This window comes from Acipenser ruthenus, chromosome 8 (assembly GCF_902713425.1).
Source record: "Acipenser ruthenus chromosome 8, fAciRut3.2 maternal haplotype, whole genome shotgun sequence".
Lineage (NCBI taxonomy): Eukaryota > Metazoa > Chordata > Actinopteri > Acipenseriformes > Acipenseridae > Acipenser > Acipenser ruthenus.
The window spans coordinates 2,033,023-2,105,111 of record NC_081196.1 but is presented as its reverse complement, the minus strand read 5'-3'; the positions used below and the strand labels follow the sequence as shown (position 1 = coordinate 2,105,111).

The 72,089-nt window shown below is 42.4% G+C and overlaps 3 protein-coding genes across 6 annotated transcripts in view; 1 reads left to right on the top strand and 2 right to left on the bottom strand.

Annotated features, from left to right (window-relative positions):
- Window positions 1–23,191: 23,191 nt before the first annotated feature.
- LOC117972619 (G-protein coupled receptor 12) lies at window positions 23,192–32,524 on the top strand. Of its 2 annotated transcripts, none has more exons than XM_059027997.1 (2): window positions 23,192–23,531; window positions 24,339–32,524. In XM_059027997.1, the coding sequence occupies exon 2, from the start codon at window positions 24,351–24,353 to the stop codon at window positions 25,338–25,340; it is 990 nt and encodes a 329-aa protein (XP_058883980.1). In that variant the 5' UTR covers window positions 23,192–23,531; window positions 24,339–24,350; the 3' UTR covers window positions 25,341–32,524. The 2 variants fall into 2 exon arrangements, with proteins under 2 accessions (XP_058883980.1, XP_034778219.2); XM_034922328.2 differs by lacking the exon at window positions 23,192–23,531 and adding an exon at window positions 23,551–23,665.
- A 1,901-nt stretch (window positions 32,525–34,425) lies between these two features.
- Window positions 34,426–61,958, bottom strand: LOC117406101 (actin-binding protein WASF3-like). 3 transcript variants are annotated; one of them, XM_034922977.2, is made up of 9 exons: window positions 61,813–61,958; window positions 52,586–52,744; window positions 47,109–47,243; window positions 44,794–44,947; window positions 44,499–44,616; window positions 43,249–43,442; window positions 39,436–39,738; window positions 37,512–37,834; window positions 34,426–36,592 (listed from the first exon to the last, which is right to left on the bottom strand). In XM_034922977.2, exons 2-9 carry the CDS (start codon window positions 52,716–52,718, stop codon window positions 36,435–36,437), a joined length of 1,518 nt encoding a protein of 505 aa, XP_034778868.2. In that variant the 5' UTR covers window positions 52,719–52,744; window positions 61,813–61,958; the 3' UTR covers window positions 34,426–36,434. The 3 variants fall into 3 exon arrangements, with proteins under 3 accessions (XP_034778868.2, XP_034778869.2, XP_034778870.2); XM_034922978.2 differs by having other exon boundaries at window positions 43,249–43,436; XM_034922979.2 differs by lacking the exon at window positions 43,249–43,442 and adding an exon at window positions 40,836–40,987.
- A 4,784-nt stretch (window positions 61,959–66,742) lies between these two features.
- The window catches only part of LOC117406431 (cyclin-dependent kinase 8), a 53,460-nt gene continuing 48,113 nt past the window's right edge, over window positions 66,743–72,089 (bottom strand). Inside the window, exons 11-13 of the mRNA XM_059027996.1 lie at window positions 69,284–69,362; window positions 68,651–68,809; window positions 66,743–68,006 (exon numbers count right to left, since the gene is read on the bottom strand). Of these exons, the coding sequence (XP_058883979.1) occupies window positions 67,881–68,006; window positions 68,651–68,809; window positions 69,284–69,362 (364 nt within the window). The 3' untranslated portion in view covers window positions 66,743–67,880. The remainder of the gene's footprint in view (window positions 68,007–68,650; window positions 68,810–69,283; window positions 69,363–72,089) is intronic.

Here is a 72,089-nt window from a genome sequence, read left to right as displayed (position 1 = left end):
CTGTTAAAAGCCCCTGGCTCGGGTGTGTTTTGTGCTGAGCTGCTGTTAAAAGCCCCTGGCTCCGGTGTGTTTTGTGCAGTGCTGTTAAAAGCCCCTGGCTCCGGTGTGTTTTGTGCAGTGCTGTTAAAAGCCCCTGGCTCAGGTGTGTTTTGTGCAGTGCTGTTAAAAGCCCCTGGCTCCGGTGTGTTTTGTGCAGTGCTGTTAAAAGCCCCTGGCTCCGGTGTGTTTTGTGCAGTGCTGTTAAAAGCCCCTGGCTCGGGTGTGTTTTGTGCAGTGCTGTTAAAAGCCCCTGGCTCGAGTGTGTTCTGAGCCCTTCTCTTCCCATCAATACCATCTTAATTCGAAGGAGTTGATTTTATTAGTTTTCTTTCTGTAATTGTTCTCTCTTTTGTGTTCTATAAGAGCACGTAGAGCTTTAGAAATATTGTATTCATTTGTCATTTCTTCACTCAATTTGGGGCTCTTTCTATCCACCCCAAACCAGGGCTGTTCCTTTATTACTTTATTGCACATCGAGATTCGATTAACCCTTTCATGCATGGCTACCTCCTATGGGGACGGATAACAAAAAACTCTCTTCTAGTCTTTATATCGGCACATAAGGAAGAGGCAAATGCAGGATGACCTGCTTACTGACATCACTGAAGACAATAAAGAGATCCGAGAGGGAGACGCATGAAGAGTCGAGATCGTTAAAACAGTCATCTTCCGAAGTGCTTTGTTGACTCAGGAAAGGCAGAAACAGTACAACACAGATTGTGTTTTACTGCCATCTAGTGGAAGGATTCAATACAAAAATTCAGCGCCTTCGCCATTACCCCGTTTGATCCCTTGTAAAAGTATCCCACAGTAAAAAGCACAGGAACGTGTAATTAAGCACAGTGACATCATGATAAAGCATAGGAATGCACCTTAAAGAATACCAAGGTATGGTAAAGCATATTAATAAACTTGGCAAACCAGGGTAAACTATGGGAAAAACATGAGGGGACGAGTGCAAAAATAACTTTTATAAGAGACACACTCTCTAAAGCTGGGGTGCCTTGCTTCCAGTGTCCATAAATCTGATTAACATTTTCTTCTGTGGACTTTAGTTTTATAAACTGAAAGTCTTTGAATGCACAATTAGCTAACAGATAGCTATAGTACTCCACTTTTTATGTAAGTAAAAATAAAAGTGTGCTAATGTTTCATAACTAGACATCATCGGCAGCAGTGTGGAGCAGTGGTTAGGGCTCTGGACTCTTGACCGGAGGGTCGTGGGTTCAATCCCAGGTGGGGGGACACTGCTGCTGTACCCTTGAGCAAGGTACTCTACCTAGATTGTTCCAGTAAAAACCCAACTGTATAAATGGGTAATTGTATGTAAAAATAATGTGATATCTTGTAACAATTGTAAGTCGACTTGGATAAGGGCGTCAGCTAAGAAATAAATAGTAATAATCGACAGGGCTTCTACACACAACCCTGTTGTTGTTCTCAAGTTCTTAAACGTTTTGGGGAACAAACTTTGCACTTGACTAAAACGCTCGGTTAACCCGGTCCACAGCATTGCAGGCAGACCTGAAGACAAGTCTTCTTGTCATTCTCAAGGTAATGCTGCCACCTAGTGCATCAGAATTGTAATTACATGTACATTCTTCTGCAAATGAACCTGCAAGTGAAATGCTACACTACTGTAAGTACAGTTCATAAATAGCAGTAGTGCTGTGCCCTTTTTCCACATTTGAAAGGTGTTGCTGTTTTTTCCCCCCCTACTGGATACCCAGAAAGTACATAAAAAGTTGCTCGTGTTTATAACAAGAGTGTAGACAAGAATCATTTTACTTCAGACATGCATATTAAAAGCAGCTTGCTACCTGTTTAATGCCCTATTATCATATGTGTAATTTTACTCAATTTCTGTTTCTGTTTATGTGACAGGGTGAAGGCTGGGGGCAGACCGGAGACCCCGCACACCGCAAGGGAGCGCCTTCACCACAATGCAAAAGGCATTGTCTGCATTCGTGGGTATAGAGCTTTTAACCGAGGGCTGCTTCTCAAAACTCTGCTCACACTTGCACACTGCAGTGGCACATTGCAATGACAAGCTCACAGTTTATAAGCAGTCCCACTTGAGATTGTAGGCAGATATATAGAATATCGTACATGTGTACAACACAGGCTGCTCTGCACCCCATATCTAACGTGGAGGCTGCATTGAGCGGACTTGCTGGACAATCCGAGCTGGACTTGATGAACATCAACCAGTATCTTACACAGCACCCTATACTCACTTCTTATACCATATAGATTGATAAATAAATGAGCAGTATCTCTAATCCTAATGTGACTTCATTTACACGTGACACAGTCAATCTGATACAAAGTCATTCCAGATCAATATCAGGATCCACTATTACAAGCGTTTGGCACGGATATGATCTCAAAACCTTAAACTTCACTTTCCCAAAGCAAACCTGCAGTTTGTCTTTTTTTCTTCTCTCAAGGCTGTGCTCGTGACTTCCGCATCTCCTTTATGTGCCATTGGCAAACACTGACATTTCAAACAAAGAGCAGCAAGTGACCGAGCCATTGCCTGCTACAGTGTGTGCGCATGTCACTGACACTGAGGTCAGTTTGTAATGTTTGCACTGCAAACCCAGCGCTACTTCAGGAACCGTGGAGTTCTTAATATAACCTAGGACAAAAGAATGGTCAAGCTCTATTGTATCTAAATCAGATTGAAATCCATGTCTACAGATAGCTTGCTCATACAGGAGATGACAAATGACACTCTTTAAGTCAGAGGGGTGTTGTGACACCTTGGGCATCCCTTCTGATGATATATTGAATATTGATACAGAAGAAACACTGTGGACTCATTGCAGTGAATGTGTCAGTCACACTGAGGACACCAAATCAGAACCGAGTCAGGGATGCAGGAACTACATTAACAGAGTACAGTAAGGTGTAAGACTTTAACCACCACAGAGCTGCAACAGATCCTGGAAAAGGGGCACATTTTCAAAGCGTTTTCTTTTATTAACTCCTATTTTTTGAAAGAAGAAAAATTAATCTTAATGTTACAAAATTATAGACAGACACCTGATCGCTAAAGAGAACGTGGGTTACGCAGCAGTGTGAAAATGTATTAGAACACCCATTGCTTCTGAATTAGAACACCCATTGCTTCTGAATTAGAACACCCATTGCTTCTGAATTAGAACACCCATTGGTTCTGTATTAGAACACCCCATTGGTTCTGTATTAGAACTCCCCATTGGTTCTGAATTAGAACACCCATCGCTTCTGTATTAGAAAAACACCCATTGCTTCTGTATTAGAACACCCATTTTTTCTGTAGTTTTGATTTGTTGTGTATATAAAATCAAGCCACTGGAACTGAAAATCTGGGAAAGGTGTCAAAATAGGCAAATTAGTGATGGTCTAATTTAATTGATGACTTTAATAGACCACACATGCAATTTCAAATAGCAAGAGAAAATGAACACACAGCCACACATGGTAAAATGCATGAGACTTTTTAGAAGTTGTTTAAGATGCCTAATTAAAGCACAAAGTGGTCTAACATTTTCACACATGAGTGCCTATTGTTTCTATATCACTGATTACTGACAGGAGATTGAAATTCTCACACCCAGAGGTTTTCATGCAGGTGGGTATATAAAGGATATCAATGACACATCTTGAGGTGCTGTAATAAATGTGCACACTACTGTATTACTTTGTTTTTTTAATTCTAGTTTTGTAAAAGTAACAGGCGTTTTACCTCGTTAATTATAAAGTGATTGCTTTGAAAATATGTCCCGAAGTGTCCTATAGGTTTTAGCCAGAGGATAGAAATCGTTGATCTGACAGTGGACCCAGAGAATGACCTTACACTGTCTTTAAAGGGGAGTGGGGGTTGAGATCTGCAAACTGTCATTAGCCGCATGTCATTAGTCATTTCAGAGACACTTTCTAAGTGAAGACACTCATTTGATTGGAACCTTGTTATGTTAAAGTAGTTTACAGCATCATGATTTTATTGCAAACACATCATGGTGTTACTCAAGCAATTTTCTGTTGACAAGGGAGACATGGATTCTCTTATAAAATCTACACTGAACAGTACACGTGACCCGGCACAGCCTGTGTCAACAGAAAACTGCGAGTGGAACACCACGCTCATATATGCTAGTGCTGCTGTGAAGTGCTTTGAAATAATTGTGTACAGTAAGTGTGTTTTAGCAAGCATGCACAAATCATTACAGGAGTACACAGCCTCTGCATAACTATACACACAACAAGCCTGGTACACATGAGAATAGATTCTGAGAAACTCTTGCTTGTGAATGCTGGCCCTTAGTTGGTAGCAGACCTTGGCTTCAGTGGGATTCTAACATGGGTAAATCGATATACAAAAATAAATAATGTCAACAAAAAGAGAAACTGAATCCGTTTTCAATCAATTAAGCAAAAGCTTGCACTTCTTAAACAGCCAAGCCATACACAAGCATACACAAATCCAGCTGCACGAGTATACTTGCTGGACTGATACTGGTCTTATAAAAAAGCTCTTGAAGATGTTGATACATACCAGGCATCAGCCCTGTCCTTATGAAGGTTTACCAGGGTATTTCTGCACAGTATTATTAGTGTTTACCCATGCTTGTCCCATGCTTACACTATGCATTTATAATAGTTTCCCCTGGTTTTGCCATGTGTATTAACATGCTTCACCATACCTTACTATTCTTTACAATGCTTGCCTATGGTTTTCCATGCCTTCACTGTGCTTTATTACACTTTGCAATGCTTTTACTATGGGACACTTTTATAAGGGTGTTTTCGTGACAGGACTCCATTACTTGTCAGGGTGCCCCCCTCCTTCTAAAGTTGTGCCCCGCTCACCTGAGACAACTTGTCAAAAAATACTCCTTATCACACTGCAGAAGAGGAAAACTCTGGCGCTTTCATCAGGAGCACATTAACCATTAACCAGGCCTGCCATATAGCGAGATATGGAAGGCGCTTGGCTGCCCTCCCAGGGTTTTATTGCGGGGGCGAAGCGGAGCTCAGCCTTGGGCTCTGTTTGGTTTGCACGGGGTTAAGGAACTGATTAACCGTTGTTCAGGGCGCTGCTGCGCGGAGGTGGCGACAGAGAACTTGTTTGTCGATCGCGTGACCTGCTGGGAAACTGACCGAAGAATGCGATGACGTTGACAGCAGGGGGTGGCGAACATGGTTATATGTGGCTGTGTGTGAACCAACAGGAAATTCAGTTGGGCGAGTTCATGAAGGTCAGCATACGCGTTTTATCACGTTTCACACAGGTGAGAGATGGGGGGTCTGTGTGACGGGTTTGCATTCCAGTGTGAGCTTGGTGCACACTCAGCACAGTAGCAGAGGCAGCGAGGTGCTCCCTATCACAAAGCTTAGGAGTTTTTTAAGGAATGCTTTTCTGAATAAAACACAGTTTGGAGGCTGTATTGCAACAGATGTACTAAACATCACTGTGTCTTTTTAAACTTTTTAGTAGTCTACCGATGCTCATGCTTTATTTTAAAGCACATCTTTTTTGTAATGGCCTGTTTTGTAAGACGCTGTTCATTTTGTGTTATTGCTTTAGTTAGTTTATTTATAAACTTATACAAAAAGTATAATAAAAAAAACATTCTCATTTGAAACATGGGAATAAACCCATAAACCCTCTCTAATGCAGTTGAGAAAGGTTTTGTGAATTGCACACTTGATTTAATTCAACAAAATGGGCCTTAAAAAACAGTCCTTATGAAAAGTTTCCTTAAAACAGTCCTTAATGTTTCGTGAACAGGGCCCATAGCTCTGGAAGACACACCACTAGCTCACTCGTCTTTTACCAGACTCTCACTTGTTCTGCTATGATTGTAGAAAGCCAGACACAACACATTCTGCGATGTGCAGGTGCAGTGCAGTGAAGGAGGGGCTAAACTGCAGTGATAATGTCTAGTTAAGATGCACTCTCAGCTGGCTTTTCTCAATAGTTGGTGTTTGCACTACTGGACACTTACCATACTTGTGCCGTGTATTTTCCATGATATACCACAATGCTTTTTTTGATGACCATGCCTTCACTATGATTTCACTATGCTTTTATCATGGCACACTGCAGTAAGCATGTGTAAGGATTAATGCATGTCTGAATTGGAGATGACACACACATTGTAGTTACTGCAGTCTGCTGTATGATATCCAGCAGCCCTGGCTGTGTGTAAATGTACGGCAGGATGGTATTTATCAGCGTCAGTGTGTGTCCTCTCAGCCTCGCAATGATCCTCATTAAAACAAGTGTGCAGGGAGCTTACCTCTTCATTATCTGCTATTGAATTTGCACAGCCATCCCTCGGCTTGCAGTGCCTACACAGATAATGTAGATGGTTAGATGGTTTCCCCCACACGCAATCAGTGGCCTCACATTGTACCTCACAGGAATCGCTTTCAACAGAACTTAAAGACTATTTTAATAAGGAATGTTTTTAAGGCTTGTGTTTCGAAACATTCTCATAGGTTAAACAGTGCTTGGAAAAAATGAAAATTAACTTCTAACCCTCTCCAAAGCAGATGGACATTTGTTTTATGAACTGCAAGCTTGATTTCGTTATTCAAAATTAGCTTTAACAAAAGAAAAAACAGCCCTTAGAACATTCTTTGAGCCTGGCTCCATGCTTTAGATGCTCTATTCTGATGCGAGTACAATTTAGTTTGATTTAGGTGAATAAAATAATGTAAATGGTATAAAACTAGAGAGCATTATTTCAAGACAGGTGAGATTTAGGGGAATTATTTCATTGAAAGGATAGTGGCAGTATACCCTGTTGACCCAATTGAAGAACACTATTAAATCTATCTTGAGTGTGTTTCAATAGAAGCAACAGTAAGACTCTCTACTTCAGTAAGATTCTCTACTTCAATAGCAGGTGAAGTGCTGCATCTCGGACCAGCTTACGACAGCTGTCAATCCTGTCATATCAGTGCCACTTTCACAACCATCTCATGAAACAGGTATTATCTTCATTGCTCAGACATGAAAGAGAAACTTTCATCTGCCTTCAAAACCATTTACAGGCTGTTGTGTAATGCTGATAAAAAGACGACTTGTCATCTCCCCCAACAGCACGCGATCACCCCTCCAGGATGTATTGGACTGGAAGCCTACAGCAAGCACTGGAAGAGCGTTCTTTAAACACTCTGTATACAATGTCTACATTCAATTATATTCATTGGGTAACATCAATCAATCATGAAGCATTTTAAAATCCCAGCAATCTCATTCATTTTGAATGAATCCTAAAATCGATGCTGACTTTAAATGAATTCAGTAGGAAATCTGTTGTATTACTGCCACTTACTTTTCATTGGTTTGGATTTTTTTCAGGGACTCTTGGGCAAGTGGTTTATTTTTAGTCGTGTAATTTTAAAGGGAGTGTTTTTCTCCTTTTTAGTAAAACAACATAGTGGAAAAAGTGAGAACGTCTTATGCATGTAATATATAAAATGTGATGGAGTGGAATTCAAATGAAATCACACTGTCAAGAAAATAAGAAAGGTTATTGCTAAACCAAGCACAAACAGAAAAAACAAATGAAATTCCAGGTACTGCGTGACAGGTGTGGCAGGATCAAATTCAGGGAATGTATTTGTTATTTAAATAAGGAAACCTTGGAGACAGAGAGTGCTTCTGATCTTGGGAGCTGCTGACTCCAGCGATCTCCAGGGTTTATTCTTATCAGTAATGATGGTTAAAGCAGCAATAAAGGTTTATGATGTAATGGTTAGGGCAGAGGGTTCTGGGACGGGGGTTGGGCAGGTCTCCAAACAGCTTGCCATGTTGACAAAGGATCAAAGGACAGATTTCTTCCCCAGATAAGATTCTGATGATAAGGAAGCTCGTGACTATACCGTAGCGTTGTTATGTATTTAATATGTGCATTACATTGCATACTGTATACAAAGATTTACTCCCGTCTTTGTTAAATGGAGTAATACTTCAAACACACAATTGTATCTTTTAGTAGTAAAATTCTGTGTTATTGTAGCTTCATGCACATAAGCTTCCTGTTAACACACACTAGCTTTTCCAATCACTGTGAGCTAAACATCCGTCCAAAATGCATTTCGATAAATATGCTGCATGGGAGAGCTGCAGTGACTGGTGATAGCTGAGCCATACAAAATGTATGGGTGTCATATCTCTTTACTCCAAAGAGACAGCTGTCCACTGTTTCCACAATATTTTAGGAAGTGGATCTCATGTGGTGTACATGCAAGATGAATGTGAACAAAACAAATCTTATGTGGCTCCCAAATAAGTTTTCTTAAATGTATTTGACATTATTGGTAATGTAGAAACAATGGCTAGCTTCTTATTGTATTTCTACATGTCTTGTGTATGTGTGTTTTATAGTTATGGATATCTTGGCCCTCTGAGTCTGTGATAATATGGAATTATAATGGGACACAGTAGAAAGTTTGGAATGATTAAGAAATAATTTATTTCAGGATGTTTCGGTCAAAAGCCCTACTTCAGCTGTGTGGAAAGAAAGGTACACACAGTGCAGTGTATATATCATATCGTATATATATATAATCCTGCTGCTATTAAAGAAATCCATCAAGCTGGAATTGCAGCTCAGCGCATCTCAATCAATACACAATGCATTGAACTGAAGCGCTGCCCAAACACTATCACTCAAAGAGCTGTCCGCATGGATTCTCCTTTTTAATTTGGGAGTAATTGACTTTTACAGTGCTGTAAAGAATGGGCTGGGGACCTGCAATTGTGTGGCTTATCACTTAACCCCCACACGTGTATCATCATTCTTTGCCACAGTTTCCCTGTCTGCTCTAATAGAAGACAGGGAGCTGGATGAAGCCATGCAGATGAGTGTTATAGCCCACAATACCTCCAGTACGATGGGGATTACACTGACTGATTTGGCTGTAAAGTTTTCTCTTTATCATGCACTCCACGTCTGAATTTACAGCATCATTAGCGTTTACTGTATTATTAATCTACTCTTTTGTACCATGTGTTGCAGTAAAACAAATGAATTGATACTCCCCCAATTAGCCAGGCACACGGCCTCTGCTATAAAAGGGATTCCTCTTACAGCAGGATTCACAGCCTTTTATTAAGTAAATAGGTAAGCAGAAAGATAAAGAGCCTTACGAAACTAGATAATACAACAATAATCCACTGCACCACACAACACTCGAAACAGCGTTTCATTGGCCTAGCTGCTTTCTCTATAAGAAGTAGATACTGTAAAACAGGATTTTTTTTGTGGCAACTTAATTTCTCCAATGGCCTTCAAGGTTCATTTTTGCTGCAGTAAATGTTTGTGCTTCTTTTATTTTTAATGTACGGCACATGTATGAATAATATATTTCACGGCGGATTTTTAATAAACGCAAAATTAAGTATCTTGTTTTATAGTATTCATTTGAAATTGAGTGATTAATTATTTTTTGTATTTCCCTTGAACTGGTTATCTCTGAACAAGCCCATGATAACCCTGACATCGTTTTACGTGAATGGTTCTTTTCAAGAGATGGGATCCTTTAAAAGTTTAGTAACTCTTTGGTCTTGGTGAGGGGAATGAACTTGGCTCCTTTTGTTCTCAATCAATGCTGATCAATGAGCTTATAGCGCCCTCTTGTGGTAAAACAATATTGTTGCAAAAACCGCCCTAGGTCACGGTGAAAAATCAAGCGCTACTTATTTTCTTCATGAATGTACAGCTACGGCCAAAAGGTTTGCATCGCCTAGAATAGGATTGAGACATAGTTTAACAAAAAACTATATGAGCATAATTTAAGAAAGTAAGAAAATACAAATGTATATCCCAAAAAAAGTTGTATAAGTACAAAATGATATCGGAAAAAACTTGTACAGTAGTATTTCATGGAACATCTTTGTAAAGTATATGGAAAACTACAAAGCGGTGTGTAATTCAATATGTTAATGTAGCATTACTCAGCAGGTTTCATTCCAATTACTGAATTATATAGGGTGACGCAAAACTGTGTCCATAGCGGCAGTGTTTAAGAGCAAGTGGCCGCTGAGTTCAGGAAGCTGTAAAGAAGCGTAAAGGGGCTGCAAATAATACCACAGAACACGCCAGGACACAAAAACATGAACCAGACGGAAACAACATTTCAAAACAACACCGAGATACAGTCATTTAGTCGTCACATCGCTTGTATCTGTGTGTTTTACACACACTTTGTAGCGTTGTGAAAATGCCTAATAACTTTATTCGGTTCTATAATTCATTACTGCTATTTAACAATATACGATTTCCCCTTTTCGTGTTATTGACCAATGGCAGCCTAATTGTAGGCCAATAAAATAAACTCGTGGGTGGTTTGGGTCTAACTCTGCTGAGTAAAGAAACCGAGTAAGTGCTGATTACCTCACTGACTTCCGAGCCGAACCTTCCTTGCTGTTCAGTGATCCGCGCACGCGTAACTTCAGCGATAAGCGCAGGAGTTGATTTCAGGACCTTGGACAGGGTTGTCACGGCTGTGAAACATTCGGATGCGCCGCACTGTATTCAGTCTCTGCGCTGACTGCATTAACAGCTGTTAGAGGTGATGGAAACAGCCCCTGCGCCACCCTCACTGCTTCCCGGCTCTCGGGGTAGGACTGCGACTGACTGGATGAAAACATCGCCAGTGTTTATGGAGACTGTTTAAAATGCGTGCAAATGTAATTTGAACGGTGCTATATATCTATCTATCCACCTGTCTATCTATCTATCTATCTATCTATCTATCTATCTATCTATCTATCTATCTATCTATCTATCTATCTATCTATATATCTGTCTGTCTATCTATTGACATTAGTACTATTGGGGTGTGAGCTGCCTTTACTAGTGGTCACTGTGGCTAACGCTGCTGGAATGTCCCTAGTTTAAAGATTACCTGCTGGTAGTTATTACTTCATATTCCACCTGCATCTTGCTTTTTACAAATAAGCCACTATTCCGTCATCATGAATTAGCATTGCTTTATTAAATGTTACAACTGATTTGATGCTTTTAGAAGGTGAATGTCTTTTCAGAAGTATCTCTTAGTCTAAGATCCCTGTCTCTTCTCTCCTGAGCAGCAATATTCTATAAAGAGCAGAAGCGTGGTGGTACAAACCCCCCATGGACTGCTGACACGTTGCAGACACCCTGGCTTATTTATAACACCACAGTGTGACTGCATTCAGCAGGTGTGAACGTGATACTGATTCCCAGCTCACAGTCTCAAGCATAACCTGCCAACATGATGTCCCAGCTCACAGTCTCAAGCATAACCTGCCAACGTGATGTCCCAGCTCACAGTCTCAAGCATAACCTGCCAACGTGATGTCCCAGCTCACAGTCACAAGCATAACCTGACAATGTGATGTCCCAGCTCACAGTCTCAAGCATAACCTGCCAACGTGATGTCCCAGCTCACAGTCTCAAGCATAACCTGACAATGTGATGTCCCAGCTCACAGTCTCAAGCATAACCTGCCAATGTGATCTTTTGCAAAGAGACAATAATACCATGCATTTGGTGTTCCATTGAGATTGGGCTTCCCAGATACTGCTGAGATAACACCAATAAGACAGGAGTTACATAACTGCTGCTTTAAATACCCAATACTGTTTTTTATAAGGGTACTGGTCTGAGCCCAGTCCAAGCCCGGGTACTATTTGATAGCTACTGATGAGGTGTGATGCACTACCTATAAGGCTGACCCCTGCTGGTAAGATGATGTAATTTGATATAGGAGTGCTATTACCCCTTATAAACGTTTCCTTCAGTAAAAGCATAGCACAGTGTCATAAAGCACAGTGAAAGCATAGCAGAGTGAATTAAAGCACAGTGAAAGCATTGCAAAGCATAGGTAAGCACTGTAAAGCCCAAAGTGGTTTGGTAAAGCATATTTTTAAAAATGCCCTCTGCTGGTGAAATGAAGTAATCCGATATCAGGCCACTAACTAAACTAGGCCTCTTAAGAATATGCCTAGTTTTGGTGCACAGTAAGTATTTGTGTGTATGTGTCTGACTGTACAGTATTTGTGTATGTGTGTCTGTATTTTTGATTGTGTGCAGCGCTCTAGATGAGGTTTTGGGTCTGGGAGTAACTTACCCTCTAATTTTAACACTGAGAGAGTAAAATCGTGCATCATGATGAAGGCTAGCTGTGACACACACCTTCTGTCAACGTGTTCTCACTGTCAGGACCTTCCTTCTGGAATGACCTGGACTCACTGAGCAGAGCTGCCCTCGGACTGACGTATCCACGTGTGCTCAAATAGGTTCCCTGTACAAACATTGGATCTGCAATTAAATAAAGAGAGAGAGAGAGCAGCTGCACGGCGTGTTGTGTGTTTAACTCATCATCCCCACATCCTTCATCAAAGCCCTGCCCCATGCAGCAGCACTTCCCTGGAGGTCCCCTCCTGTCAGAGCACAGCCCCAGCTTGGCTTATCAGAGCTGACAGGATTACAATGCAAGCTGGGGTTCCTGCAATGGTGGGTTTCGTTTAGAACACTAGGCTCTATTCATTTTAGATGGGACTTTACAAAGGTAATCAGCCAGTGCACAATACATTGTAACACTGATGTTGTTGTTGTCGTTGCTCTTTGAATTTTTCCAAATTGATGTTGCAACAGCCTAGCACTTGGCATAAATTATTCATAATCCATATGGTGCCTCGATTTATTTCAAATATTTACACAAGAGGGACATCCAACACAGAGAGACATCTCACATCTGGATTGACTTGAACTAAAACATGTAAAAACACTGTACAGTAAGTGTCTATAAACACTGTGTATTTACATAGTGGTTGCTTAGCAGCCTGGCTCTTTTGCACAGTGGTTAAGATGCTCACTTGCAGCGTGTGAGGTCACTGCTTCACGCCCAGCCTCCAAACTGTTACATTTACATGGGATGACATCTGCACACAAGACAGGAATTTATATGCAACTTATATATTGTTATAATTAATGTCTTAATACTAAAATGAATACACTTTTTAAAAATCCCTGCAATGTCTTAATAAACACATGCGTTATATATATGGACACAGGTTCTGGTAACCCTTACAAACCCTGAGATTGCAACCAGCCGTGTCAAATTGTGTTGTGGTTTAAACTCCCTCTGTTCAGCTAACAGTTATCCATGTTTCCTCCCTTCCTTCTGAAATTCGTCTGCGTCTGTTCACATTGAATTACAGTACTGCGGTCTTCCATTGAACCCAACTCTTCCATCGAGTTACACTGCTTACCCGGCATAGGTGTAGAAAGAAAGGCCAGGCTTTATTTTAGTGACGGACCCGTTGAGAGAATTCGACTACTAAGTTTAAGTTTTAAATCAGTTGTTAATTCCAACACACACTCACACCTTAACTTTAGAGCTAGGGCCATTGAAGAATCGCGTTTAGGGCCATTCATTTCGATATTGTTTTTTTTGTTTGTTTGTTTTTTTAAAGTATAACCTTTAGTGTCAGCGGCAATCCCACTCACCGTTATTAAAACTTTCACTGCATCGGTGGCCATTACAAAAACAGAGCACACGGGATAAGCTGTAAGAGGTGCGGCACAGTGGTCTCGTGAACAAGCAACGGCTGAAAGAGAACGTTTCGTGTGTTTGAAATACTGTCGTGGTTTTATTGCCCGTCTTATTGCATCAATACTGCTTACCCTCGTCCACAAGCACCCCCGTTTTTCTGCAGCCGTTGGTCTGTTGCTCAGTTGCCCGGCAACACAAAGCAAGTCTGTCAGCGACGTGATGGATCATTAACTGCGCTCGCCCCAAGGGAGGGTAGTGTTGCTGCTGGATAATCGGGATTTTGAGAGAGGTCAGTTCAGAGCCATAGTCATTTTGAAAAACACATTACCGCCTGACGAAAACAGAAGTAAAGAAGAGGGAGCGAGTTCAGGCACAATCCTGGAAAAAAGAGAAAGAGAAAGTGCACTTTATCTAAAGAGAACAGCAGTTCTGTAGCATTGCAATATCTCTGCTGCGTTTTAGATCAAGTCTACTTTCACATACACCTTTTTCAGCCAAATTCTCAAACCTATTTACTCCAAATATTAACAAAAAACACCAAACAGCTTAATGCTACTGACAAAGTAACATTCTAAAGTCTGTTATTTAAAGAATACAAGATTTTTGTCTGGGTTTATAATATCTAACACAAAATTCTTCCATAGTTGTAAAGCAGGTGGTTTGAGTCTTTCCAGAATTCTTCTGTTCATTTCTTATGGGATGCATCAAGTCCTTTGCATTGAGAGAACACAGGGCAGTATATGAAAGCACGCCTGAAGGAAATCCATTTTATATTGAAAACATTTCAGATTTACCCATACTTTAAGCACAGTGCAGAAACCAGGACCAGAGGACACCGTTGGAAATTAAGTAGAGATAGACTTAGGACAGTGGGAAGGAGTCACTTCTTCACACATACTGGTGAGGGGATGGAATGGGTTACCTAGTCATGTTGCTGAAGGAGTCACTTCTTCACACAGAGTGTGGTGAGGGTATGGAATGGGTTACCTAGTCATGTTGCTGAAGGAGTCACTTCTTCACACAGAGAGTGGTGAGGGGATGGAATGGGTTACCTAGTCATGTTGCTGAAGGAGACACTTCTTCACACAGAGAGTGGTGAGGGTATGGAATGGGTTACCTAGTCATGTTGCTGAAGGAGTCACTTCTTCACACAGAGAGTGGTGAGGAGATGGAATGGGTTACCTAGTCATGTTGCTGAAGGAGTCACTTCTTCAGCTGAGACTAACACATTGCCTGATTCACTGCTTCAAAAGCACTTGAAATTAACATCAAATTTCTTCACTCCAGTCTCCAAGCGTGTGACAAATACAAGCTGTGCTGATTAGAGCTACTTACTCTAAGTAAGGGCCTGCGTAAAGTATCTGCTTATAACAGCTTGTTAAGTACAGGACTGGTATGCACTGTAGGGTTTCTAAAAGATGTTCCCCCGGGGTCTGTGATACATTTTCACAAAACAGAACACCTACACTGAAGAAGGTGTCATGCTAATGCAAATCTGCCAGTAATTACTAATGATATTAAATGAATGTCATCTGCTTGTGCATAGTTACCACTGCTACCTATGGTGCCGCTGGAATATATAGATACTGTATATACAGAATATCATACATGGTGCTTTACCATACAGGTCAGAGCAGCTACCCACCTTAGTGAAAAGCAGCTTGTATCCTTACAGAACCGTTTACTGTATCTTTTATATTGTTAAATTATTAAACACTATACTAGCTAATCCTAATGAGACAGCTTTTGTTTTCTAATACCAGCCATCTGATACAAAGAAATGTCATATGGGTGTAGCACATTAATACCAGCATCTACTACATATCATACATTATTATCTAACATAGTTACAATATATAAAGTTTGGTTTGGCCAATTAGTTCAAATATCTCCCTACCTGGATTACTTAAGAAAACACGTCTTTAGTTTCCTATAGCCTATAAAAGTCTTTAAATTCCAATTGGGAATGTGATAGATAGGCCCCAGCACATTAATATCCTCACTCTATAAATGGTGAAGCATGACAGGTCTGGCACCGCTTTCCTAGCCAAGGTCTCTTCAAGGAGATTCAGTTCCTATTCCAGTTCAGGGCAGGAGGTCTCTGTGGGAATAGAGTTTAAATGCTGAAGGACGTCTTTCAAAGACTTCTCCCCATACTGGCCCTCCAGTTAACCCAATTAATATTCCCACGTATATCTGCAACCAGTGAGGGCTCCCTGTGCTGCAGGCAACCCTCGTGACCACAGCGCTCACTCCCAGCAGAAGGCAGTGCTGATCTAAGATAACGTCACATCTGTAGTGCGCCCTCAACATTAATAGACCAGTGTATAGCTCAGGCTATTTTGTAGGATATTTATTTATATGTATTGGGGATGGTGAGCCCTAAAACATGCACATAAAACGCTGCTGTATTTATCGATTGATTACAGTTTTCTCAGTAGGGCAATCCATAATCAATAGCCTGTACCCTGTAAAGACTTGGCATCTCAGCCCATTGAATTGAATGGGAAGGCTGTTTCCATTGGTGGCAGAGTGATATCACACATGTTGGGATTGGGACTCTGTCAGCCCCAGTTAGGACTGTGGGCTTTAAACTCACTGTGATGGAGGGAGTTTCTTAATGTCCAGTGAGAAGGAGGCTGGAGACGTGTGTTAAACCTGGAGAAATAAAAATACATATGGAAAGAATGGAGGACTGTGATTGAATTATACGGTAGGTGATTCATTCATAAATGCCATTCATTCAGATGTGTGATGCATAGGTCTGTGGCTGCAGATGATGTTAGTGTCAGGCAGCCCCAGTTTGATATTAGATTAGAGTCCTTATTGAGTTGTATGGTGCAGATGGAAATGTGGTATTACAGAACTGGATGACATGACCATCACCTTGGCTTAGAGTTCCCAATCTGACTTGTGTTCCCTGTTTGCTAATTAAAGAAAACATGTATTTATTTTCAAACCCCTCAATACATTCTTAAGTCTCAGAAGATGCCCAGAGCATGTGTCTAATTTCTAAGCCACATAACATCACATGGAGACAGTTTACATATATTCACAGACTCACATTGTCTGTACTGTTTTTAAAGAGATTCTCAAGAAAGTAGGCAAGGCAAATTTCTGCACCGAAGAACGAACAGTGAAACTATTGTATTGTGGGTTACAGTGCATTGCACAGTTCTCAGCTAATTAATGAGCACGGCTAAAAATAGATCAAGTTAATGGCACTCTAATAAAAGCAACGACACATGTGACAGGTTTTAGTTTCTTGATTAGTATTAATCATCTCTTGTGGTGCACAAGTTGATCTGTATGAGTCTTGGATGTAAATGAGCTCTTTGTTGGGTCTCCTTCTCGAACTGCTTCTGCAAATAAAGACAAGCTGCTCTCAGGCAAATATTCTTGATCAATAAATACAAAAATTAATTTAAATAAATAAATAAATAAATAAATAAATAAATAAATAAATAAATACAAATCCTGACACAAGACCTCCAAAGCACTTCAGAGTTCCTTTAAAAAAAAAAAAATATATATATATATATATATATATATATATATATATATATATATATATATATATATATATATATAAAGAAGCTTTTAGGGAGCCATTTAGCAGGAAAATAAACCCTTCCCCTATTCAGCATGTTAAACAAAGCGTGACAGTGCATAAGGAGATGTAAAAATAGCTCCATCTTCTCGCCCGAGGGAAAGCAGATTCGTTTCCTTCTGTCTCGTAAGATCTGCCGCGACCTTCAATCTGATGCCGCCAACATTGCGATCAGACTGCACTGAAATGCGATCCGTGCCTTTTGTGTCCACACAAGTACTTATAATAAATGGAGGGATTGCGAAACAGGGTCCAGCAGTGTCACAGAGCGCTTATCAGTGCGCAGGTGCACAGGTGTGCAGGTGCGCGTGGCTCACTGGGGAGGCACGAGCAGGAGACGTGGCTGCCAGGTGCTGTTCCACTTAGTGCAGGCTGATTTGTGGAAGTATCAGAGCATGCTAACTGAGGTTATTTACGACCAGTTTTCTTACCTCTCGTTACCACCAGCAACATCATCGCGGGTCGCCTTTTAAATTGATGTTACTAATCTCATAAGATATAAGACATGGATTTTAAAGCATTGGTTAGCTCTCTCTCTCCTTGGATACATTATGAAAGCAAACAAGCCTATTGCCTTCAACTGATTTCCAGTGGGAGTCAGCAGTTGAGCAGTGTTATAACCAATTATGTATTTTCCTCCAGGGATGTCATTAGCCTCGTGTTATCTCATTTTGGCAGGGTAACATGAAGACAATAACCCCAGACTGGCTGTTAACCAACATGTAAAACTGGAACACCAGTCCACTCATGCTCGCCAAACACATGACGGGCAGCTGTCATGAAAGAGGCTTCTGAACTTTTCGTGACATTTGCCCTTTGCCCTAGGTACTCCTGTTAATGTGCCGAGGATGAACTGAAGCATTAAAATATTAGGTTTACCTTCGTCAAAGGAGCTTAAAGAGCATGCAGCTTCAATTCTCATTTGAATGGCTTTTTCACACTTCCTTAACTATTGGATGGTGTTTGACTCCTTTCTGAGTGGCTCTGGGTTCTGTTGCTGCCGTTGAGTTGTCTCTAAATATGCCTTTACCTGGCTTGTCTGGAGAATCCTAAATGCAGACCACGAACAGCTCTCCATTCAGATCATGTGACAACGTGACCCTACTCAACATTTATATTGAAGACAGACAGCGTAGGTGTGTCCGGTAGGGGTTGCAAGCTCACACTGTCACGTGATTTAATAAGTGTAGGGGCTGACCATAGGGAAGCCATGGGCAGGGGGGCAAGAAAGCTGCCCTCCCCCATCAGATGAAGCCAGAAAGCAGATGAAGGCTGGGGAGGAGGAGGTGAACTCTGAGACACAGCAGGGACGGAATGGATTGAGACAAGATGTAAATCCCTTCCTTGCTGATCCCGGGACGTATTGTTAACGAAAGACAAATACGACACAAGCTATTTGATTGAAACAATTTGTTCTGGTATTGGAAGTCTAAATATGCTGATGTCAGTGTGATTTGATCTAAGGTTATAAGTGAATTCCCTCCCTGAACCACCACCTTGCTTCACTGATAATCTTGCACAAAACTGGCTTCCAGCTGAATGCTGCTTCAGCCCTTCTCAACAATGACTGATGGAAGCTCTCTAAGTTGTAAACATGTGCAGGAAGAGGGAGTCCAGATGGTGCAAGCAGTCTTCCTGCCTCCTGTCTCAGTAACACCTGCTGCAGCCGTGTGACTGTGCGCCAGAGGACACACACTCCACAAGGAAAGCTGCTGCTCAGCACTGCCCAAGACTTCACTGCTCTTCTTTTCATGTTATTACAACAATTCCCATGACACGCACAATCATGTTCTTATCATTATTTTCTAAATATATACATGCGTATATGGCCACATAGACATACACAAACACTGCTTTCATGAGCGTGGAATTACTCCACTGATATGTTTTGGGAATGGGTCCCATTTCTTATAACACAGTGGCATATTATTTCTGTTGTTATAAATGACATTTTCATAGTGTGCTATTGTAGTTCATATTTACATGGTAGGGTCTGATTCTTTCAATTCTTTAGTATTAACTACCAAAGGCATAGATATCCATTTTTTTATTTTCATACATTACGTGTATAATTCAAACCCTATTTATTATACTACATGCCTATAGCATGTGTATAGAAGCTCTTCTCTGAACATTACACCTCCAACATATACCTGATGTTCTTTTACTTCTGTTCAACGTTTTCCTAACAAGGCTGCATTTTAAAACTGCTGCAAAACATACATTTTACATTAAACTTCATCGGTGTGTTTTTATTAGTGTGGTTTCATTGACAAATAAAATATATACTTAGGGGAAAAGTTTTTTGATCACACGTATAAGGCATGCATTCATGCATGGATTAACGCTTCCCACAATCGCCTGGTGGGCGAGTGAATGCACCCTTTATACATGCGATCAGCATCATTTGTTACACAGGAACATGGAATGAATACGGATAATTCAATCCACATGAATTAACAGGGGGCTGAATTCAACATGAATGAGTTCAGAACTCCGAGGAAGTGCAGAAGATATTCATGTGGTATTCCTGTGGGATTCAGCCGGAATTCATTACGAATTTGCAGCCATTACTTTAAAGTGTTGCCAATGTGGCAATGAAACGTTTACACCCTGACACAAATGATAGGGCACACAACAGATCCAGTCACAATATAACAGCTCTGGGTCTCGTAATGTCATGGGTGAGCTTGCACAGCATAGCAGTCACTTTATCTTGTTAAAATCTATGAATCTGCTGATGCTGGGATCGAATGGCTGTGACAGTACACTATTGATTCCCTTGTCATATTACTTGGTAACTTGATCAGCTCTTACAGAATCCCAATGACTCAACAGTGACAACGTGGCTTGGCAGCCCATTCTATCCACTCTGAAGGCTACTTCACCTGTTATATTTGCCCACTGTTTGGTGCCTCCGACTCCAAGCATTTTCGACAGCATCAGTGAGAAGAATCTACTGACTTTCTAAGCACCGTGTAAAATCCTATTAGCCTACAAAACATGGCTGCAACTTTTTAAAATATTTGGATCTGCTCATCTATCTAAATATAATATGCTGTTAGGTTGAATCCTCGTTTGTTATATTAAGCTGGCCACAGGCCACATGGATGCAGGATCTCCATAAGAAGCGGCTCCTGAAGCAATCTCCCGGCGCCCCCTGGCACTCTCTTTATTGATAGATCTTTCTGGGATAAGAGCCAGTCATTCCCAGTGGAGGAATCAGGGCACCAGATGAAAACAAAACTGCTATTTGATGCTGCGTAATCACAGTGCCCCCAACAGCTACTGTAATGCAATTGTATCCTCTTGCTATTGTGTCTGCAGCTCACAAATCGTTCCTCTATTCTTTCCAGGTAATTCCTCCAGACACCTCACTTTCTTGTGTGCAATCTATAGATTCAACACCATGGAGATCAGGCCATGTAGGTCTGGAGTACTCCCTAAATTCAACAGTGAGTGCTTTTAAAGTAAGATTAAGTAAACTAGGCATGCTGGACTCATGAGCTGAGAAACATTAAGCTTTGGTTAACACTCCTTCGATTCCAAATGCATGTAAATGAAATTGTCAGAAATGTTTTACGAGAGCATTTATCTCAAAGCATTTGTTATTCAGTGTGCCTGTGTGGCTGCCCGGGAGTGACACAGTGTAATTGCCAGGGAAAGGGAAGGTGAAGCAGGAAGGGGAGACGAGGGAGTGCAGCTGGTGTTAATGACAGTTTGAATGGAAGTGTGGTGCATGGTGTGGCGCATGTGATTTCTTATTCCTTTGCTTTCATGTAACAGAGAACGCTTTCAACACAATGAAGAAAGAGTGCCAGTGTGATGGGTGCAAACAAGAGGTTGAATTCAAAATGAAAAACTGAAACTTTTAACAAGATTGTTAAAGAAAATGTCAAGCCCCATAAAGCAGAGTGATTGATTATTATCATAACTGTTTTCTTGGTCTTGAACAACCCTATGAGTTCTAGTTTAATGCAGTGTGCACATCGTTCACATCTGGAATCAGGCTCCTGTTTGAGTTCTAGTTTAATGCAGTGTGCACATCGTTCACATCTGGAATCAGGCTCCTGTTTGAGTTCTAGTTTAATGCAGTGTACACGACGTTCACATCTGGAATCAGGCTCCTGTTTGAGTTCTAGTTTAATGCAGTGTGCACATCGTTCACATCTGGAAACAGGCTCCTGTTTGAGTTCTAGTTTAATGCAGTGTGCACATCGTTCACATCTGGAATCAGGCTCCTGTTTGAGTTCTAGTTTAATGCAGTGTGCACATCGTTCACATCTGGAATCAGGCTCCTGTTTGAGTTCTAGTTTAATGCAGTGTACACATCGTTCACATCTGGAATCAGGCTCCTGTTTGAGTTCTAGTTTAATGCAGTGTACACGTCGTTCACATCTGGAATCAGGCTCCTGTTTGAGTTCTAGTTTAATGCAGTGTGCACATCGTTCACATCTGGAATCAGGCTCCTGTTTGAGTTCTAGTTTAATGCAGTGTACACATCGTTCACATCTGGAATCAGGCTCCTGTTTGAGTTCTAGTTTAATGCAGTGTGCACATCGTTCACATCTGGAATCAGGCTCCTGTTTGAGTTCTAGTTTAATGCAGTGTGCATGTCGTTCACATCTGGAATCAGCCTCAATTATGTCTCATATTCAGTGGCGAAATATCAGAGCAAACTTCTAAAAATAATTTCCCACAGCACAAAATAAATGAGAGCAATTGAATAGCATTTGACTTGAGCAGAGTCCTAAGGAGAAGGTTTCAGCACCATGGACAGCGCACTGGGGGGCCGGCCTAACTGCAGTTCAGCACCTCGAGCATTCTGTAGGCATGGTACCCAGCACACTGAGGCCACACGGGGCCCTATACAACCTTTCAAGGTCACTCTTGTTCTCTGATAGATCCTCCAGAAGATTTGGCTCTCTCAGTATGTGAGTCCCTGCCTACAAGACGTTTCCACAGTCTGTTTGCACAAGTAATGAGAAGCACAACCATCAGGAAACCCTTCTTAAAGGGCTGGAGGGGCAACCACGAGCTAAATGTATACATGGAAACCCAGAGAATGCTAAGCAGCTAATACAAGCTCATGCTTTTTACTTTGGTGTTGGATCAAAAACGGTTTCATCAAATTTGAACACTGTCAGATTCAGTTGCTGCATTAGCGACATGCACAGGAATCAGATCTTGACATGCAAAAGATGAAGCTGGTTGCCTAGCGGGACTTCATATACAGCAGTGCTTCCTTGTGTTTCAGCAGAGTCTCTTTAATCAAGTTACAGTAAACCAACAGGATAACCTTAAACAACCAATTGCTGTGAATAATCAGTTCTGTTTTCATTAGCAGTGATCAGGACAGACTGTGTCACAGTCCTGTATGATGCAGCACTGGCTTTCTGGAAATGCACCACATATCTGATGAAAGAAAAGGGTGGGTGCCTGTTTTCAGTAGCACATCAATGCAATTCTGCTCCCTACAATACAAGCAAGGCATTGTGGCCATGGAGAGAGTCCAGTGAAGAGCACCCAGACTAACCCCAGGGCTGGACCTGCGAAGGCTAGTGGAGGAAATGAAATCTATTTAGCATAGAACAAAGGCAAACAATATTAGGGATTTGACTGAAGTCTTGAAAATCTTTAAAGGAGTTGATAAAGCTAACCCTATAGCAAATAGTTTAAGCTCACACAGAAACCAGGACTAGAGGACACAGTTTTAAATGAAGTGGAGGCAGACTTACAGAACAGATGGTAGGAGACACTTCTTGACACAGAGAGTGGTGAGGGTATGGAATTGGTTACAGTATATTCCATGTTTGCTTAATTCACAGTATTATATATATATATACTTACTTGCCAATAAGCTGTTTGTTAATTATAGCTCTCTCTATATATATATATATATATATCTCACATTGTTTTCACACAAGGTAAAAGTCTCATTGTTATTGCAGTCCCCTTCTTGTCAGGAGCCGGAGAGGAATTCTCCAAGGGGGTCTGTGCTGTATCACTCGTCGTGACGCTTCTGCGCTGTGTGGAAGCAGGCAGTGTGATGATCCTCCTGCTATCCTCCTTCTCTCCCCCTTCCCAGTCGCCCGCCGGCGCACCGCACAGCACATCCCCATTCAGCGATGCTGCACATACCACCGGGTCTCTAGCCGCTGATCACCAGCCACACAAAGGATTTCAACTCCGCCCTCGCACCGCGCCGGAGCTCTGAAGGATACCTGTCCCTTTCTTGTTATTTATAGAACATGAAAAAGAGGATGCGGCAAGGTAGAAGCGATACCTAGAAGAACCAAGCATTGGCGTGGTCTCTCCGTCTGGAAGTGTCAAGGTGCCAAACTACTGTCAAATTCGGGTTATTTCTACTTCTCCTTCTTCTTCTTCTTCTTCTTCTTCTTCTTCTTCTTCTTCTTCTTGCGGCGATCTCTGCCGTCTGTTGCTGATTTTAATATTTGTAATGGCACGGTGTGTATTATTTTCGCACTAAAATATCAAATGGCCGTGTCTGAGGTTGCATTTACGGAAATAGAGTAGACTAAATATTAGTGATATTGCGTTTCAGTCGGTAATACACTATGTGTGCTTGTTTTGCGGACGACTGGTTCATTTACAGCTGTGATGTAGTGTAGCGTTCCATGTTCTTCATGTACAGATAGCCTATACTATACAGTATGGTAAAAAGACATGGCACCGTGAGCTCGTTTATATTACTATCACAAGCCTTTATTATAGGTGTCTGTCTTCTAATCAATCAGATATATTGAAATCCTCGAGAGAATTCCGTTTGCTTTTGATCGTTGTTTTAAATTCATATTTATATTGTGTGTAATTAGCCTGCATTTTGTTTTCAGTCTGTGTGTCACTGTTATATATGTATTTAATGGCAATACCATACATGCAGGGTTTTGCATTATGCAAGCAGAGTTATGTTATATAGCTACAGTTTTCCAATTAACTTGTCTTTGCCTGTCAATACTAATGCATTTACTATTGGTGAAAGATCATTAATGCAATTGCTTGTATTGCTTTGTGTTCATACATATGACATGAATGTTGTTGTATTTACATTTTTTATTGCATCTTAGAAAACTAAGCAATGCTGTTTATTCTTATTATTCTTATTCTTATTTTCTTTTAGATTTTGAATACAATGAATGAAGGGTTGCAGGCTAATGTAAGCTGGCGTCCAGACCGTGCCACTGAGAATGTCTCCGCCGCGGTGTCTTCACTGGACCCCATCCTCAATTCAGACCCCCAAATCATCGTCAACCCCTGGGACATTGTTCTCTGCACTTCCGGGACCATCATCTCCTGCGAAAACGCCATCGTCGTGCTGATAATATTCCACAACCCCAGCCTGCGGGCCCCCATGTTCCTCCTCATCGGCAGCCTGGCACTGGCTGACCTGCTTGCAGGTCTGGGGCTGGTCATCAACTTCATCTTCACCTACCTGCTGCAGTCCGACTCGGCCAAGCTGGTCACCCTGGGGCTGGTCGTCGCCTCGTTCTCCGCTTCGGTGTGCAGCCTGTTGGCCATCACTATAGACCGCTACCTCTCCCTGTACTACGCGCTGACCTACAACTCAGAAAGGACCGTTACTTTCACCTACGTCATGCTCGTCGTGCTGTGGGGGACCTCCATCTGCCTGGGTCTGCTCCCTGTAATGGGGTGGAACTGCCTGCGGGACGAGTCTACTTGCAGCATCATCCGGCCGCTCACCAAGAACAACGTGGCCTCGCTGTCCGTCTCCTTCCTGCTCATGTTCGGGCTCATGCTCCAGCTCTACGTGCAGATCTGCAAGATCGTGATGCGCCACGCCCACCAGATCGCCCTCCAGCACCACTTCCTCGCCACCTCGCATTACGTGACTACCCGGAAAGGGGTCTCCACACTGGCCATTATCCTGGGGACATTCACGGCTTGCTGGATGCCTTTCACGCTCTACTCCCTCATCGCCGATTACACCTACCCTTCCATCTACACCTACGCTACCCTGGTGCCGGCCACGTACAACTCCATCATAAACCCCGTCATTTATGCTTTCCGAAACCAGGAGATCCAGAAAGCCCTGTGGCTCATCTGCTGCGGGTGCATCCCCGCCAGCGTGTCTCAAAGGGTGAGGTCGCCGAGCGATGTGTAATGTAACAGCCACGATGGCAACACAAATACCAGTAGCGAAACCAGCAAGCCACTGCTTTATGTTTCTGGGGGAATATCTGACCATGACTGTGTTATTCTTTTGCTGAAAGGAGGCTTTATATGGTTTACAAATTCAATCCAGGTAGGAAACAAGTTAAGGGCTTAAGGTTTGGATTGTAAAAGCGTTCCCGTCACTTCATTGCATACGGTTGCCAATCATGGTCCTGGAGGGGCCATTCCACCCCTGGTCCTGCGGACATCCGCTCTCAAGTTCCTGGGTGTAAAAAGACGCCAATTGGCTTGTGGGATCGGAGGACGCCCACTGAGCCTCGGGTCCCTGAGCTGTGTGGGGAATCGCCCCGGTAAAGGAGAAAAATAATAATAATTGGGCATTCCAAATTGGGAGAAAATTAAAAATAATTGAAGATTCTAAATTAAAAAAACAAACCTGGAGTGGAATGGCCCTCTAGATGCGTGATTGGTCACCCTTGTGGATATGGCAACGTTAGCTTAGGTGTTACAATACCCGGGCATACCCAAGCATCCATGTTATTATTCACATGGGGGGGCAGCTTCTCTTTCATTGGGGGCTTAGCATGCACTGCAGATATATTTTAGAAAGCAAGGGAGCGATGTGGAACTGAGCATCACACTGCTGCACCGGGGACGTGCAGGGAAAGTGAAACCACAGCACGGAGAGCAGCTAAAAATAGAAGCATGCCTTCATCACACTACAGCTTAGGAGACTTTCACAAAGATTGCTCAGCCTACATGCTTGTAAATATCCATGGTATACAATCTAGGCCTATAGAGAGAGAGAGCGATATTGGAAGGCCACACATATTGCAGCACAGTGTCCTGTTTAGCAATGTGTAGAAATATATATATTAGAACGTCCAGGTATTTTGTTTTGCAAGTCGTATTCATTTTGATTAATATTCTGTACCATAGCTCATGTACAATAGACATGCATCTCTTTAATGCTTCATCCGATTATAACTGTTCTGTAAGATGTGTAGCCTGTCAGCTACCCTTGATATTGGCTAACATGGTTTCCTATCAGAATATTAATTTGCATTCAAATAACGTACTCAGACATTTAGCGAAGCACATTAGCTTACAGCACACAGTATCAAACAGCACCCAGCTAACCAGGGCTGTAAATAAGAGCTTGAGTACACTATTGAAGATGGGAAGCTGTTTGGAAAATGTTTCATTTTGCACTGATGCAAGAAGCTGTGAAAAGCTGCCTGTCAGCCTGTCAGCCTGGTTTAAAGCCAGTAGGGATTTATAAATCAAAATATGCCACACAGATACAATGTAAGCACACTTCTCGCATTTGAATTATTGACTGGAGAGTTAGGTAGGAGTCCAATGTGCAATCCAGTTGTCTTTTAACAAGTCGATTTTGAGCCATTAAATATGTATGTTCTTGAAAGAGCATTTTATATTAATTGTAAACATACGCCTCACATCTTAACTAGGCTGTAGTGTCGCATCACCTTACACTGCAGTCCTGTTTAACAAGTGAAACGACAACACGACTGAACTCTGCTTTCTTCTCCTGTGAATAAAATATATCTATTGTTTTTGCAAATTCATTTCTATGCAGAGTTGATTGCAACACTCAGTCAAATGTTCAGTTATGTATTGGATAAAAACTGATCAAATTTAAATCCATTGCTGGGAAGCCATCCAGTACAGTACTGCCTCATGATGAAAAAGCACTTATTACTTTTTCAATTCACAACATTAGATCTGATTTTTCTTTTTCTTACTCCAGTGTGTATACACCCTTTTATGCTACTAAATAAAATGATGATGATAATTACTCGACCTTGCTCTTGCACTCAGCGACTGGAGAATGTTAGGCGGAACACAATGCACAGCAAAGCCTTCCTTAAAACACAGGGAACACAATGAGTTTATCCTGCATCAGCACGCACCATGATGTCGTCCCTCAATTTCAGGATTATCAGAACAGAGCTTTCCAAACAGTTTGAGAATCAGCAATAACTCAATAACCAGCATTCAGAACGCTTCGAAATTCTACTTGTACAGCTAGGACTGAAGGACTGAAGCAAAATTAAAATAGCAATACAGTACTGCCAATCAGTCAAACCAAAGGCAATCAATACTAGATCCCTTCTTGAGCAAAACAGATGAAGGGCCTGCATCAATTAGACCATCGTTCTGAGCGCTATTAATATACTGCGTAGTATTAGAATCAGAGACAGTACTATTTTTACTTACACAAAGCACATATATTTAACATTGTGGTAATCCAATGACTCAGAGCCAGAACTCAGATCATATCAAAGGCAGCTATATTATATCAGAATGTTGAGCACTATCATGAATTAGTCTCTGTACAGTCACAGTGCAGCTTGCTCTTCAGTGCATGTTCCCCTGTACTATACAGAGACCCCTGTTTCCTTGCGTAGACCTTTTCACAGCCATCCAAACATCTGAGGGTGTCATCAAGCACCAGCTGATATCAGGAAGCATTTCCATGCACTTTACAATGTGATTCCAGGATGGAGTGCATTCTGCATGAGCCTTGTGTTCAAGGCTTTGTGTGTAGCAGGGTGCACATTTATTACAGCACCCCATTACTTCTGCAGTTCAGCAGTGTGCACATGTATTACAACACCCCATTGCTTCTGCAGTTCAGCAGTGTGCACATGTATTACAACACTCCATTGCTTCTGCAGTTCAGCAGTGTGCACATGTATTACAACACTCCATTGCTTCTGTAGTTCAGCAGTGTGCACATTTATTACAACACCCCAGTGCTTCTGCAGTTTTGATTTGTTGTGCATATGAAGTCAAACCACTGGAACTGAAATTCTTGGAAAATTGTCAAAAAAGGCAAATTAGCAATTGTCGAATTTAATTGATTACTTTAATAGGCCACACGTGCAATTAATTTAAAATAGTAAGAGAAAAGGAACACTTAACCACAAACAGCGTTTTAGAAGTTGTTTAAGATGCCTAATTAAAGCACACAAGTGCCTATTGTTTCTATATCACAGATTACTGAGTGAAAATGGAAATCCGCCCCCCCCCCCGAGGTTTTCATGCAGGTCGGTATATAAAGGATATCAATGACACATCTTGAGGTGTTCTAATACATTTTCACTCTGCTGTATATCAGTGTCGCTCACACAGACTCCAGCTGTCAGCCCCCTTGTTTGAACCCGGTCCCAGAGGGCTGCAGAAATGATCACAGGATGATGTCAGCTGTCATTCCAGGGGGGGATATTGACACTACAAAATGGTTTCTAAGCACTAGACATGCATTTTTAACTGCTTTACACACTCACAGCTCCCTCATTGCTTTGGAGAAGTTCACTGGAAATGTTTCGTAACGGAAGGCTTTCTTTTCCACTGGGACGGAGGCAGGCACAAACAAAGGCGTACCTTGATGGAAAAAACATATTGAAGCACAGAACACTTGTCAGTTGCCTGAAAAACATAATTGTCAGTGGCTTGCTGGTTCTTTCCAGGCTGATTCAGGGCACATGACTGATGTATTCAATGTTAATCTGACGCAAGGGGCTCTGCTGCAGTAACCTCACCTCCTAGATTGTAATGACCCTCGTTAAAGGCATAATGCTCAAAGGGAAGATCCCCTTTCCCTGTGATGTCATGAGAGAGCTGGACAGTAACCTCGCCACCTAGATTGTAATGACCCTCGTTAAAGGCATAATGCTCAAAGTGAAGATCCCATCTCCCTGTGATGTCACAAGAGAGCTGGACAGTAACCTCGCCTCCTAGACTGTAATGACCCTCGTTAAAGACATACTGCTCAGAGGGAAGATCGCCTGTCCCTGTGATGTCATGAGAGAGCTGGACAGTAACCTCGCCTCCTAGATTGTAATGACCCTCGTTAAAGACATACTGCTCAGAGGGAAGATCCCCTGTCCCTGTGATGTCACGAGAGAGCTGTGCATTCTCTCTATAATAACAGAATCTCGGCAAGTGTACAATGCACTGTTTCTCTAGCAGTGAAGAGCTTACAGGTTCTGCCCAGGTTCAATGGGAATGGTGGACGCCGTACCCCAGGAGATTTGTAGCATTCTGCAAGCTGTTCTGGGCATTCAGACCTGAAGTATAAAGAAAGTGAAATGGAGCACAAACTTCCATTCAGACCTGAAGTATAAAGAAAGTGAAATGGAGCACCCACTTCGTGAAGCTGTATCGATTGCTGACGTGTTCAGTTTAAATGCAGTGCTGTACTACAACACTGAGAAGCAGGATTCTTAACTGTGGACAAGGGATTAGAGCAGAAGGAGTCAGGACTGAGGAATACACACCTAAAGAAAAAGAAAAAGAATTATGTGATGCAAGTCAAGTGGACATCTCGTTGGGACACAGGTCAATGTGTGTACGGATTTATCCAGTAGGGCCACAGGACAGAAGCAAACTGAGCACAAAGGGATCAATTGATAGTTGGATGGGTCATTATATTGAAGACAGCTGGACTGGATGGAGTTCTGTGCGAATCCCTTTGCTTTGCGGAGCAGTCACTGGTTCACATTGATTGTGCATCACAGAAAAGCCGTCACTGAGAAAGGAAATTCTGTACAATTCAATCTGAAGGATGCCACAAGCCGACCTGCTGATGTGGTCGTCTAACTGAGACACTTAATATACACAACCAGCCAGCTCCTCCAGAACAGCTGTCAATGTGCTTTCATCTTGTGAAAACTTCAGAAGAGCTCATTTGGGGATGGATATCCCACCTCAATAATGTGAAGGCCTCCCTTCTGCAAACCATGGAAGGGAAAGGGCTTCATTTCGTGCATAGACATTTACCCTTTGAATTGAATTGAAAGTTAAAGCAAGTGTAGTCACATCATAAGAATGGCAAACACATGGTATTAGACTCTTGGATAAGTTACCTGAACAAAAGCAGGTAGCGTGTTATTGTGAGTGTCATAAAGAAGCATTTCAATGAATCATTTGCTGAAGTTTAGTTCCATGTTAATAAACAGTCAATAGACACGCCATGCATGTGTGTATCTGTCATTAGACTGTCATTGGAGCTCATATTTCATATGCATGTATGTAGTTTCCTGCTCTAGTAAAAAAAAAAAGAAATACAAAGACTGCTATGTAGCATTACTGATATTATTCTATAAGCTATCCACACTATCTAAATAATGTGCATTTAAACCACACGACTGCCATTCACAATCATGTATTCAGATTGTGATGATCGTGTGAATAGGGTATTAGTAGCTTTACACACCAGTCTTTGTAAGTGATCTTTACTGGAGCAGGAAACTAGCAAGTCTCAAAACATACCAAACATACACATGAAATAGGAGCTTCAATGGCTGTGTAATGGTAGATACACGCATGCATGGCGTATCTATTCACTGTTTATTAACATGGAACTCAATTGCAGCAAATGGCTAATTGCTAGGGCTGCCAGCTGTCTCTGTTTTCCCTGGATTATCCTGGCTTTGAGAAAGGTGTCCCGGTAATTCAATATGCCTTCCCAGGACACCAAATGCCAGCAAGTTAGATAAATCGGGATACAATATTACTGCAATAGACGCGCAATATGAATTGGTTGTCAATACTACAGTAGTAATATTATCAGTGCTTCCTAGTGCATGAATATTTCTAAAGAAAGTATACACTTTTAACCGCCCCCTTGCACTGCCCTGTGTTGTTCGGTGGCAACCTTATTAATTGCAAATTAATTCAATACTTTTTTATGACAATCCCAATGAAGCGTTACCTCCAAAGTCATTACACGTGTGACTAGCCTGGGATTCTCGGAGCTTTGGCTGAAGCCCTGTTTTATTCTGAGCACCTCAGAATAAAACAGGGCAGTGAAGTGTCCGCTGCCACTGATACAAATCACATCCCAAATGAAAGAGCCAAGAAGGAACTGAGGTGCTAGGACTGACCAGTAAAATCACGCAGCTTAGCGAGGTGCTGGGAATTGAAATTGTGTTTCTGTAAAGATATTATCTTGCTGTTGTTTCATCGGTAACACTGTACATGAAGTGTCTCTAATTACTGTGCATTTACATCGTAGTTTCTTAGTAAATACACGTGTACTTACACGTCATTACAATGTTAGCATGCATGGTTACAATGTAGCCACTATGCATGGTTACGGTGTTGCCGTTTCTTCTTCATCTTGCAGTGCTAGATAAGTGACCATAGCTGGTTCACACTGAGGAGCTCCATTAAGTGTTTGTCACTGAATGCATGGCTTCCAGCTTCATAGCTGGGTACGGATATTCTTTACAAAGGAACTTCCAGGTCAAATCATTTCCTAAAAGCAGGAAATTAAAAAAAAAAACTAAAACAAAAAATAATAATTGCAACCCCCATTTTTATTATTCCCTCTTTCATTGAACCACTCATTCTATAAACATCCATTCTAGAGTCTACTGCCTTATAGTGACACCTGCTGGGAGACTGCAGTACTGCAGCTTCTATCCCAGCCGGCGTTTGTCAGTGCCTGCTTCTTGCTAAATTCCGCGTCTCCATCCTTACTATAAAGGGCATTATAAAACTCGCTTGTAAATTGAGGGTGCAGAGCAAGGTCGAAAGGCTGTAGCTTCCCAAGACTCCACTCTGTCGCTTTTATAAAACGCAGCCTAGTGTAAATGTTGGCATTGTTGAGTGTGTAGCTCAAGAGGCGAGGATGAACTGTTCTCAATTCTTTAGAGCTCTCTGTATCGTGTCAGGGAGCGGTGAAACAGCATGTTACACGCATACTGTATATACTACTAGATGTTTTGAAATAGAAGCTGCCGATAAGTGTGCTGTGTGCGCAAGGGTTACCGCGGAGCATCTTGTGTAAAAGTGTTAGTAGCTAACTGGGAAAATGCACTTTATTTTAAACAGAAATGGCACAACCGGTTACGTATCTGCAAAATGAAACTAAATAAATAATAAGAATAATAGTAATAATGACAATAATAATAATAATAATAATAATAATAATAATAATAATAATAATAATAATAATAATAATAATGTCAAGCTGCACTAAGACGTTATTACATGTGTGTAACAGTGGGGTTTCTTTTTTCATTGTAATTTTTATGGCTTCAGTTCGTTAAAATAACTTCAGAAATGTTGTTAATTTTGTATTACATGATGTACTGTGTCTTAAAAAATAAAGTTGTTTTTTTCTTTTTATAGAAGTTAGCGGTGCTTTACGTGTATTTTTATGTTCAGAAAATAATTACTGCGTGATCTAATCATCTTCATATTTTAAAAGATCACGCGTGGGCCGCCATAAGATCCAATACACCTGGGAAACGTGGCGATGCACAAAAACGCCGCGTTCCATGGTAGGTAGGGTGACGTCTCCTAATAGACAGGCAGTGACGTCACTTAAAGGGGTGAAAGCAGAAGCACCTATATAATAAGAGTGTGCTATTCCCAGCACACATACCTGAAAGAAATACACGCAATTACTTATATGTTGCATAATCCTGTATACTGTACAGTCAACATGTCTGTGTTTCAGGAGCACCTGTTGTCGTACTCCCATTACCACCATAGAGTCGTTATTTCCAGTTCACTGGTTGCATTGTGATTAGTAAATGCACGCGTTCCCTTGTTACAGAGCTCAGCACAGCTCTCAAGCAGTTCCGTGATTATATATGTAGATGTCGTTTCTACAAGCGTTCTTCCAAACACACTGCTGCTCCCCATTCCCAGAACAAAACCCCGTCTCTTTCATCTATTACAATATCAGCATTTGAAATGGAAATCCTGTTCAGATTTTTTTTTTCTCTCTGTGAATTGCTGTAAAGATTTGGTTTGTAAAGAGACGCATATAACACAGATGTGTTGCTTCATTCGTTATCACACAATTACCATGGTTTTGAAATGTTTATTTTTAATTACGCAACTCGCACTGTTTCTGATTCAAATACATATTAGACCATTAGAATTGGGTAATGAAGCATTAAATTGCTAATTAAAAAAAAAAAAAGATTTACATCCTACAAATAATAATAATAATTATTATTAATTTCTTAGCAAACGCCCTTATCCAGGGCGACTTGCAATTGTTACAAGATATCACATTATTTTTACATACAATTATCCATTTATACAGTTGGGTTTTTACTGGAGCAATCTAGGTAAAGTACTTTGCTCAAGGGTACAGCAGCAGTGTCCCCCACCTGGGATTGAACCCACGACCCTCCGGTCAAGAGTCCAGAGCCCTAACCACTACTCCACACTGCTAGCCTTAATAATAATAATAATAATAATAATAATAATAATAATAATAATAATAATAATAATAATAATAATAATAATAATAATAATAATAATAATAATAATAATAATAATAATAATAATAATGGTTATTTTTAAATTGGGTTTTATCGTGTAAACTCATGCATATGGATGATTTCAGTGTGAGAGGTTCATTAAAGTACGTCAACCTGTCCAGTGAACGATACTTTGTGTTTTGTACAGACCCGAGGATCAGGTGCTGCTAGCATCCGGGTTACTGCTGTGCTTGCAGCGAGCAGGCAGCAGGTGGTGTAAAGGATTTCCCATTAATCTGCCTGTGTAAAGCAGGCTGTACCCAGACAGCGCCGCGCACTGACACAAGCACCAGGAACTATCACGTGTGCAAGAAAGAAATGATTTACTATGGAAGTGGGGTCACCTTATTAACCCATCAAGTGCTATTGTCCTCATCAGTGGTGTAGCTAGGGGGTGGTTTTAGGGGTTTGAAATAATCAGCCATGAGCAAAAATCTCAATCCATCACCAGTATTTTTTGTCTTTAACCCTTTAAAGTACAAGGGAGCCCACAAATGCAATTCTGCTAACTTTCTTATTTTTGAAACGAGGTGCAAGAAACAGTGTTTAACATTTACTGCCAGGGTGGACCTGGTCATCCACTTGAGTCACTCACAGGTATTTTAAGAAGCACCTTAAGGGGTCATTCAAATGGGTCTCTATTACAACCCCAAGACTCGCTCGGCTTCAATACCACCCAATACAATAAGGCTGACCTGTGCAGGGAATGTGGCCTGACAGGCCAGGCAGGCAAAGAGAAATAAAACTCATAATACGTGAAACGTTACTTTGGGATTTATTCATGTTAGTTAGCTCTACAGACTCAGAGCCAGTTTTACAATCAAACATTGACCTGAAGACAAGAACGCTGTTGACGATAGCTCATACTGCACATAAATGACCGCTTCAAATGTGTAAAAATAAACAGACTGTAAAAATGAAACTGACTGCAATGTGTCTAAAAAAAAAAAAAAAAATTAAAAAAAAAAAAAAATCACCAGAAGTCAAAGGTCTAACATTTCATTTCAGCCCACTCTTACGTTTTTATTTCAAGACTCCCCAAACGTTAACTCTACAATAACATTTTCAATAATCAACTATACATACGTCAGAAAAATAATCACATAAAAACAGCCAGCACGACGAGGCAAGGAGCTGTAAAGTCTTCCGTTTGAGCTAACGAGAGTAAACAAAATCCATTTTAAATGTAACCGCTGATCGGACTTTGTTAAAAGCTTTTAAGAACTGATTTTTTTTTTTTAAAGATACATTGATTTAAAAACAAACACTAAATACAGAATAGGTTTGTGAGACTAAACTTGCATTTACGTTGGTACAATCTTTACAGTAAGGCGGCTCAAAGCTGTACATTTGAAACTGCCTTTGGGGCTTCACATATAGTTCAAGCACTGCAGGGTGACGTTCTCGCAGAGCTCTGAGGCATTACAGCACATACTCTGAACAGGGTGCAGCACCACTCAGCCAACACTGTATCATTGTGTCAAACTACAACAGCTGTTTACCTTCTGCACTTTAGTGATTATTTAGTAAAACCAAATCCATGCAAACTGCAGTAATTGCAGCTGTACATACTATGAAGGGAATACAAACCTTACTTCTGGTTATTACTAGCATGATCTCAAATAAAATAAAACAGAAAAGAAACTTAATTGCCAAAAGGATATTCTCCCTCAGCGAGTTTTAGGAGAGGTTTATTTCCTGCAGACAGCCAACGTCTGAAATATTGAAATGCCCCTGTAAGATTTAGACTGATCTGTGGCTATATAATGCTATACAAGTACCACTTCACTACTGATTTTGATTTGCCGTAAAACAGAAGGAGATTGTACTATAAAGGGTGAGTATTGGCTTTCTTTCATATTTCAGGCACTCTGTCATTAATCATGACCAGCCTGACAATATTACATTGAATTAATACTACAGCACTGATAGAGGGGTGCTACCTGATGTTGGCAGAAGCCAGGTGTTGTTTCAATGTGTTTTTTAACATGGCATTTTTCTGTTTATCAGTTATAATTCTACTGTGTTAAATACATCATAAATCACCATTATAATCAAATTTAACTCAATGAACTAATTTCTTGCACGTTTTTGTATTGTCAGGGCAAGCCGCTTTTACAGAAGCGGATGGTGAAACTACAGTAAGAAAAGCGAAGGAAAACTGTCACATTTTTCTCAAACAGAAATGAAATCTTGTAAAGCTGAAGCCTTGCCTTCAGCACTGTTTCATCGTGTATCTGTGTTGTACAGAGAAACTACAGCAACTGAACTGCTTTGTTCAATTGTTGCAGAAGGGCGTCCTTACACAGATATATGCATGCCTGGGTATTTTCAAGAACCATATGCAATCTACAGTAGCTGGGTTGGGGAGGAAACTTTTAGATCATAAATGAAAGCAGAAATACTGATATCCAAATACCTGTCTGCCACTACACTCGACTGCCCAATACTTAGCTGGCGATGGCTTGGGTGTGTGTGTTGGCACTAGTAAAAAAAAAAAAAAAAACTACTTTCTTGGTGACCTGCCATCTGAGATGTATGGAGCTAGTGTGGGAGGGTGTGGGTGGGGAGACCTGCTTAAATGAATAATCCTTTAACACCATCATCTTTTTCATCTTGTGCTTGGTTAATAAATGGGGTTTTCTATTTTCATACTATTCAGTTGTATTGATTTGACCGCGGTTTAGAGCAGTAATCCCGCCCGGGCCTCCGAGGCTGTCAGGAGTGGGGAGCGCAGGTCTCCCAGGCGGCTCCTTCCTACTCCGGTCTCAGTCTGACCACTCGTTATCCTCGAACTCGGAGTCATCGTCAGAGTCGCTGTACTCCACGGCGATTCGTCTGGACAGGATCGTGGCCACGTCGTTCCCCACCGGCTCCCTCTTAGCCTCCTGCTCCCGCTGCTCCTGCCCCTTCTTCAGCTGGATTCCTGAGAGGAGAGACCGGGTCAGAGGAGCTCCTAGCCTTACAGGGACGGAAACACGACTCCCATTGCAGAGCAGATTGGTCCATTCCTGGTTTCACTAGGAGTTTAATTAGACACATCTGAGCTTGTTATCTATAAGCTGTGACTGATCAAGCTCATAGTAAAACCTGGAATGCGTGAAATTGCTATGTAATAGGAGTCTTATTGCAATCACTGTAGAAGTGTTTTTTCAGATATATATACATAAAAAATGCAACTTAGACCCAGCAGGGCATTTCACTGCAGAAGTCTATAGTGTTTGCAATAGAGGGGGTTTAACATGAACAACCTTAAGAGGGCATGGTAACTAGAATCCTTGTTTATGATGCGTACAAGCAGGATTTTCTTTCAGTTTTGTCTATCTTCCTGTTTCACAGCCTCAATTTAATTTGTGAAACAGCACTGCCCCCTGGTGGCTGTTAGGCTGTTATGGTGTCCTTATCATGCAATTTAACTGTGTTACATGACTTCAAATGCAGTGTAATAAAGATATTTTAGTTACTGTGCATGCTGCAGATCAGTTTCAGCTGCACAGACACAGGCAGTGGGTGGCTGCTTAGTTCAAAGAGACACAGTGTCTTGATGGAGCTAAAACCACCTTAGTTAAAGATAAACAAACTGATAAACCAACCATGCCTGGTTTCTGATGTGCTTCAAATCAAGCCCCCCATCACCGCACCTCTCCTAATTCTTCTATGTTCTAAGCTGAATAAATACAGAACCTTCAACCTGTCTTTGTAGCTCATTCCTTGAAGCCCTGGAATGCGTCTGTTTGCTCTTCGTTGGGTCTCACCAGTGTGTTATACAACCTCATCATAACCTCTTTGATTTGTACTACACACTTTCAGCGATGTACCCGAACACTGCCTGGTTGCTGACTCACCCATGCGGATGGCTGCGAGCAGGTCGCTCCGCGCGTCGCTGGCGGGTTGCTGGCTGCTTGCTTCGTGCCTCTTCCCCTCGTGCAGGGGGGAGGAGGTCTGGGTAAAGCTGGGCGGGGGGAGAGGGGGTGGTCCTGGAGGGGGTGGAGCCACCACCATGGGTCCGGGAGGCGGGGGAGGAGGCGGGGCGTACCCGCTGGGGGGAGGTGCCGGCACTTGCATGGGGCTGACGAAGGCGGTCTGTGCGGACGGGATGAGGGGGGCGGGAGGGGGAGGGGGCGGCCCGGCGGTGCCATAGTATTCCATCATCTGAGCCGCTGACATGCTGGAGGACACAGGAGAGCAACGGGTTAGGAGCTGCATTAAACGATACCCAGAACACCGCAGCAATAAACAACTTCCTGCAAACGCCTTCCGATAGCCTTTTACTGCAGCGGCATTCATGTATCAACAGGAGACAAATCAGCTGCCATGTGCAGCAATGCAAGCCTGTATGTGACAAACAACTGAGTCGTATCTTAAGGTAATGGTCTGGTTAAAGCGTGGCGTAATGATCGAAGTGGTCTTCTTCTAAACAGCCATCACTTATCTTGTAGGGTGTCTGCCTTGCCCTAAAGAAGTGGGAGTCTGGGACACAGAGGTTCTACCAGCTAACTTCTCAAGGTCTTAAATACTTCACTGTTGATCGTGTTGCACGGTCCAGTTCATATGCATAAGAGTGCACAAACCAAGCAGTCTACTGTCTAAATTCAGAGGGACGCTGGCAATACAAGATCATTCACACAAAACTGGGCTAAACTTTATGTTCGTTTCGACTTAGAAATGTACTTTTTTCGCATGAAATTTATTTCATGAAGTTGTTCAAAGGACCGAAAATGTAAATGAAAAAAAAAAAATGGTATTATCCGCTGAAAGATGCTAATCTCTCTGTTTTGATGATAATTAATGCAAAATAGCCATAACCTGAGGATACGCCAATTCACTGGAGAAACCATCAAATAAGCAGAGAACCTGCTGCAAACTTCAACGAGGAGCGCTAATTAGAACACAGTTCACATTGAAACCGAGATCAAACATGAGTCGACCCTTAGCCCAATAAACACTCTCAATTTATTCATGCAGTGTAACTGTGTTACGTGACTTCAAATGCAGTGTAATCAAGCTATTTTAGTTTTGTTCTGGGCACGCTGCTAGACTCCTGGTTGTTACATAACCCAGATCCAATTGAGCTCCTCGGAGGGGCCGTGCTGTGATCTCTGAGCCACGGATTTTATTATCAATAGTGACAAAACTGGTGGAGCTCCTTGAAATGTCTTGTGGTGGTTCTATTCGATTCCCATGTACAGACAGGGGCCGCTGCCAAAAACAAAATAATGTTCAGGTGTTAATGTAGTGAAACGGAATGAAGTATGCGAGATAGGGGTCCGGCAGGGATAACATAAATGGGTACGTTAAGAATTTGTTTAATTATTATATAAAACAGTGGAAGTAAAAAAATAAATAAATAAATAGACTTTAGAACATAATAGAATTCACGAACGAGAGGAGGCCATTCAACCCATTGCTGCTCGTCCAGTTCCCAGAAGCTCATTGAAAACTTCAAGTCAGGTCTTGAAGGATCAGGTGATTCAGCATCACCAATATGGCTCAGTAACCCTTGGTAACCCACTCCATCCCCTCACCACTCTCTGTGTGAAGACATGTCTCCTTCCCTCTGTCTCCTGAGCCTCCTCTTCATTTCTACCCTGGTTTCTGCACCCTGTCAACATGGCTCGGTAACCCTTGGTAACCCACTCCATCCCCTCACCACTCTCTGTGTGAAGACATGTCTCCTTCCCCCTGGTTTCTGCACCTTGTCAACTCCTTCTAAGATGTTAAATCCCCAGGCCCTCCCTATCCCTTCTTCGTTCTAAATTAAGTACCTACCCGTAGTCAGCAGGCGGGGGTGGCAGGGCTGCATGGAGGGTCCCGTCAGGGTTGGGAGGGGGGGGAGGAGGGGGTTGCTGGGGCCGGCTCAGGGTCCCCTGTCTGTACCCTGCAGCCGAGGGCCGGTAGTCGTGCTCCAGGACCTGGTTGGCATTCATCAGGTGCTGCTGGCTCTCCCCGGTCAGGTAGGAGGCTGCCAGGACTGCCATAGCCGCCTGCTGCTGCTGCTGAAGGTGGTGAAGGTGGGCAGAGTGGCTCGGAGTGGCAGGGTAGGAGAAATCAGTGAGATCCGACCCATGAGACCTGCGGGGGGAGTGGGGCAGGAGAGAGAGGGAGAAACAGAACAGTACAGATCAGGCTTGAGTCACAGTAAACAGAGACTGAAAAGACACAGGGCCATTTATAAACCATTGGAAAAATCATAATGGCAAGATCATGATAGCCTTTGCTTAGCAGAGTGATTGGTGCTCCTGCCAAAGTGGACAGGAGCTCATTCAGCATGCAGTCCCTGGGACAGGGTGCAAACTTTCGTGTTAACCTATTTTGTAGCAGCACTTGTTTTCATTCACTTCCATATTCTACAGTATAAATGCACATAACTATTCCATCAACAACAGTATTCTCTTTATTTCCATATTTAAATGTGTTTATTTGATAAATGTCCAATAGTGTTAGCTGTTGGATATGACCTGGACCCAGCAAAGGGGCTTTGATTTAAAATGCTTACATTTCCATGTGAGAATGTGGATGGAATGCAGTAAAACGAGGGCTTTGATTGGTGGCCATTTCAATTCTTCAATGTGGTTTAACTGATGCTGGTGTGTGTAAAGCCTGCATCTCTATGTTCAGTCTCATAGAGGCTGGGGCTTAAGAAGGAGCTCCAGTGGGTTGCTGTCCAATCAAACTGATTTTAGATGTTTTTTGTGTGCTATGCTGAGCCCGCTGGGAGTTGAAAACTAACCTAACTGGAGCGGTTTTGTTAGCCCTGCGCCCTTCTGTAAGATTGAATGGATTAATGAGCCAAGCCCCATAGTGCGGAGGATAACTCATAGTACACGGAGGGTGTTTCCTTGTTTGAATTCAGCCCAACAGAGAGTTCATGAAAAAGCCAAGCTCCCTTACAATGCCAACGAAGCACAGCAGGGGGAGCCAGAGACGCCATGGCACGCCCCTGCTGTAATAAAAAGGCTTGTTTATGAGTGTGTTGTAGTGACATGCAAACACAACATGCAGAGAAACTGGAGAACAGCCCAGACAAACAAACAGAGCACTGTGCGGACAGAGAGCGTGGAAGCGCACGTATCAGTACTCTATTATTATTACTGTTATCATTGTTGAGATAGAGAAGCAAGGCTGAGGCCAGGAACGGAGGAGAAGTAAGAATAAATCAGAACGCAAACCCGTCTGTGGCGCTCCCCTGGAGCTCCAGTTTCTTGGCCTCACTCATGAACTCTCTGCCCATTTTCATTCGCTCCCACTCGTCCTTTCTGGTGCGCACTTTGCGCACGTTTACTTGCAGATTCCGGGTCAGGTTCAACTTGTGCCTCTCTCTCTGGGGTACAAGGGCAGACATTATTGAAACAATAAAAGAATGTGCATGTGTGTGAATATCAGCAACGCTTTAAAGCAAGCAGGCAGACAGGCTGGAAGAAACAGAGCTCAAAGAGCACGGAGCGTGAAAACGACAGCCAGCGCGAGGAGTTTCAGCACACGTGTGTCCTACAATCTGCTGTGTAGGGTTTTAGTCTCACTCAGTATTGACCTGCGATTGTTAAGTTTCCTTAACTGTTATCACCTGCAGCTCCAAGTAAATTCAGAAAAGACTAACCTACGGCAACGAATTATACTGAAAAATAAATACAAATGGGCATCGGATATTCACAGCAGACTATTAGATTAATTTACTGGTCTGTAGTGGAGTTCTCTTTCCTATACTACTACAGTGCTCTGCAGTGTTGAGTGGAGTTCTCTTTCTCAGACCTGTACACAGGGCTTCAGTGTCAAAGAGTTTAATGCTACCAGGTTTTAAGATGTCGAGTCCTCCCGGAAGACTCTTATTCACTGCAGCCTCTACCAGTGCATTCTTAAACTTTTTCTAAGTGGGTGAAAGGTTTCATACGACTCTTACAAGGTACATATTTTGTGTTCATTTCCTGCCACCACACAGGGTTCCCCTTATGGTAAGTTTGCAGTTAGGGTTAAAGACATGCAGCCAAAATATCCTGCTTCCATATAAAAACTTGGCAAGACTCATGATGTGTGACCCCGAGGGAAGGAGTCACGGTGCGAGTCAGCCTGTCTGGCTGCCAGCTAGACTCAAGCTGCTAACGAGACACACGCCACCTCATCTCTCCTGACCTGGAACGGGGAAATGAACTGTAGAGATTTCAGAACTAGTTAGAAATGGCTCTGGGTGTTTTTAAGAAGGCTTCTGCCCAGTCGTGCATGTTTTTTTTTTTTTTTTTTAAAGTGGATAACACTTTGCATTGTCCCATTGAGCTCTGCACTCTCGATTGTTCTCAAGAGCATTGTTCCTTTGGAACAACTTCCAAAACTTATAATAAAAGTAGTTTCGCCCAACGCTTGCACACGTGAGTTTTGTAACATTCAAGTTGTAACGATTTTGCGAACCCCAACCTGACAACATTGCAGCACACGCTGCAGCTGAGACACGTGACCAGAACCTGGTATCAGTGTGCTTGTATTGCAGGTCTGCACTGGGTGTTTTCAGTCTCAGCCTGGTATCACTGTGCTTGTATTGCAGGTCTGCACTGGGTGTTTTCAGTCTCAGCCTGGTATCACTGTGCTTGTATTGCAGGTCTGCACTGGGTGTTTTCAGTCTCAGCCTGGTATCACTGTGCTTGTATTGCAGGTCTGCACTGGGTGTTTTTAGTCTCAGCCTGGTATCACTGTGCTTGTATTGCAGGTCTGCACTGCGTGTTTTCAGTCTCAGCCTGGTATCACTGTGCTTGTATTGCAGGTCTGCACTGCGTGTTTTCAGTCTCAGTCTCAGCCTGGTGTTTTGGATGAACTGTATCACAGGACAGCTCATGACAGAGTGTTTTAATTGTATCAGTCTTGCTGTCCTTGATTCCCATTCTTTTCCCTGGCCCTGCCTTACATTCACAATCAAGGTCAGGGACATACTGAAATACTGCAGTGCAAAAACAACCTTCATGTTCATACCTGTCCACGCTATTGCTACCCATTCTTTAAAAAGTCGCATTTTCTCTCCATTTGAAAGACACTGTGTATTTATGTGTGTCTAGAATAAGGATTGCAATGTTAAAAAAATGGTGAGAATCAACAGTGGGCAGCCAAAGTATAAGATACCGTATATAATTTAAACATGATTTCCTTCACAATTGTATCTGCCATAATTATTTTTTTTATATTGTGTACATATGTGACAGACCACTGCTTTACAGTATTAAGAAAAGCGCTGTGTGTGTCTCAGTGTGAGTGAGTGTGTGTGTGTGTGTGAGTGAATGGGAGTGAGTGTGAGTGAGTGAGTGTGTGTCTCTCAGTGTGAGTGAGTGTGTGTGTGTGTGTGTGTGTGAGTGAGAGTGTGTCTCTCAGTGTGTGTGTGTCTCTCAGTGTGAGTACGTGTGTGTGTGTGTGTGTGTCTCTCAGTGTGAGTGAGTGTGTGTAAGTGACAGTGAGTGTGTGAGTAAGTGTGTGTGTGTGTGTGCACAAGTGTGCTGTTAATTGTAACTCCAGGCCCAGGGAGCAGCCTTTGTCCCAGCTCTCCGTGGAGACTGGCTGTGTGGAGGGGACCCAGTGCAGACTGGCGAAGCAGACACACACACAGACCTATTATCTGGGGAAAGAGATCCCTCTGAAGACGCGCCCTGGTAGATGTTTTGAGACAGCCTGTTGTCAGGTCTGAGCTCTTTGTCGTACGCCATCATATTCCACTCCTGCCGCCTGTTCCGGGCTTTCCGAACATTCTTCACCTCCCGGGAGGTGCCGGTGCCAGTGCTGGAGCCGTCTACGCGCTTCTGCTCCTGAGCGGAGGAGGAGAGGGAGAGGGAGAGGGAGAGGGCGGGGGAGACAGAGAGAGGGAGAGAGAGAGAGAGAGAGAGAGAGAGAGAGAGAGAGAGAGAGAGAGAGAGAGAAAGAGAGAAAGAGGGAGAGAGAAAGAGAAAGAGAGACAGAGAGAGAGAGAGAGAGAGAAAGAGAGACAGAGAGAGAGAGAGAGAAAGAGAAAGAGAGACAGAGAGAGAGAGGGAGAGAGAAAGAGAGGGAACATGCCGAGATGAAAAAAAAAGCAAGTGGTCGAAACTGCTGTTAGTGTAAAGAAATACATGCAAAAAGGGGCTCAAATTTTGGTTTTAAATCTGATTTTAAATAACCAGTTTCTTTTTTTGGGGAGGGACATATATCTGTCTATCTATCTATACATAAATCTATCTCTCTATCTATCTATGAAAGCTTGTATTAATACAAAGGGTTAGATTTAATGAGAAATGCCTGCCCTGCTTTATGACTCCCTGTTTCCTTGTTCTGTGGCTCTGTTCAATCATATTACCTGCATTTAATATATATTACAACACTTAGAAAATGTTATAGCAAAGTATGGCAAATGTGTATTGCAATAGTGTGATTATCGCTAATCATAATCTATAACCTGTAACATAATTAGTAACATGTTAGCGGATTCTATATTACTACTTATAACAGATACCTAGACTAAAGTGTTAACCACCTGCTTGCTTATTTTAAAGCTTTTCTCAAGAGGCCACCATAGTAACTTTATATAATCGAACAATGCGATTTCCAGGGAACTCTTTACTAGGAATGCAAGCGAAGACAATGAGAAGGCTCTTAGTGATACTACGCTACATGCTGTCACACCCAGGTCTGTCTCTGATAACAACAGCAACGGCTAATTAAAAACTCTGCTCATGCCACATGCAGGCGCTCATGGAATTAGTTTACTGTGAGAAGTTAAAGACCAAGCGATGATCAGAGAAGCACAGGGGCAGAGCAGCACAGGGGCAGAGCAGCACAGGGGCAGAGCAGTGCTGAAGAGGAGCAGAGCGCTCGTTTCTTTCCTTTACCTTCTGCCTCCTCTTCTCCTTCCTCTTGTCCTCAGTGTCTTGCAGCATCTTCTCCTTCCAGAGGTCAAAGAAGTACGACGGGTCCGTGTAGAACTTGAGCCCATCTTTCTTGTCATCTCTGAAATAGAAAAGGGCACGCTATCAGCAGTGTGCAAAATGCTACAAGTTGAAAGTTGACGGTGCCATGCTTTGGGTCCCAGCATCGGATTCCGTCACCCTGCTGTTGCTGGGCTCGTGCTGAGCCATGCTGACGGAGCGCACACACACACACACACACACACACACACACACACACCTGTAAGGAGACAGGATGTTGAGGGGCGGGGGCTTGTCGCTCTGGTTGTAGATCTCCACCACAGGGTTGGGAATGCTGTTCTTTGACACAGCCTGCTGGTCCTGGGTCCTGGAGCTCTTGAAAGCTTTCCTCATGTTGATGTCCTGGAGGGAGACTGAGACACAAACGACAAAACAAACAGATTTGACTTTGGACAATAAAGTCAGCACAGCGCAGTCAAACTATCATACAACAGCTTTGGACTAAAAAAGCATGCTGATAGTCCACAGGCAGGAACTGAAGTTTATAAATACAATAACCTGATCATAACCAAAATGTACATCTCCCTCACTTAACATTCTTTGTAAAAGCACCATACAAAGGGAATAATGCAGAAGTCATAAAATAAAGAGTACTGTATTTTACATGTAGTTTGTCAAAAGGAGGTCAATGAATCACCCCAGGAGGACAAACCCTGCTGGAGTTAAAGAACGGTGGTATTAAGATCCTCCACTGTTTAGATCATTAAAATAGAACGTATCAGATACTATTATTATTTCAAAGGGCTTGATAGAAAGTAAGACGCACATGGCCAGCTCATGCTTCAGGGAACATCTTGAGTTTCATACACTGTAGTTAATAGTTGTCTGGAGCAGTACGCTAATAATGCAAGCCTCTTGAAATAACAGTGTCTGCCATGTAGGGTTAAACACACAATACACCACAGAGGGGTCAAACCTCCTCCTGGTTGTTTTTTACCTTTTGAATTGCAGCACAGACTCTGCGCTGTCCTTCTGAAAGCATTTTGCTGAAGAATGAAATAAACTAGGAGGGGCTCCTGTTGAATGCATTGGTGCTGTTTTTTTTTTTTTTATTCTAAAAGGTCAAATGGAAAAGCAATCTTCTGCTTGACTGGCTCAGACCAGAGAAGCAAAACAGCACCAAGCATTAAACAGCACCCAAAAAAATTCATTTCCAGGTCTGGTGGCTTTCTGTTTGCGAAACGCGATTAAGGGTTAGTGAACTTATCGTTTCATAAAGCCATCAGCTGTGCAGTAATACTGCTTACTTTCATTATAGCAGGTGCTTGTAAATACTGAAAAGAAACAGACACATTCTGATGGTATTCATAAAGCCTTCTTGTAGCATTTCTACACATCTTACCCCTGATGAGTGCTTTATAGAGGCGTGGATGTTATTATGCACATTACACTTGTCTTGATGGCCAGCGATGACAGCCACCAAATCACTTTTGCACACTTTCCTTGCCTTTTTTCTATTAAAGTATAATTTATTAAACATACCTTAGATCCTCATTCTTCCCTAGAAAGTGCTCAACAACGAAGGGCAAACAAAAAAACAAATTTAACTTTTGTCCCCCTTTTTTGTTTTTTTTCTGTGAACATAACTTCCACTTCAATTACTCTCTCCAGTCGACTACAGTGCAGTTCTAACATTGCCTGCGAGTAACGATGTCTGCATGCTTACAGACCTCCCTGTTTAAACAGTCTCACAGCGTGGCTCGCATGTTTACTAAGCTGCGTGTAATATCATGCGATTGTGCATCCAGCTGTGTCATCTGCAGAGGGGGTCCCAAGAGGGCCTGACTGAACTTCAAGGAGCCCTCGCTTCCCGAACCCTAATATTCCTTCTGTGATGTGTGAATATGTATTAAATATATGCACTAGCTTTGGATACAACAAATGTCTCTTCTTCATGCTAGGAGTGAAGAGGAATTTCCCGTATGGAAAGCTTGTGTATGTATTTCATACAGGGCTATTAAACAAAGCGGTCACTTGTCTTGATTGGTCATTATTATTATTATTATTATTTATTTCTTAGCAGACGCCCTTATCCAGGGCGACTTACAATTGTTACAATTGTACCTTGCTCAAGGGTACAACAGCAGTGTCCCCCACTGGGGATTGAACCCACAACCCTCCGGTCAAGAGTCCAGAGCCCTAACCACTACTCCACACTGCTGCCCATTGAAAATGAAAGGCCAGTCTGTTCCTCAGCATTACCCGTTATCTGGACCCTGCTTGATGATACATACGATGGCTCCTGATTTCATCAATACATACAATAACATTTAATTTATTTTAGATCAATCTTTAATGGATTCGACCCCGTTTTTGTTCTATCCAAATCTGAGATGCCCATTCAGAATGTGGTGGTGCGTACAGACCGGCCCCCTCCCATTGCGCTGTCAAGCCTGTATGCCAGTAATGACTTGCTGAGCGGTGCGCTGCAGTCACGTCGCAGGAAAGACGACTGAAACACACAGCAGCTGATAATCTCAGGGCACGAATGGATGCCTCCCCAATGGGACTCACCTTCCTCCACGGTGGAGTCCAGCTGGGTCACTTTCACAGCCAGCCGGTCCACGCGGTCCTGGAGAGAGTTGGCTCGCAGGTAGAAGGTATTGGCCTCATTGAACAGCTCCCCGAATATATCTTCGGCATGCTTGCCTGGGAGAAAAGAGATCGATATATTGCAGCTAAAGATAGTTATGGACTCCTGATAGAATGGTTTAGAATTTGTTGTATAATGCTCATTCTGCTTCACCTTGTATTTATATTTTACCACCTCAATCTTTAATACCTTACGAAAGTAATGTTGTGGTCCAATCAATTCTGTTGTCCATTGATTGGCACTCAACTGTAAAGCTGAGGGGGGTCTTTTTTGTTTTGAAAGCAACACGTTATGAATGGATTTAATCGAATACCTGCTGATAAACACAGCATCAAGTATGAATAACGAGTATTCGGCACATCCCTACTAGACTGTACCCCCCTTGCCAGGGATACACATTCCCTGCTAGCCCTTGGCACCTCAAAACAGCACAGGTTTTACATGTATTTAGTTTCTCCCTGTACCACCACCCCTGGTATTCGGTCATTTTCATGATATCATTGCCCTGCACATGAAGAGTGGGTTCTGTGTGTAAAAGGTGTGTACATTTATTGTAATTAATTATTGTAAATAATTAAATGAAGTACCTGATCGCCTGTGGGGCGTATCAATTCTTGCCTGTCAGCAAGCAGCAAACACACACCCAGACGGGTACCCTGCCACAAGCATTAATATTGTAATTCAAGTTTGTTTGATTTAATCACATGCAGAGTGTCCGAGATGCAAGAGTGCTGGGCTTGGTACCTGTGTCAGGGCTGGGCTTGGTTTATTTCCACCTGTGTGGCTCCTTTCCTATTGTTTTGTGATCTGTGTTAATCCACACTGTTAAAGAGCAGGGGCTTTTCTGGTAGCAGACAGCAGCCTGCAGCACAGATTGTAATGACTTACCACATAAGGTCTGCACTGTATTAGCCTACAAGGTCTGAGCTACAATCCCACAAACAATAAAAAAAGACTCCACATGGCTTTTAAGTGAAAGGGTGAAAGACGTGCTCAGACCTCTTACCGTCAAGGCAACAGCAGAGTGAACTGATTAAAGATCTACACAAATCAGCTGCCTCTAAAGCAATAGATCATGCACAGTGCACCCCCCACTTCCCAACTGAGGGTAATCAATATGACTGACCTCCCCTTCGACAACCACAATAGAATCTTTACTTAATAAGGCAGCTCTGTGCTTGCAATGGGTAACTCTCAGCTGGTTTGGGTTTGGTGTTCTCAGTATTGATGGCGAAGGCTGAAGGTTGATGAAGACACAGATAACAGAATTAGCATCCTCACAATAAGAAGACACCTGCATACTCTTACACAGGGTCATGTTAGTTTATATAAGCCTCTCCTCTCTACCTCCCCCCAAAAAGGAAAAGGTCAAAGAGCTCACCATGTAAATGACTATCACAATTTCATCGACATGAGAAATGCAAGACAATTGACGAACGAGAGGAGGCCGTTCCGCACACCAGTGCTCGTGCAGCTCCGAGTAGCTGACTGATCCCAACATTTTGTCAAGTCAGGTCTTAATCCAGTGACTCATCATTACCAACAGGGCTAGGTAACCTGTTATATAAGATCACCACTGAACTAAGTTTCTTTCTCTTTAATTTCCAACAGTGTCCTCTGGTCCTGGTTTCTGTGCTACGCTTAAAGAATTGGTTAACTCCTTTTAAGATTTTAAAGACTTCAGTCAAGCCCCCGCTGGCACAGACCATGTGCATCATGGAATACTTCATTACCTCATCTAATCTTCCATAGCTCCTAATCTCCCATGACGGGACGGGACGGGGGGGGGGGGGGGCAGTGGTGACAATATTTCGCTGGGGGTGCTGCTGCTGCAGTGGCTCCACCTTCCTTCCAGACGCTGCATGATTGTCAGCGAGATCGCGGAGTAAGCACTCACGCCGGTCTGTGACCCTGACTCAATCTGCATGATCTACCTAGGCTTAGGGAGAAGGTGTTAAGACTGCTAACGAAACGGGAGAGCAGTGTACAAAACCACACAGTCAGTCACACCAGGGGAAACGAGCTGGGAGTAGGGAGGGGTCAGGAGACGTCGTTTTTACAGTATACCAGGGAATCGGAAGAGCAATTAAACACGCAGACATCTGCTCCCTGCTCCTGGGTATAATGACTGATCCAACGCTGGAATCCCCCCCGGCCAGCAGGGAAATCAGCAGAGAGGCGCCACCTGGACACTTCATCAATGGAGTGCAGGCTTTCAGTTCTGTCTATATATATATATATATATATATATATAGACACACACACACACACGAATATCCGTGTGAAGGGTGCTGTGCTACACAAGCTCATATCCGCTCCACAAGATGTCAGAGCTCCCTCACTGACAGCTCTCATCTCCACTGGAATGGATATCTGCTTGTATCTTATACAGCATCCTATGCAAGGTTTTCTATATTATGCAGAGTAAAATAAGAATAATTACAACGGTAAATCTTAATCTGGTACATAATATTGAATTACATACCGCTTTGTATTTTTCCCCATATACTTAACGAAAATGATTACATGATGTTAAATAAAGATCTAAATTATGTTCATATAGTTTTCTTTTTTTAAATGATGTTTCAATCCAAAAATTCTAGGTGATACAAAAGGTACATCAATATCAGGATCAACTATATATATGCATATATATTATATATATATAAAAGCACTTTAGAATTCTTATTATACAGTATAATGATAAATTTTGCCGCACAGCACTGTCTAATTATTGAATGCTCTTGTTCTGTCTGAGTTTCAAAACATGCAAAATCAATAGGACACGTGCATATTCCAGACAAGCACAGAAAGGCACAGCCCCCCCCCCGCCCCCCCGCCGCCCCCCCCCCCGCTGTAGGGAGCACAGTCCCTGTCAGACTGCTTTAAAAGAACAGGGCGGAGCGACAGGGTTAGGAACGCAATGGTCTTCACCTGTAGGGCAGCCAATCTTACACTAGGTGTTGACTAGAAACACCTTACAGTGTAGCATAGACAAAATACATTCACAATGCTAGCTGTTTATATTTTATAGGTTAACTAGACTGAAATGACCGGAATTCATTTTGTTCACTGATTCTTGCATTCTAATCCGCCCTAACGATTGGGGTCTGGTTGTCATGGTAAATCTGATGTTCCGGTCTCCTGGGATACTATGGAATGAAGGTTCTGAGGTCACTGGAGCCTTGAGCATTCCTCCCCCCCCCCCCCCCCCCCCCCGCCAACACTCGGCTCTCGGAATTCATTTTTGTATTTGGATAGAAGGCTCAAGCTGCTGAAATGTACACTTACTGCATTTACTAACACTGTAAGACTTGAAATACTGCAAGCAAGACATTTTCATCAATCTGGATTTAATATAAAATCTAATTACTATACTGTTTATATACAGTGTAGCCATTTTTTGTTGTTGCTGCAAATACAGTAGTGTACAAATTTATAAAAAAAATAAATAAATAAACAACTCAAGATTTGTCATTTATATCCTTTATATATCTACCTGCATGTAAACCTCTGGGTGTGAGAATTTCAATCTCCTGTCAGTAATCAGTGATATAGAAACAATAGGCACTCATGTGTGAAAATGTTAGACCACTTTGTGCTTTAATTAGGCATCTTAAACAACTTCTGAAAAGTCTCATGCATTTTACCATGTGTGGCTGTGTGTTCATTTTCTCTTACTATTTGAAATTGCATGTGTGGTCTATTAAAGTCATCAATTAAATCAGACAATCACTAATTTGCCTATTGACGTTTCCATTTTCTGTTACTGTGGTTTGATTTCATCTGCACTACAGAAGCAATGGGGTGTTCTAATACATGTGCACACTGCTGTCTGTCTGCAGTGGGACATCCATAAAAGGAAGTTGCTACAGACCTTTACTGTTTTTCCAGTATTAGTAATTGCTTTTGAGATGGTGTAATATACTGCAAAATCTTTTCTTTAAAGCTTTCTTCGATATAGCTTAAGATGCAGGATGATTCTTTTTTATGTATAGTGTTAAACACTATATCCAGTTAGGCATTAAAATGATAATCTTTTAAGTTTGTGAAAAGGATTGTTAAGAACACTTGTTTCCATTTGTGATTAACAGAATATATTCTCCCAGTGTTGTACTACAGTACCGAAGCCCTAAATAAGGAGAACGCGTTTCTGCAGATTGAATTAATATAGTTCCTGAAACCTTTCTGAATTAAAACAGAGAATGCATGTCCACTGAGCGCGTGCGACCCTACTGCCCTTCATCTGCTATGACCCGGTTATCGACCCGTACTGGATTCACAAATGACCCCAGGAAGCAAACACGAGTGCACAACTGCAGCGGATCGGAGAGATGAGGCACAGCTTGTTGGACTGTGCATGGCATGGCCCACCAGCAGCAGGCAGGGAAAGCTGTCCTTGAACCGCCTGTCTGCTCCTGTTTACACTGAACACTAATCTTGTGAAAAGCAGCCAGGAAGGGAAATGCAGACTCCTGTTTTTATCCCTCGGGACAGAATTTCCATCACAAAGCTAGATATTTCAATCTCACATTTCAACACAGATCTCTGGCTTCCTGAACTCAACATTGCTGCAGTATGTGTGTGAGTGTGTGTGTGTGTGTGTGTGTGTGTACGTGTACGTACTACATATGTACGAGCGTATGGATGTGTGCGAGTGTGCATGTGTGCGTATGTAATGGATAGATAGCTCTGTATATCCTCCGAGTGAGACACTGAAGTACTTGTGCTAATGAGTGTTTCATCACACTTGAATACAAGATTCTCTAGATGTGAGTAAAACTGGAGAGCGAGACAAAGACAGACAGACTCCATATACCCCAGATTGTGATACACTCCATAACTTGAGCTAAATAATATCCCTAGCAAGTTTCACCACAACTAGATATGTTATTATTAATAATACATTAATAATTAACTAAATATGTGGTTCTCTAGACATATAAAAATACGACAAAAAAATCTGTACAGTGTGACAGACAGACAAAATCCATTAACCCCTCATATTCCAACACCCTCAAATCACGAGTTTAACCCTTTAGGGTACAAGGGACATATGTGTCAGACACAACAAAACAAAAAATGGATGCTAACTTTCTTATGTTGCAATGAGGTGCACGAAACAGGGTTGAAAATGTACTAACAGGTTGGATCTGGTCATCCAAATGGTCAGTTTCCTCCTCTTGATACTCTCAAATGTATTTTAAGAAGACAAGACATCGTCTGAACAGCAAGTGCTCGATTCCCTGTGTACCGTACGGGGTTAAAGACACAAGTTATGTCCTTAGCACACTGCAACTGGACCAGCAATTCCTGTGACGTACAGATGGACATTCCCGGGGGGGGAGTCCAATAAGAATAAGATGGTGTGTAATCTGTGAAGAGCAAGCTCACTTACTCAGGATGCTGAGCTGCCGGATGATGGCAGACAGCGTGTTGTTGGTAACGCACTCCAGCTCGCTGGTGATGCCCTCCGGCAGAGCGCCGCGGCACAGGTGCCTGGGTTCGATGTTCCTCTTAACAAGTGGCATGATTTCTTCTTAAAGCATCACACCTCCTGCAGGCACAGAAAAGCAGATGGGTTAATGGACAGGTAAACCCTCATTCAGACTGCATGACTTCAGATTCCAGAACTCAAGGGGAGTTCTGAAGGATGCGTTCACTCACACTGAACTGTAGGACCAGCCTTTATTTTTTATCTTGGGTTTGTGAAGTGAAGGCAGTGGATGCTCTCACTCTAATACAGCATTGACTTATCACATTATATACACATACCCTTTTAAAATGCACACAGCTACAAACAGTTATCTTTTACCTATTCCTTACCTTTTAATTTATCTGTATTTTTGAATATGCATCATTTTACATTAATGCACAAGAACATTTATTTATTTCTGCATTCATCCTTCCTTTAATTGGTTTATAATGTTTGAAGTCAGTGGTTCTGAGTTGTGCTGCTCCCATACTGAGTTTGAATCCCTTTTCTTTGTATCAGAATACACCTGGCATTATTTCTGCCTGCAGAATCCTAGTGACCGAGTACTTCTAAACAGTACTCCATATTTGTTTTAAATGTTTTGATTGTTAAGATTATCATTAAAATGCAAATAATGTTTCACTTATTTTCAAATTCTCATGCATGGTGGTTTAAACCTCAACAATTACTGGTAACCTCTGGAGTACTGCAGAGATGAATTCCCCTTAATGACAGTCGCGTATCATGAACAGCACTGTATGCCCACGCGCTGGAACTAAGATACTCTGTTTCATCAGCAATCTTCACAACACAGAATTCTTTGCAAGACGTGACGTTCCATTTTTTGATATCCGAGATTGCATTGAATGAATTGCAGGTGTTTGCACCAGGGTTCTTTCTATTGATTTACATGCATCTTGTTTTAGGGTTACACTGCATAGAGCCTTTAGGGTTAGGGTTAGGGTTACACATGGAATAAAGACTTGGGCTGGACTTGACTGGAGTGCATCTTGAGGACCCCAGTAGTGCACCACTGGACTAGTTCTCTTCTAACCCAGCAAGTTAAAACAGTTAAAATGTACCAGAATGCATTGTGTCTTTTCACTGAACTCGGGTAGACTTATCAATGTGGGTTCAGGAGGAATGTGGGAGAACCCGGATCAGCTCGGACTGGCGGTCAATCTGTGCCCATGGAGACAAGGTACAGGACTGGGTGCAGGACCTCTAGCCCTGTTCACAAGCACTAGCTTGTTGATTTATCTTCACACCACACCGACACAGGCTTGCTTTACCTGATGTGTGTGTGTGCGTGCGTGCGTGTGTCAGTGTGCGTGCAAGTGTGTGTGCGTGCGCATGCATGTGTGTGTCTGCGTGCGCGGGTGTGTGTGTCAGTCAGTGTGTGTGCATGTGCATGTCAGTGCATGTGTGTGTGTGCGTGCAGGTGAGTGTGTGGGGGGGGGGGGGTAGGGCAGTCTTTCCAAACCCCACAGCCAATAGATTATGGTATTAACAAAAGAAGATGCTGACCTGCTAATCCCGTCCTTATTGCACTGGGTGGCAGTGCTGTAAACAGGGGGCATGACCGCACTGCAACAGTCCTCCCTTCCAGAGATAGACAAACACACACACACACAGCACATGAGGAGGAGGAGGAGGAGGAGGAAGAGGAGGAGGAGAGGGGGCGCCTTCCTGCTCAGGAGGCCAACTTGAAATGTTCTCCACCAGAGTCAGCCCATAAAATACCATGAACTGGGGTCATGGTCATGGTCATGCTTCAGAGTTTGGTATTTTGAACCGTGTAGAATTACAATGTCACAGGCAACATTCGACCTACAATTTCATTGTCCTGCTCCTTCCTAGAATGCAGGTGTGCCAGGGTCCGTTCTGTGAAACCTGGTAACGAAAGGGGCCGTGTCAAGTGTACCTCTGATTTTGCAAGCTAAGTTAAAGCCACCAAAATCCAAATCCTCAATTGTGAACAATGCCCAAATCTAACCCAGTATCTTATCCCACTGCAAGCCCGGATCAGCCTAGCTATGTATAAAGAATTATTTATAATAAAGCATTGGTACAAATGAGAAGCTAGCAAGTCCAACTGTAGACTGTAACTCTGGGAAGAAGCAACACTTCACTGATGTGTACTCCTTGTGAAAGAAGTTCTTGTGAAACAGAAGAAACAGAAAGGAGGAGGAGGAGGAGGAGGAGGAGGAGGAGGAATGACAAGCATCTCTAAAATCAAGGCTGTTTTTCCCCGAAGCTTTCAAGTACAGCAATATTGTTTTACTGTAGAGTCTGTGGTTTCAGGTTACAGGACCCCACTGCTAACAGGATGGGATACAATCTCTCCTTTCTGCCATTAGGAAATGGATTTATGAGATCTCATTACCAATAACACGCTTTATCCCACTCGTATTTATGTTGTGCAAATACTGGGTTACAGACTGTGGAAGATATGACTCTCATGCAATACTGGGTTACAGACTGGAAGATAGGACTCTGATGGAATACTGGGTACAGTACCAGGTCCCTGACCGCCTTGTAATGCCCCTGTTTAAATCACATTAATACTTTTCTCACAACCTGCTTTAAATCCCTGTAATTCCAATCCAACGCTGCTGCAGACAAGCGCATAAGTGAGGGACACAGCACCGCTGGGGGCAGGGTCTCCAGGCCGACTCATGCATTTCTAACCAGTCTCAGTCCTGCAATGTGGAATCTCACTCAATTTCCACTTAATCTCTGTGTCTGTATCAGTCAATAAACCCCTGTTGAAAGCAGTGGTGTAGTGCTTCATCTGAAGGGACCAGAATGCCACTAATATATTGATTTTCTTAAACAAGAATTATACGAATTTGCATTTTATTTATAAAATATATAACTTCTAGTAACACATATAATAAGCAATGCATTTCTCTCATTTCTACGAGTATTTCCACAAAGTGTCCTTCTCCATCTTGGCAGAATGCTTTACTTTAAGTTTTGGCAAAGCCCAGAGGATTCCACTGTTGCTGTCGTCTTCGTCAGCATTTTTATCCATCATAAAGAAGCAGTTTGCAATAGAAGTCGCTAATGCTCTTTTTATTCCATCAAGAGGACTACTGACTGAATCAGACAGGTGTGCGGGAGATGCGAGTCATGTGACTTTTTTGGGTGAACATCGAGGGATATTTCACTCAACTACCCACATTAATACAGATTTAAAGCCAGGGAAAAAATACACGGCCAAGCTTTGCAGTGGAATACCTGCCGTCTTCGTTGCTCGGTTTTCGTCCAGCTCAGCCAATTGGTTTGATAAAGAACAAGCCTTGAACGCAGCGCTGTCACACAATCCACAACATAAAAAGGAGATCAGTGGTTTTGTCATTTTTTGTTTGGAAAATCAATAGCTCTGGCTTTCTTTTTCCCTTTTCAGATTCAAAATATATAGTATTCCCTGTTGCCTGAGATGCTCCATTTCATATTACAGAAGGTACTGTGATTTATGTTGCATCTTTGGTGAAAGCATCAAACTAATAGTTCTTTCCCACTAAGCATGCACAGATGTTAAAACACTGGGTGAAATTCACTCAGCCACTAACTCAAAAGTGTCATTAGCATTGTTAATTTCTTTTTCTTAAAAGAGAAATATCCCCATTGAAGTTACAAAACTTGAAATATGTACTGAAGAAGTCTCATGCATTCGGACACAAGCCGTTTCTTTCTTCTTTTGAAACATCAAAGAGCGTATTTATTCTCTATCGGAACAGTGTGAACGACACTTCTGTAACACAGGGGATTGTGGGTAGCTGTGAAACCCTGGCCTGGGTGTGGTGGGGCTTGTGGCAGTGGGATAAACACAGTGCTGAACGGGGGCGCTCTGCAGACACACCACTCTCTATCTGCTCTACCGTCTGTACAGCAAGGCCATGAGAAACATTTCCAGATGCTCATCCCAGCAATTCAAAGAGATAGCGAGGTCACGCCCCAAACAGGAGACTGGGACAGAGCCTAATCCTGCTGGTTATTTTCTGGATAGCTGGAAGCTGCTGTCTGCCTGCTTCCTGTTTACAAAGGGTCTTCTCAGCATGGAGCCCCATTCACACCCATTCCATGAAGCACCCAGGAGCCTCCTTCCACTGGCTCTGTTTATTAATGAACAGCTTCCCCTGTTAAAAACAAGTGTGTGCTGTGCGCTAATGCACACCTCTCTGCAGGACTGTTTGAGAGAATGGAGCGTCTCATCATATACTGTAGCTCCCAGCGCGTTGTTTGAGTTTATGACCCAAACGAGGTCCATAGCTTCATATATACACAATAGTACTGACACAAAGACTCAATCACATTGAGAGGGAGACCCATCTTCCTTTGACTACTGTAGATCACTTACTGAACTCACTTTTGATCTGGATCCAGGATTATTTTATAATCTCACCTGCTGCTGAATGGGATCAGCCTGCAGTAGATGATCTAGTTTTGATTAGCTTTACCTTGTTGGTCGTGGAATCTTTCAGATAACTAAAAAGGCTTTGCACCTGTAGAATAAAATGAAGAAGTGTGTAAACCCTGTAAAAGCACAGGAGGATTGCCATGCAAACTTCAGATAGCTGCACAGTACCAGTGACGGACAGCTGCTATTGTAGCCCCAGCACAGAGAGCAGGGTGCGGAGCTGCGAACGTCAATCAGCTCTGCTTGGTCAGCACCAGAGGAGCAGTGCACAATCACTGGCACACAGGACTGCAGCAAACCAGAGCCACACAATCAACAAGCAGCTGCTGGACCAGGAAAGCCTGGCATTCTTTCAGCATTCCCGTGGCAACCCACGGCTCTGGCCAGCTCTAGGGGACAGATCAGCTCTTTGGTTTTGTTTTTTTTGTTATGCTCAGCAGAATCGCACAGTGTAGAGTTCGATGTGCGCCTTAGTCAGGATGAGGTGGACAGGAGCCAGGATTCTCAAAGGATCCATTCTCGTCACAGCTCCCACACACCCCTTCCTCCAGCACCAAATGCCATTGGTTACATGTTACTGTAACAACATACGGTGCACCTCTGCAAATACTAATGTGAGCTACTCACAACGAGGAAGCTGATCATTAACCCATTAAGTACCAAATTATTTTGTCTTTGAAAAAAATCAGAACACAAGCTGTATTTATGTATTGTGATACAGTCTAAATCAATATTGCATCTCAGAAAAAAATATAAATCCTTAGTTTTGGCTACAAACTGCTGCATCCTATTCTGAGCACAGTCAAGTTAGACGAGCCCGTAATCAATTTAGTGAAATCTCACTCCGTCTATGAAGCTCAACACACAGAAAATGGAGCTTTATGATCACTGAAGGGCTATATTTACAGAATTAACAGTTACATTTAGCCTTTACTTAGAGTAAGTTATCATTACAATAGTTAGAGACATTTTAAATAAAAGGCAGAGGCCAGTTAAAACTATTCCAAAAAACTACAAAGTAACAGGATTCCGAAAAATATAGCGTTTGCTACAACTGTTTAAATAACGTACCTGTCATTTTTCTTTTCATTGTTAACATCCTGACAACTTTTTACATATATAACTTTAAAGTCTGTTTCAAAGCTCTTTTCAAAATGTCTGCTGTAGTGCACTGATAGTGTCGGGATTATTGCCCACATTGTCAAACAGGTAACACAGCAATATTATTATTATTATTATTTGTTTATTTAGCAGGCGCCTTTAGGGTGACTAGGGTGTGTGAACTATGCATCAGCTGCAGAGTCACTTACAATTACGTCTCACCCGAAATACGGAGTACAAGGAGGTTAATTGACTTGCTCAGGGTCACACAATGAGTCAGTGGCTGAGGTGGGATTTGAACCGGGGACCTCCTGGTTACAAGCCGTTCTCTTTAACCACTGGACCACAAAGCCTCCTATACCAATCCGCAATACCGATCCATGATGTGGTACGGAACAGAAAAGCCAGAGTTTTTGTTATTTTTTATTTATTTTACTGCTCTTCCTGCAGTGATTTAGAGCACACATCTCAAACCCTAGTGCACTAGAGCAGACATTGTAATGGGTTAAGATGTACAACCCTGTATTTATGTAAAACACATGCAAACAAACCAGCTGACAGACCGGTTTCCCTATGTTAGGAAGTTACAATAATGTTAGGAAGCAGGCTACAGAGCTATTTTTATGCCATTTGTGCGAACAGTTGATCATTTAAACCATCGTTTAATTACAATTTTACTTTTGTATTTATTTCAAATGGCATTTTCCTTTTACAAATGCAATTAAAAGTACAGTGTTGAGTCACAATACAAATGACAGCATTCCCTGCATTGAAAGAAGCTGCAGTAACTCAATGCAAGATTCATGAGGCTGATCATCACAGTTAAACAAGCCTTCACTTCTAAACCATTAACGTGGAATGCTGTCTTAAAAAACAAAACAAAAAGACTTCAAACATAAAACTCTGAAAAGATGTCCTTCCCATATATCGCCTAGGTGCACCACAGGTTTGTATTGAAAAAGGTTTTTTGTTTTTACGTACACATAAGGTTTAAAGGATTAAAAATAATTTATTTCATGAGGTTTCAGACAAAAGCCCGTCTGCATCTGTGGAAAGTAAGTAAACTCAGTGCAGTCAACTTGTTATTGTTCAAGAATTCTGTGGATGATGTCATGAATATGTCAGAATAGAACGTTACATTAGATTTTGCTGAGTTTAGGTGGGTTAGACTTTTTAAAGATTACAGCCATGACCTTGAGGGTAGTAGGGATGGGCACTCAAACGATAAAAAAGACTGTGTTTGAGACATTTTTGGAAAGTCTGACTAGAGGTCTCAGGGTGTTGACCTTGTTCATTGTGCCAAGTGTAGCAAAGAAGTCGAATACAGGAAACTCTGGTTTGATTAGCGGTTGGAAAAACACAAATTGTCTCTCCACGGCCTTATCAAATTTGTGGCCAGTTTCCCTCAGTTTGAGTTACAAGGGAGTCTTTCAATCGGATTGTCTCCGAGATTTGAAAAAATAAATAAATAAAACAATGAAGAACAAAGAAGGGCTAAAGATAAAAAAAATTAAAAACAATCTCAAAAGGTTCCAAAGTAAAGACAATTAGTGAGACCAGGGAGCCAGTGAAGGACCGCAATACATATCCAGAGAATCAGGAGGAGAGGAAAAGCAACCTCAGTCTGTATGTGAAGAAAGCCTTTCAGAATTCAAAGGGAATTCTAAACATCACTAGAATTCAATCTCCATGGAGATTCTGGAGTACAATAACACACTCATTCAGCAGTCCATGACCTGAATGGGTACATCATACAGTACCATCTATTTCCGAGAGAACAGCTTCAGAAAAGACTTCTCTGGGCTGCCTGTAGGGATAGTGGTGGGGAAGCATGTCAGTGTTGCACAGGCTTCAGCGCTTACAAAGGTACCAGGAAATGTTCCTGTCAGGACAACTGACGAAGTAAAAAAAACGCTATTCACTACAAAACATGAACTACTTTAGATGTGCAATGACTGCAGTATAGGATACTGACCTTAAGGTTAGGGTTTCGGTGTAGGGAGAGGATTATTCAGGAGTATGCTAGCCAATCAGAGTGCAGTGTCCTGACAGGAGAATTTCGTGTTACCTTTGTAAGGACAGACGCAATGCTTCAACTACGGGCTTCTGTGCACAGCGCAACGATATGCTTCCCCTCTCCACGATCAGCAATTTTTTCTGGAGCAGTTAGTAAGCCTGGGAAAAGCTATTATAAGCAGCTACACAATATAATCATATATGGTAGAACAACAGGCCATTAAACACATTGGACATGTACTGATATGATGGGATCTAGCGATTAACCAGCCCATAGGCACAAAAATCCTACTTGTCATAATTTAGACTTCAGTTTTTTTTCTGAAAGACCATCACGGTTCAAGCGTCAAAAACCCTTTTTGAAATCCGCTTTCTTTATAACAATAACTTATAAAAACACATTCTTAATATAAAACTACTCATTCCCCTTTCTCTAAAGGCCAACAGAATATACATATCTATCTGGTATTAAATGGCTGGCTGGAGTCTTTTACGAGTTTTCTACTAGCAGAAATAAAATTCCCCCCAATAAATTCTATCGGTTCCAGTCACTCCGTTAGAGTTTACCGCAGTGAACTCACTGCATACGCAACAATTTACCGGCAATACAGACGCAATGTTGTGCAGAAAGATTGACACAAAACAAACCTAAGACAAACATTTGAATAGCCATGACCACATGTCCTGTATAAATGAACAGGTTATTTACTTGTGTTACTTTTTAACTCCAGGACAGTGCTCGCAATATCGGGGGGCTCGGGGAGGGGGTCCTTGGTACTTCAGAATTTAAATGCGTTTCGGTCCGAAACAAACATTAAACGCACCCCGAGTTACTGTATCGTCTCCCAAATTCACGCTGTCCAGCACCAGCGGCTGTTGCTGCGGAGTTGTTCAATGTGTCGAATTGAAAATTGACTGGAGACCATATTGGCTGCACAAGTCGTAGTAGCTAGCACGAGTTTATACTGTATGTGCATTACAATATATATATATATATATATATATATATATATATATATATATATATATATATATATATATATATATATATATATATAATGTATCAGGCTATTAATTATTAATACGCAAACCAAAGACAGGAGCTCTGTAGCAACCAATCTTAAATTAAACAGGTAGTAATTTATACATATATCGGAGTGAAGTGTTTTGTCGCTTTCCACACAGTAAAACATGTAGTCGCCTACTCAACTTTGTTTCCTTGATGAATTCTGTACGAGACAATGCAGCGAGCGCATGGGATGCAGTCAATAACACTGACTGGCGCTGCACGGAATAAAACATTAATGATTAAGACACAAAACGTTGTTATCAATAATGCTAAAAAACAAAGCAAAATCAAAAACAGTATGTGCGTGCGTTTGTGGGACCTCGTTTAAAAAAAAAAAAAAAAGAAAAACAAACCCTACTGACGTGCTAAATAAATAGCGGATCGGACTGAAGTTAATTTATATAGGGAATGTATTGAAGCCTAGTAGGAACCACGTGACTCGCTGTAAGCCAACACGTACACAGTCTGGTGGAGAAAGATATACAAATATACATACAAAGTATTTGTAGACTGCAAAAACATGTGAAATAACCTTACCGTCAATGAATGTTTCGAGATAATCCTCCTGCGCTCGCCGCTTTGCATTATCCCACGGTCTCCATCGCCAACACGAAACAATCCGACGTGCGGGCGTGGCGCGCTCGCTGATGGACACCAACACCGGCCAATCGAAAGCCGGGAGCAAGGCATTTAAACGTGTGTGTTGAGTCCGGTCTTCCAATAGCCGAGCCAAGAGGGTGACTCCAAAGGCGTGAGTGACAGTTTCCTTTCTTTTCTTTTCTGTCTTTCTTTTTTATTTAATCACAGACACGTAAAGGTTATTGGATGGTGCCAATTTCGAAATTGATTTTCTGAGTGTGTCTGTGAGCAATATAGAAATAACCCTATTTCAAATACAAAAATATATATACGTGCCTATAATACACCCCGTTTGAAATGAATCATGTAACTTTGTTCAATTGCTTTTCTTTCGAGGAAAGTTTTGTTTTGTGTTTTCGGTTCGGTTCGGTTCGGTTCGGTTTGGTTCGGGAGGTGGGGGGGGGTCTTTAACTTTAGGGCCACGTATTGCTGTGCAACTGTATATATTTTATGACACCCCCTTTGGTCAGGATTTAAATGAATTGTAGACGTTTAGAACGCTGTTATGTGAACTGCAATGCTAGAAGTCTCCCTACCAGACTTTGAAAACACGTGCGTAATACGTCCTCCAGCGTTCCAATCCCAACACTAGCAGTTGCTGGAATGTGATCACAGTGAAAGTACTGAAGAGATATGATGGATTGAAGGACTGGATTGTGTATCCATGCAATCGGTCTTCAGTATCTCTCATTAACATAACAAGAGTCGTCTATACTGGGTTACCATAGCAAAAGCATAGCAAAGTGTAATGAAGCATAGTTAAAGTATAGTAAAACATAGACAGCATTGTACAGTCCAGAGAGATAAGGTATGGTAAAGCATATACAAATAAAATAAAAACACCATGGTAAACTATGTCAAATGCATAGAAACGCTCTGGGAAAAGCTCACAAAATACTGTGCAGATTTACTGTGGTGAACTTGTCCAAGGGTCACACAACAACCCCCATAGTGTTTGGCTGCTGATCCTTGTGTTTTCCAGACTTTAATTTCTGGTGAAACCAACCTTTCATCCACCACACTATTTGACTGGTTTCACAGACCCTGATTAGCTTGAATCTTGGATTGCCTTGCCTAAAATTACATTAAGTTGTCCAAGATTAGCACTAATCAGGGTCTGTGAAACCAGCAGTATAAGTTTGAAGTACCTTTCACTGCTACAGGAAACAGATCACCTGATCTCCCATTGCTTCCAAAGTGCAGCACAGAGCTCAAGCATAAGGATCTGTTGGGGCCCGTGGGGGTCCCCAATTACCTGTAACACAGGAAGAGAATTCATAAGGTTGTGGCAACAAGAAAAATTGGCTTCACCTGAATCAAAGTTAAAAACAGCAGCATAAAAATAAGGGACTTAGGCCTGTATGTAATAACAGTGAAGACAATGCCATTGCCATTCTAAAGTTTAGTTACAGCAGCTCCACAAGGCGACAGCTGATCGGTGTGCATGTGGCCGAAAGCAGAGCATTGAGACCACATGTAATGGGTATAATAAACCAAGCACCTTGCCAGCAGTGAGAGTAACCACAAACAGTGCAGCAGAGTTACCAAGCACTGTGCGGAGAGCGTGGGCACATTAAAACAAACCCCCAGACAGCATGTACCCCCGGCAGAGTTACCAAGCACTGTGCGGAGAGCGTGGGCACATTAAAACAAACCCCCAGACAGCATGTACCCCCGGCAGAGTTACCAAGCACTGTGCGGAGAGCGTGGGCACATTAAAACAAACCCCCCACACAGAGGGTACCCCCGGCAGAGTTACCAAGCACTGTGCGGAGAGTGTGGCCACATTAAAACAAACCCCCAGACAGCATGTACCCCCGGCAGAGTTACCAAGCACTGTGCGGAGAGTGTGGCCACATTAAAACAAACCCCCAGACAGCATGTACCCCCGGCAGAGTTACCAAGCACTGTGCGGAGAGCGTGGGCACATTAAAACAAACCTCCAGACAGAGGGCACCCCCGGCAGAGTTACCAAGCACTGTGCGGAGAGCGTGGGCACATTAAAACAAACCCCCCACACAGAGGGTACCCCCGGCAGAGTTACCAAGCACTGTGCGGAGAGTGTGGCCACATTAAAACAAACCCCCAGACAGCATGTACCCCCGGCAGAGTTACCAAGCACTGTGCGGAGAGCGTGGGCACATTAAAACAAACCCCCCACACAGAGGGTACCCCCGGCAGAGTTACCAAGCACTGTGCGGAGAGCGTGGGCACATTAAAACAAACCCCCCACACAGAGGGTACCCCCGGCAGAGTTACCAAGCACTGTGCGGAGAGCGTGGGCACATTAAAACAAACCCCCCACACAGAGGGTACCCCCGGCAGAGTTACCAAGCACTGTGCGGAGAGTGTGGCCACATTAAAACAAACCCCCAGACAGCATGTACCCCAGGCAGAGTTACCAAGCACTGTGCGGAGAGTGTGGCCACATTAAAACAAACCCCCCACACAGAGGGTACCCCCGGCAGAGTTACCAAGCACTGTGCGGAGAGCGTGGGCACATTAAAACAAACCCCCAGACAGCACGTACCCCCGGCAGATGTATTTAGAGATTGCTCAAGATCTGATATGCATTACAGTCACCCCAATCACACACTCTTGTTGGCAGGGCCAGTTAAAAACAGCATAAAGCCAACGATAGCAACATCATTTACAAGGATGGAAATAAGACTCCCATTAACAGTTTAATCTATTCCTGGTTTTACTAGGAGTTTAATAAGACACACCTGAGCTAGTTACCTAAACACACTGTGGCTAATCAATATAGCGCACTATATATCTCAATGAATCTCTCCACCAGGGCTGTGCACTGCTATCACCGGTATCATTCCAGGTCCATGCAATTTCACAGACTAATTGAGTGGACACTTCTTCAGCTATGGACTGTTGAGTTGAGATATCTCCGTTACTTCTCATGTGCGTCAGCTGACAGAACAGGGATTCTGATCAGCCTCCATGCACTGGTTTTCTTTCTCAGTGCTCCATTTGTAGAGGCACCCTTTCTTACTTGGTTGAACTCACTTTCTTCACTGCTGTTCTCATAGATTATACTGCGAGGGGCGTGTGATTGTCGGGGGGGAGGGGGGGGGGGTGGTACTCAGCAGTTTATGCATTCAGTGTCAGCGCAGGTCATTTACATGAAAAGACCCTTGAAATTGGCCAGACCATTCAAACGTGGAGAAAAATATCAAAGTATTCAAGTTGAAGCAGATCAGAGGACAGCAATCCGTTCCGCTGCCGATGTGTGAGCACATGAAGCGGCGCTGGGGGAATTCATTGCTGCACAAAAGCATGTGTTAAGAATGACCTTCTACCTCTGGAATGACTTCTTTTCAAATAAAAATGCATGCCTTATCATTTCTGCTGACATTTTGCTTAGTTTTCAAAGCTTTCATTTGAAATGGTTTACAGGCTAATAATGCAAATACGAGGAAATACAATTGATTGTAAAGCTTTGTTTGGCACTTAATATTTCTACATATGCATGGTTTTTACATGCAGTAAGCGCTCCCCTTCAGAGCCAGTAACAAACCATTGTGCATGGCTATCTCGCTCACAGGGATGGCCCTGGGGCTGTGGATGGGAGCGGGTCTGTTAAAAGTATGACGGCTCTTTCCCTTCACCAAGAGGCAAACCAAACCAGCCATGATTTACTGTGAGCGACAGCCCCTGTTAGGACACCAATGTGGGGCAAGAGATCTCTAGCACTGCCGAATCAGGGCTGGTTTTGCCCATGTTTTCATGTAGCTGGGGTTTGCTGAAGATGTTTCACTTCTGGCCCTTCCAGTCCTTTATAGATCAGTTATTTATAGCACAGCAAAGATCATGAAAGCCAGTGCATTAGAGGAAGTGTATCAATTCAAGCTCATCAGACTCACCCACCAGCCCCTTGACGAGTCAGGTACACGCTGTGCTGTATTTGAGATGATCCCCCAGCTACTGGCCACATAAAACGAATGTAAATAAAATAGCAGTGAATCGTCTGGCCTTTTTACTGAACTCGATCCGTTAGCCTTATGACCAGAGTGCTGCAGCTCACTGTTGCTCCACATCATTCCCAGCTGTTGCTGAAGTGCACACAATCACCATGAGAGGGCAGCAGAGAGCCCAGTGCCTGCTGTACCAGTTTCAGAAAAACTGGGTCACTTTACATAATGTTTTAACAGATATAAAAGAAACTGAAATAGTTATTTTTATTAAGTATTAACACTATTATAATTTATTTATGTATAATTTCCTGCTGTATCAAAGTGCTTATTACAAGGTTTCAGGACGCTTCAAAATTAGCAAGAGCATGATCTGTAAAAACATTTAACACTTGAAAAGATTTTATCATAAACAGGGATGGAAATAAGACTCCTGCACAGGCAACATAGTTTCTGATTCAACATGAGAACGAGACATTTAGGCTTCAAGTACCAGTTATGGGATTGTGGTGCTATTATTTTGTTGTGGTTGTTGAGTGTACTGTATGTTTGTGACTGGTCAGATCTGACATCAGACTGGCTAATCAGCTTAACAAGGTGGACTGTCTGTACTTAACTTAACAAGGTGGACTGTCTGTAATTAACTTAACAAGGTGGACTGTCTGTAATTAACTTAACAAGGTGGACTGTCTGTACTTAACTTAACAAGGTGGACTGTCTGTAATTAACTTAACAAGGTGGACTGTCTGTACTTAACTTAACAAGGTGGACTGTCTGTAATTAACTTAACAAGGTGGACTGTCTGTACTTAACTTAACAAGGTGGACTGTCTGTACTTAACTTAACAAGGTGGACTGTCCCACGCAAGACAAACCAGAGCAGGCATTCAGGGTGCTCAGATAGAAGTTTATAATGGTTCACTTTTATTGTCACAATACTTGCTTCAATCCTGTATTTTTCAATACAGTACAGTACAATGTATGTTACATTTTTTTTTCACAAATTTGTAAGGCTTGCCTACAGCTCACAGTCGCTGTAATAAGGGCATCCCTAAAACAGTGTGCAAACATCAAAAAAAAAAAAAAATCTAATACAAATTCTTTATTAAAATCCACTAAAAATCAGGTCTTATATATATATATATATATATATATAACCGGTGATGAGAAACATCTAGATTGATGCTTAACATTTGCCGGAAAAATAAAAAACCTATTAGCCATGCTTCTTAACCCAAAGCATGCTCACAGATCAGCAACATCAGTTGTGTGCATGTGTCTGCAGAAGTGATGGACAGATTCACAGACGGCGTTATGCTTATTTACCATTGGTGATATAGCAGCTGTAGTATCGGTGGAATAGAACACAGTGAAGAAAAGAAAAAAGAAAAAAAGAAAAGCTGTTGAGGGTACCACTTACACAAAGTCCTCATCACACGCAGCATAAACACTGAGAAATGGGAACAATTCACCTAGCCACAAAAACTAAAAACGTGTACCAAAAATCCTACTTATTATTATTATTATTTTATTGTTTCAGGCAGCAGAGTTTCTGATTCAACATGAGAACGAGACATTTAGGCTTCAAGTACCAGTTATGGGATTGTGGTGTTATTATTTTATTGTGGTTGTTGAGTGTACTGTATGTGTTTGTGACTGGTCAGATCTTGTAGCACGAACATTCACCATTGACAATAAAAACACACTTTTTGCTCTAGTACACATTCACAGCTTTTTTTAAGCTGCTGGAACACGACAATAAAGTTGGTCTGACTGCATTAGGGCAAGTACACCATGAAGCAGCAGCATATCAACGACACAAACTGTGCTAGTGCTCGCTTTCCTTTTTTTATGACCATTTCTTTTAATATGCATTGGACTGATAGTTTTCAAGTCTAACCCGAAGCCCCCCCGTGACAATGAATGAACAGCGTGCGGGGGGCAGGCTGTGTGGTGTGCTTGTACAGTACATTCTCCTCCAGTCCGGCAGCTTCGTGTTCAGTCCTGCTATCCCAGCGATCACTGCGCACTGGAATACCGCTCAGTACCGGAGTGTCTGGTGGGAGTACTGTGGAGGCTGCTGGGAGGTAGAGGAGTATCCCATGCTGCTCTGGGGTAGTGATGCGCTTGGTCCAGGGTTCTGATAGGCAGCGTGTGGATTGGAGCGCTTCAGAGCAGAAAGAAAAAAAGCAAGGGAGTCAGTTCCTTTTTTTTATCCCAGTTTCAATACATTTTTTGAACCAATTCCCCATTCCCTTGTAATCAATTCTGACACATCATTGATCAAAATTGCATTCAGCAGCATTCTGTTAAAATGAGCTTCTCACCGTGGCAACAAATTACTTCCATTGAAGTCGCTGTGTTTGGAAGTGTCCGGAGGCTGCCTCTAATCAAGTTGAGAGTGTATTTCTTGTCAGGGTCTGTCATACAATGAGTGCAAGAGAAAGTACTCTCTCAACTGGATTAGGAGGTAGCCACCAAACAAGTCATTAAATCTAATGATAACCTTCTTTTTGATCACCTGCTACAGGCACCGCTACCGCTAGAACAAGCAGCTTTAACCCAGGCAATGAAATCAATGCAGAACAGCATTGCAGTTTATGTACCCTGCTGTTTGAGATCTAGCCTGCTGCTCCCTACAATCACAGCTCTGACGAGTCTCATTCTGAGCCCATAAACAAGGTGAAATCCACAGGACAGATCAACGCTGCGTCTGAAGCAATAATACAAAGTTGCAGCAACGCCCGGCCCCATGCAAGCGCGCTGCCCGTGTGCTCAGACCGGAAGCACTACGAAGAGGCTTGCAGTTACCTGGTAGTCTGAGGTCATGATGAGTCCACTTGAGGTATTGGTGGGAGGAACCACTCTGACTTTCTTCAGGGGGGGTCCTTGTGCGTGGCTGTTGTCTTGGTTGCCTGCGTGGCCAGCTCCGTTAGTGTGGTTATTACCCTGCTGTTGCTGTTGGTTCTTCTGGAATGGTAGAAGAGACAGAGGGCGTGACTGCAGGACACAAGCAGGGTAATGTACAGAGAGGCACTCACATTTCAAGGCTGGGAATAGGACAATACATAGCAGTGTGAGTCGATCCAAATACAGTAGTGAAACCTAGACTGCATCAAAGTGCTATGTAATGAGAGACTTGCTTCCACTCCTGTTTATTTAAAGCTCTCACATTGACTACAAATAAATAAAATCAGCTCAACTTTCACACTGCAATGTTTTTACATTTCACTGCAAACAGTTAAGAAGCACTTTTTCATGCATGGCAAACTCATACAGAGAAAACGCAAATGCAAACGCATGATAGCCTCATATGAAAACATTTTCAATGAAATAATAAATATATGTGTGTCCAAAACTACTTTTTATTTCAGCTATTTTCAATATTTCATGTATGAAAAGGTTACCTCCCCTTTCCTCGCTCGCTCATATTTCTTTACGTACTTTGTCTCCCTTGTCCTCTGGTTCCTCTTCCGTTAGGAATTCCCGTTTGGGATAAGGAATCTGACAACCAGCAAAAACACTGCAACAAAAGAGAAGACAAGATTTCACTGTGATTGGCATTGTACTGTTACCCCTTTAACGACATTGTGACTGTGTGGAATAAGCAGAGCAGGGCTGAAGGAGGACTGTCACATTCACAAAGAGCAGCCTCAATCCCCCAGCTCTATTTCTTATATATATCCTTTTCATGACACAGCTATGCTGTTTGAAGGCAGCTTGGAGACTGAGCTGACTGCAGGGTCCCTATGGAAATGGTGCATCACATCAGGGTCAGCCTTTGATGCAATTACTGCAGGCTTTCTACTGCCCAAGGCATAACCCACCTCTGCAGGCTCAACACTCAGCACAACAGCGTTTACATCAAAGGCAGATGCCTTGTAATTGCATCAGCGTTCCTTCACTCGCACATCCACAGCCCGCTGCAGCCCTTGACATTGAGCAATACGTGTTTAACTCTCTGCTTGATGCATCACCAAGGGCCAAGGAGCTGTAGCTGTGAGCCAGAGCCTGTTAATTGGCGGTGGTTTGTGTCCCTTTTATTCAGACTTCATTTGGATACCCTTCCAAACCAAAATCCACAAGCCATCAGAATGAAAATCTCTACATAAAACACACACCCTCCATTCACACCTGTGCTGGAAAGAGTTCGAACTGCAGTCACTGTGTTTCACAGTACCGGTTACCGCTGGCCTGTCCCGTGATGGCAATTTGAAAAGGCTGCACTGGTTTTATTTGAAGTCCGAAGATGAAAGCGAGCCTGGCAATCACTCTTCATGTGTGTCCTGTAGAAGAACGCAGTTCAAAGACACTGATGCGCAGAGCAGGACGGCTCTATGTTTCACTGCCACAGTATGCATAGATGCCATGAGTGGAAGTAGAATACTGTACCCATCGCTCATTCAAAATGGGGAACGTGTATAACAGAACAGGAGCATGTACTGTGTGATACAACAGTGCTTTGTCTTTTTAGATGGGCAGTAGTGCCAGTGGCCTCCAGAGGGCAGTGTTACCGAAGGAATGTGAAATTGCTGCTGGACATTGCAAACACCTGACAGCACCTAAACCTGTCCAAATGATCATCATTGATATTTTAGCAAACGTTTCTGCCAGATCCCTTATCGGTGCTTGTAATGAAAACCCCAAAAGGTCTTTGTTTCTACATATTGCTCCACAGTCCTTCGAGTAGATCAGGCACCTTTTACACATGTTAGAATTTCAGTGTGTTTTACATGTAATGCAGTAGAGCTGCATGAATCAAGCTCTCCACAGGTGAGGGGCATTGCTGTTGATTGAGCTAGTTTCCCATTCCAAGTGAAACAAGTGAAGACACAGCTGCTTGGGTTTGTGTGGATCACTGTTCTCCAGTCTTAGAAAAGCAGCAGTCATCACAAATCCAAGCAGCTGTCTCTTCACTGGTTTCATTTTGAACGGTAAATTAGTTCAGTCAACAACACCAGTGACCCTCCCCTGCTTGTCAGCACCCGATTTCTGTGGAGAGATCAATCAGAATAATCGAACAATCAGTTTGTGCAGCACTAGTTTGCAGTACACACTGGTTATAGTATTCTAGAGCGTTGGCGATGGTGTTCTAACAAGTGGTGTAGTTATAGTACTATTCTAGAACATTGGCGATGGTGTTCTATACAAGTGGTGTATGTTATAGGTTGTGTGCTAGTCATGCACGTTACTACACAGGACTTCTGCATTAACATATTCCAAAAATAAAACCATGAAACCCAGCTCAGGGTCTAGGATTGAGACTGCCCGGTGGACAGTGCGTACTCTTGTATCAAAAGTTTCAATAATCACTTTCAGCTATTTTGCAGATCATCATTCCTTTGATTAGTCATATTCACCATTCAAGTGACATACTGGTAACAAGGTAGTTACAGTGGTCTTCGTGTACAGAAACAGTTGACAGGAGCTTTAACTCTGCAGAGGGGTGGCACCAATTTGGCCACAGTATTAGGAGCACTCCTTTGCTATGGATTGGAAGTAGTCATGGAAACAGAAAAGCAACATTTGTCTTGTTCAGTTCTGCACACTGTCGTACGTATATTCCTTCTGTGCCGTTTCATGCAAACTGGAAACACACAAATCCGTTTTGCAGTCTTAATATTAAATCCATGCCATGAAGCCGACGGCATGATCCCACACACAGGAAGTGAGCAGCGGGCATCGGAGAAGACCTCTGGAAACGGATCGGCTTGCAGATTTCTTCCACATCGTTCAAATGATCCCTGGATATGAACTGGAAGTGCATTTCCCTTGATGAAACGGAATGGACTGGAAATGGAACGCAATGCAAACTTAGCTAATTATTCCAGCTATCACAACGTCATGGGCATTTCAGACACTGCGTTCCATTTCCTGACCCAAGATGAGCCTAGGTTTGGCAGGGATGGGAATAAGACTCCTGCTGCACAGCAGTTTCACCAGGTTTTTCATTCCAGGTTTTACTAAGAGCTTGATTAGCCACAGTGTATACGAAACAAGCTCAGGTGTGTCTTATTAAACGTCAGGAAGCGGGTGGAACGTACACATCGGTAACTACTGAACTGTGGAAGCAGCCGACTAATCTTTGAAAAGCCACTCTAAAGATGTGTTTTATTTGTGAACTAACGGAGCAAAGTTAAGTTACAGTACTGTACTGTTGCTGATAAATGCTGGCTGGCAGTACTGCTCGTATCAGAAGTGCACTCGCCCTTTATATTGCAAGTTTAATAGTGGGCTTTGTTTTTTCATT

Excerpts from the sequence above, each read along its gene's own strand:
- LOC117972619 (XM_059027997.1), top strand. The coding sequence starts at position 24,351 with ATGAATGAAGGGTTGCAGGCTAATGTAAGCTGGCGTCCAGACCGTGCC.
- LOC117406101 (XM_034922977.2), bottom strand. The coding sequence starts at position 52,718 with ATGCCACTTGTTAAGAGGAACATCGAACCCAGGCACCTGTGCCGCGGC. Across the intron at positions 44,617-44,793 it reads AACATCCTGTCTCCTTACAG|AGATGACAAGAAAGATGGGC; the intron begins GTGTGTGTGTGT and ends TTTCTATTTCAG. Across the intron at positions 36,593-37,511 it reads GCTCGCAGCCATCCGCATGG|GAATCCAGCTGAAGAAGGGG; the intron begins GTGAGTCAGCAA and ends CTCTCCTCTCAG.